Source organism: Solanum verrucosum, unplaced genomic scaffold (assembly GCF_900185275.1).
Source record: "Solanum verrucosum unplaced genomic scaffold, falcon-dt-bn FXZP01000258.1, whole genome shotgun sequence".
Taxonomy (NCBI): Eukaryota; Viridiplantae; Streptophyta; class Magnoliopsida; order Solanales; family Solanaceae; genus Solanum; species Solanum verrucosum.
Window position 1 is genome coordinate 499,340 of NW_026019974.1, and position 52,293 is coordinate 551,632.

The 52,293-nt window shown below is 36.1% G+C and overlaps 2 protein-coding genes across 2 annotated transcripts; both read right to left on the reverse strand.

Moving 5' to 3' along the window:
• Nucleotides 1-20,059: 20,059 nt before the first annotated feature.
• Nucleotides 20,060-26,240, reverse strand: LOC125817294 (MOB kinase activator-like 1A). The gene is made up of 7 exons (XM_049496834.1): nucleotides 26,215-26,240; nucleotides 25,989-26,037; nucleotides 20,847-20,955; nucleotides 20,668-20,761; nucleotides 20,446-20,579; nucleotides 20,216-20,379; nucleotides 20,060-20,131 (listed from the first exon to the last, which is right to left on the reverse strand). The coding sequence occupies exons 1-7, from the start codon at nucleotides 26,238-26,240 to the stop codon at nucleotides 20,060-20,062; spliced, it is 648 nt and encodes a 215-aa protein (XP_049352791.1).
• Nucleotides 26,241-40,737: 14,497 nt separating this feature from the next.
• On the reverse strand, nucleotides 40,738-41,109 carry LOC125817303 (uncharacterized). The gene has a single exon (XM_049496841.1). It carries the CDS (start codon nucleotides 41,107-41,109, stop codon nucleotides 40,738-40,740), a length of 372 nt encoding a protein of 123 aa, XP_049352798.1.
• Between the last annotated feature and the right edge of the window lie 11,184 nt (nucleotides 41,110-52,293).

A 52,293-nucleotide genomic window follows, 5' to 3' on the forward strand; every position in this document is an offset into this window, starting at 1 on the left:
ATTCTTCGTCTTGATGTTCTTCTTTATTTACTATTTGTATGTCTGCTTCAGTCATTTGTTATATTATAGAATTCATTATCTGATTCTATTTCTATGTCATTATCTATTTCATTTTCTGATATTTCATATATGCTATCTTCACTTTCTAATTCATAATCTATGTATTCTATCTGCGTATATTTTTCATCGTCTATTATTATTTCTGATATTTGTTTTTTCTTTGGATTTTTAGGTAATTTACAATCTCTAGCTATATGTCCTAATTTTCCACAATTATAACAAGTTCATTCCATTAGTTTTCTTTTTGGTCTATATGGTCTTTTGGTTTTGTAATTTTTTACATAGTACCTTCTTCTTGGTTTTTTATATTTATATTTTGATCTGTATTTTTTATTATATTTCTTTTTATTTTTATAATACCTATCCGTACAACCAAATTGAGGTGTTGTTTTATTTTTGCAACATGCCAAGTTTTTTACTAATATTTTTTCCATTTTTATTTCTTCTTTATGTTTTTCACATAGTTCCATAAATCATCGTTGCAAAAATTTTATTCTAGCTCCTAAGGTATCTGTTATTTCTGCTTCATTCCAACTTTTTATTACTTTTGAATTAAAAGGTTCTGGTAATTTTGTAAAATATAATTTTCTTATTTCTTTACTTTCTTCTATGTTATATGTTCCTTTATAATAGTATTTTCTAAATGCACATGTATATTCATCTATGTAACACATATTACATATTGCTAATTTTGTCATTAGATTCCGAATTATGATTTTTTCTTTATTTTGTTCTTCTACCTCTGTTGTCATACTACTAAATTCATTTTTTATAGCTATTTCGTATTTATATAATATTTCCATAGTTGTAGTGACTATTCCACCATCAAATTTTTTATTATTTCTTAAAGTTGTTAAGCTTTCACTTGTTAAATTTTGTAGCCATAATTTTACTGTTCCTATAAGTGTTCTTTCTATGTATCCTGGTGCCTCTGTTATTATTATCTTGTTATCAATTAATTGTTTTGATATGTATCCTATCCATAATTGGATTGTTTTATTTATATCTGCTACACAGTCTAAATCTAAAAAATCATGTTGTCCAGTTATTGGTTTAGGCGTTTATTTTTACTTAATCTTTTATCCCATGTAGTTTTTTCTTTATCATATTGTTCATAATTTTCATTATAATATTTTGGATTAAATTTTTTTGGATTTTTTACACATGATGTACTAGGTTTTTCGTCCATGTCTACGTCTTCTGTATTTACTTCTAAATTCTTTGTATTATCTACGTTTGCTAAAAGTTCTGTATACGTTTCGCTCGTTTCCGAATGTTTTTCTAGATCATCGTCGTTTATTTCATCAATTCTTATTTCGGGTAGATTATCTTGGCTATTTTCTTCTTTTTCTTGTAATTCATCTTGTAATTGCAATTTTTCTTTAAATTTAATTATCTCATTTGCTAATTTTATTTTTTGTTCTTTTTCTTTTTGTTTAATTTCATACATTTCTTTTAATATTGCTAGCTCTTTTTCTAGCTCTATTATTTTAGTATTTTTTACTTCTTCTAATTGTTGTACTTCCTTTTATGCTTGTTGTTTTATTTTTTTAATTTCTGTTTTTCTATCTATTTCTTCATTTTCTTTTGTTATTCTTATCATAGCAATTAAACTATCTTCTAGTTTTATCGTTTCTTTTTCTAACATTAAACTTATATTGTCACCTATTTTCTTATATCTTCTTTCTAGATTAGAAAATATTATCTTTATTTTTAATCCGTCATAATTTTCATATGTTTTTTCATCTATTGCGTATTCTTCTTTATTCATTTATAAACTATCTTGTAGTTTATATTCTAAGTTATTTATTTGTATTTCTAGTTATAAAATAGTCTTTCTTTGTGCTATTATAGATTTGTGACAAATTCCTGCGAATATATTATTGTTAAGTCTATTTTGCCTATGTTCTAATTCTTGTCGTTTTTCTATAATTATTTCATTAAGTTTTTGTCTATATTCGTTATTCTCGTTATTCATTGTATTTTTAAATATTGAATATATTTATATTCTATTTTAGATATATTATCTATTAATTGATCTAATTTTTCGTTATCAGTCTTTGTGATATTAAGTTATTTATATTCCAGATATAATTTATTTAATTTTCTTCTTATTTTTCTTAATTTTCTACTCGTATGTTTCTTACCGTGTTTCTTATTATCCATAGCTCTTATCATCCTTATTCTTCTTCTTCTCTCTTTTTTCCTACTGTTCTTCTTCTACTATTGTTCTTCTTCTTCTATTGTTCTTCTTCATTCTTCTTAATCATCGTTGCCATTCCTCTTCTCCTTTTTTAAAAATTTCTTTTTGACGTATAGCAAACATAAATCATTTCAAGTGAATTATATATCACAAGATTCAAATTATCGATATGATTTAATTTCTAAAAAGTTTTAGTTGTGTCAAGGTGATTTTGAGTTGATCAAGATTGTTTGTGTATACTTCATGAATAATTAAGCTATATTTAGTGTGAGTGAATCACAATATATAGTTTATAACTTATGTATAAGTAAGCAATACTGTATAGTCAATGTATACTTTCTATGACTTTGGCAAGCTATATTGTATAGTCAATGTATACTTTTTGTGACTTTGGCAAGCTATATTGTATAGTCATTATATACTTTCTATGACTTTTGATTGTTTTTTAAATAAATAAAATATAACTATATTTATCATAACCTAACTACTTTATTGTATATATATTTAAAATTGGGCCTTATTTCTACTGATATTTATATTGAGCTTAGTTCAAACTGTTCATCGAAATGGCCTTATGTCATGTTGAAGTTGTTTCCTTTATATATTATGCCTTTCAAATAAACTGGCAAATGAATGCTAAAATTTCTATCCTTTAAAGATGCCGAACTATAAGAATTTAGGTGTAGATTTGCTTCAATTTGAAACTAAGGGTGTGTTTGGTATGCAGGAAAATGTTTTCTTGGAAAACAAGTGGATTTGACTTATTTTCTCATGTTTGGTTGGTGAGTAGAAAATATTTTTCGAAAAAGATTTTTTAGTGTTTGATTTATGAATGAAAAATGATTATGAAAAAATACCTTTTATTTTTACTATAGTAGAAAATAATTTTTGAAATTGATAATTTTAAAACAAACTTAAATTTTTTTGGGGGGTGGGGAGGTTGGGGGGGGGAGGTCGAGGGTAGGGGTGAAAAAATAAAAATTTGAAGTTGAAAATATTTTTCAAAAGAAACTTCATTTTGTTTTTAGGGGGTGGGGTGGGGGAGGGGGGTTGGCTGAGGGAGAGGGTAGGGGTGAAAAATAAAATTTTGAAGTTGAAAATATTTTTTTAAAAAAAACTTAAATTTTTTTGGGGGGTGGGGGCAGATGGGGGAGAGGGGCGGTGGAGGCGTAAAAAAAATAAAAAATTGAAATTGGAAATATCTTTTAAAAACAACTGTTAGTTTTTTTTTGGCGGGGGGGGAGGGTCGGGATGGGGTAAACTTTTTTTTTTTAAAAAAACAAGCTTTAAATTATTATTTTTTGGGGGGAGGGGGGGGGTGGTTTGAAGATAGTGACAAAATAAATTGACTTTTTTAACAAAAATAAATTGTAATTTGAAGTTTGAAGAGAGTTTTTGGAAAATGTTTTCCTTATGTTTTAAAGGGAAGTCATTTTTCTTAAATTTGAGAAAAATGAGTTGATTTGGAAAATATTTTTCAAAACATTTAACCCAACCAAACATGAAAAAATTGGAAAATAGTTTCCTTCATACCAAACACACCCTAAGTAGGAACTTTAAGATCCAAGATACTTAGGTCAAATACATAGACACTCATGAGAAAAGAGATTTGATACAATAATCTTTTTTTGCTGAACAAGGAAATATATTACTTTATCAAAAAGTGTCTACACAGACTTGTGGCACTGCCACTGAACTAGCAGGAACAATATTTACATCCATCACAGGAGCACTAGAAGGAGTACTGGTACTTCCATGTATATACATAGATGAAGAGTGAGCTGAAGGAGCTGAAGCTGTATTCACTCTTCTAATGAACTCTTCTCCTTGCTTGTCTGCACACAAAACAACCAAAGTTGATGGAGGAAGGCTTGAAAACGTAGTAGTCAAGACAGTAGGGGTGCTTCATGTGCTGCTAAAAGCTAATATTACAGGTGCCTCCTTCGGAGGTTGGGTGATCCTACTGTCCGCCATGTCTACAGAGAGCAGAACAGATTAGCGGAAATAGGAAAAATGTTCAAACTATGTATAACTGAAAGAGATTGGATCATATTTACATTCGGGAGATACATCGTTTGCATGGGGTACCTGTTCAATCTTTTTTCGTGACGGACGCAGTGGATCGGTTTCTCACAACTTGAAATTTATTATTGCAAAGTAAAGACCCGCTTCAAGTTTTTAATTATTACACATAATATTTCTTGCTCTCATACTCTAGCAACTTTCTATTATTTCTCACTCACTTATTGTTTGCTCTCTTGCTTACTTTATTTCTTGCTTTCTTACTTGGTTGGTTACAACTCAAATGAACCACCTCTATTATAGGTAGTGATTGAAGAATTTAGCTAAGGGTATTTTCTACTCTATTCTAGAATGTTCCTCCAACTACTTAATTATAGAACTTCCCTTTCTAGAATATTTCTAGATTTATCTCTCTAGAACACTCATTTTAGAACTCTTCCTTCAATTCTCTACAACTCCAGAATATTCTAAATTTTTTTCTTGAAGTATCTTAGATATTAATCAAGTTGGTGATGAATTCTTAACTTTCCCACTCAACACCAACTTTATTTTCTCTTTCAATCATTCCAAGAGCTTTTCGAAATTTTATAAACTTCATGTTGTCCAGGCTCTTTGTGAATATGTCAGCTACTTGCTCGTATGTCTTGATTTGCTTCATTCCAATTTCTCCTTGCATAACTTTTTCTTGAAGAAAATGATGTTGTATTTCCTCGTGCTTTGTCTTAGTGTGAAGTACATTATTTTCAGCAAAATGAATAGCTGACAAGTTGTCACAATATAGTGGTACCATATCTTTCGATGGTTGATGCAAGTCTTTCATGAGTTGCTTTAGCCATGTGCTCTTTGTTGGTGCATATAACAAGAATTAATGAGGAATGGAGGGAAGATAAAAAGAGGAGTTTGGAAGGTTCCCTTAAGCTTTAGTAAAAAACATTTCTCCCTCATCGGTGGTGATAATAAAAGTTAAAGTGTTTAAATAGAGAAACACTTCTACTAATTGTTGAAAGAATTGGAAAGAGGAATCCTCTCACGCCATCGTAATCATCACAAACTTTCATGAATGATCGTTTTGTTTTTGAATGGTTGCAACCTTTCAGAACCATTGCTTCTTGGCTATAAATATTAGTGAATCCTCAGACTTTTCACTTATAAAATTTCTGAACTTCTTCTGCACAAATTCATTATTTGTGTACTTTACTGCCGTTGAGTGGCTCATTGACACCATTATTTTGGTTATCAATACTGTCACACCCCGAGTCTACACCTTGGGCGGGACTAAAACTCGAGAACCATTGCTGGCCCCAAGAGAACCCTTGGCCTGGCTTACTACTCAGCAGAAGACTTAACTTAACAAAGATAGACCCATATAAAAACTAGAATGCTATAAATAAAACCTTCAACTATCCCATAAGGCTAACTGATAGCATCCACGTCAGCCTACTTGTACTAAAGTTGATGGGCTTCAATAAAAAGATCAAGAATATGTTTATCACGAAAGAGATATCCAAATTCAAGCCCAAATGGAAGAAGATTGGGCCACACAAAGCCCAACAAAGGAGCCCAAAACGTTGAATGGTTAAAGTCAAAGTTTAGTCAAAGTTTTCTAGTTTAAAAACCTTTATTTTAAAGTTTTAATAGTTTAGAAAGTTTCCTAGTTTAAAGTTTTCCTGTTTTCTTAGTTTAAACTTTCTTAGTTTAAAAGTTACCTAGTTTAAAGTTTCCATAAAAGTAGGATTTAAATCCTATTCTATTTGGGATAGGTTTTCCTTATATATATGGGTTGATTTTATTATTTTGAAGACAAACATGATTAATATTATTTGAGAGGTTTTTCTTCTTTACACCTTTATGTGTGGTAACTATGGATTTATCTTACAACCTTACAAGAACGATTCTTAAGAGGTAAGATTAATTATTAATTTGATATTTTCGGTTTCTATTCTTAAATTAAAGAAGGTGATTAGTCTTATACTAATTGTTGTCTCTAATTTCTTCGTAATAGGGGTCTAGATTACTTTTGATCTAAGTTATTGAATTGACTCTATTAGTATCATAATTAGTCTTAATTCACTAATTTTTAATACTAAGATCAATTAGGGTTTTTAGCACTATATCTTAAAATTGGGGATTTTATTCTTGAATTTCACATATTTTTCAATTTCTGTCTTTAATCTTTATAATTTTGCTTCCGCATTGTTTTCTTGTTTATTCTGGTAACCCGATTCTTATCACAAACTCAAGTCTTAAAACAAACAACTGAGATGAATAAGACTAAAGAACTAATATCGTCTAACTATTTATGAAGCCTCTAATAACTATTAGGGATGTCGGGACAGACCCCCGATCGTCTTACACAACTGAACTAGTAAGCAATAAAAGGGGATCCTCCAAAATGCAAGGAGGATCACCAACAGGCTCGGAGATGCACGACTAGATCAACGAGCCGCTGGATGATGATCCTGATTTCTTGTATCTGCATCATAAAATGATGCATACCAAATGACATCAGTACATTGAATGTACAAGCATGCAGGGGGGTGGGGGGAACTGAACATGACATAAGCTCGAAATGAATTCTGAAAGAAACACTTACCTCAAGTTTACTCAACTCATGGATACTCAACTCAATGCATAAATAAACAACAGTAAAGACGAAGTTTATATAAAGCATTTAAAACAGTAAGTAACAAATCATTATACATTTATAGTAAAGAAATATAATCTTGTGGGATTTTCTCTAACCGAAAACCATCACTATGAGCTAAAGTGATGATACAACGTCTTGCCCATGCTGCCAGAACTGTCCTTTAACTTGTCGGGATATAGAATGCCTCAACTAAGTTGATCCACTAGTCTATTCTGAAAAGCACTAAGAAATCATCTAAAAAGTATGACCCTTTCTACCCACGATGGCTACATGGTTTATGGAGACATTGAGTTATTATGAACTCGTCCCCATATCAGTGCTCAATTCTACTCCCAAAACATACTCAATTCATATGTTTTAAAACAAAAATATTTGTGTGATTTGAGGTAATTACTCAAAAATCTTATTTCTTAAAAGAGACAGAACTCAAAAATGCTCATGAAAACTCATTCGGAAATCGATGCTTCCTCTTATCTTAAATGTGAAAACATTTGTTCTTTGGGATTACGTAGTTCCCCTACATCATTTAAAGAAATGAACTTGGCTCTACTCTTTCTCAAACTCAAGTCTTTAAAACAAGTTTAAAATGATTGCATAAGACTTTTGAAAAACTCTAAGAACTTTGTTGACTTGACTCTTAGCTCTACCTTGAATTTGATTTATGGATTCAAGGTTTATGATCTCATGTTATGGATGATTTCATGTTGTTTAGACGTAACTTAGAGTGTGGACATCAAGTAGGAAACATAGGTACGAATTAAGGAAACTCAAACTGAAAGAAGTGGGAAAAGGTAGAAGGACTGGCGTCCCTGACGCTCTGAGTGGCGCGGGGCGCCAGAGGGCAAACTTTAGAAGCTAGGTTGGGGAGCAATTGCTGGCGTGGCGCCTCAGAGACAAAACTATAGAAGTTCTTTTGGGGCGCTCTGAGTGGCGCAGCGCCCCAGCCCCCTCCCTAGATTTTTCACTAATTTTCTTGCTCGTTTTTCAACTCTAAACTCCCTAGATTCGAATGGTTCCTTCCCCAAACACTTAGAATCGAATACAAAACCAAAATGTGCAAGAATCTAATCAAAACAACATCAATTTTCATGAATTTAACTCAAGAACTTCTCAACAATTTCATCAACTCAAGAACCCAATAGGATTTCAACAAAACCCATCAAGAACTCAATTTCTATACTTTCAAGAATATAAATTCACATAATTGAATCATGATTGGCGCATAAGTGAACTAGCCCAGTGCTATATTATCTCACATAACTCGTAGGATTGAATCCTTGGCGAAATCCACAACCAAAATCGCAAAAAACTTGACGAATCTTGAACTTTTCTTCTCCTTTCTCCTCTTGAGTTCTTTCTCCAAAAACTCTAGCTTAAATTTTCAATTGTATAAACTGAACCAGTTCTGTTTAGAACCCAATTTAATTGTTAAAAACGAATTAACTTAATTGGGTATGGAAAAGACCAAAATACCCTTCAAAAATCCGGTTTTTGATTTTGCTTATCTAGACAGCCCAACTTCAAATGGACATATTTCCCTCATACGAACTTGGAATCGAGCAAACTCGGCGGCATTGGAAAGGTAATTCAAAGACATATCCTACGGTATCTAGTATAACACCTAAAGCATCCTAAGCTAGGAGTTATGGCCGTTTGAATTTTACCCAAAACTCATACTTAGCTTAACTTTTGTCAAACTTTCCAAAATCGATTTCTTCCTAATTTTAGTTCTTTCTAGTTCTTTAAAGTACCGAGGTGTTACAATATGTCTCCCTTGGGAACATTCTTCCTCGAATGAGATTACTCTTAGTAGGTTAAGGGTGTAACATCTATCATTCAATTTAAACACCCTAACAATCAAATCTAACACATCAAGCATATCAATTAAAGAGTACTAAGAAGAGAACTAATACCTTGGTCTGGAATTTCTCCGGGCTCAAAGAGATGTGGATATCTCTTCTTCATATCCTCATCAGCTTCCCAAGTAGCTTCCTCAACAAACTGATTTCTCCAAAGAACCTTGACTAATGCTACATTTTTGGTCCTCAACTTGCGAACCTGACGGTCTAGAATCTGAACAGGGATCTCCTCATAAGACAAGCTATCCTTGATACCAATATCTTTAGTGGGTAAGATAAGTGAAGGATCTCCCATGTACTTCTTCAACATGGAAATATGAAATACCGGATAGACCGCTGCTAACTCTTGTGGTAGCTTCAACTCATAAACTACATTACAAATCCTTTTGGATATTTGGTAAGGGCAAACATACCAGGGACTAAGCTTCCCCTTCTTCCCAAATCTCATAACGCCCTTCATGGGTGAAACTTTCAAGTATACCCAATCATCTACTTCAAACTCTAGCTCCCTTCTCCTAACATCAGTGTAGGATTTCTGACGACTCTGCACTGTTTTCAACCTCTCTTGAATCACTTTCACTTTCTCCATAACTTGATGAAATATGTCTGGTCCAATCAATCGAGCCTCACCAACTTCAAACCATCCAATAGGAGATATGCATCTTCTCCCATAAAGAGCTTCATACGGAGCCATCTAGATGCTAGATTGGTAACTATTGTTATAAGCAAACTCAATGAGAGGTAGGTGATCATCCCAATTACCTTTGAAATCAATTACACAGGCCCTCAACATATCTTCTAGAGTCTGAATAGTGCATTCTGCTTGATGATATTTTTGAGGATGAAAGCAGTACTCAAGTTCACCTTCGAACCCAAACCTTTCTGGATTGACTTCCAAAACTGTGCAGTAAATTGTGCACCTCTATCTGAAAAAATGGAAACCGGAACTCCATGATACCTCCTGAATATATAACTTGGCATAATCCTCGGCTGAGTGGGTAGTCTTTACCGGCAAAAAATGGGCTGATTTTGTCATTCTATCAACAATCACCCAAATAGAATCATGTTGCCTGCGAGACCATGGCAACCTAGTAATGAAGTCCATATTGATCATCTCCCACTTCCATTCTAGAATCTCTATATTCTGTGCCATACCACCAGACCTTTGATGTTCTACCTTAACTTGTTGACAATTCGAACATTTAGGAACGAACTCAACAATACCTTTCTTCATACCATTCCACCAATATACTTATCTCAAGTCACGATACATCTTTGTGGAACCCAGATGAATGGAATATCTGGAGCTATGAGCTTCCTCCATGATCCTTTCTTGGAGTTCATCTACCCTTGGTACACACAACCTACCTTGATACCTCAACACACCATCTCCCCCTTTTTCAAAAGCCATTACTTTTTGCTTATGAACATTTGCCTTCAATTGAAGCAAAATAGGATCTTGGTCTTGTTTCTTTTTCATTTATGACACTAATGATGATTCAGGCCCGTTCATCACCACTACTCCTCCTTCTGTGGAATCCATTAGGCGAACTCCCAATCGTGCAAGTCTATGCACATCTTTTACTAGTTCTTTCTTCTCTTTCTCAACATGGGCAGTACTACCCTTAGACAACCTGATCAAGGCATTATCAACAACATTAGCCTTACCTAGGTGATAGAAAATACTCATGTTATAATCCTTGAGTAACTCTAACCACTTCCTCTGTGTGAGATTAAGTTTTTTCTGGCTAAACAAATAATGAAGACTCTTGTGGTTGGTGAACACATCCACATGAACACCATAAAGATAATGACGCCATATTTTCAAAGCAATACGACATCCAGTTCTAGATCATTGGTTAGGTAATTCTTTTCTTGAACCTTCAACTGTCTAGAGGCATAAGCTATAATTTTGTCATTCTTCACTAACACACAACCAAACCAACTCTGGACGCATCACAATACAGCACAAAACCTTGAGTACCCTCCAGTAAGGTCAATACTAGGGCAGTAGTCAACCTCTTTTTCAATTCCTGAAAGCTTTTCTCCCAAGCTTCAGACCATTGAAATTTCACTATTTTCTTAGTAAACTTGGTCAAAGGGGACGAAATAGATGAGAGCCCCTCTACGAACGTTCTATAATATCCTTCCAACCCCAAGAAACTCCTAATATCAGTTGGAGATGTGGGTCTAGGCATATTCTGCACTGCCTCTATTTTATGGGTATCAACTTTGATTCCATTACCGGAAACAATGTGGCCTAAAAATGTGATAGACTCAAGCCAAAACTCACATTTAGAGAACTTAGCATACAAATCTCTATCCTTTAAAGTTTGAAGAACTATCCTGAGATGGCTAGCATGATCTTCCTCATTCCTCGAATAGATTAGAATGTCATCAATGAATACGATAGCAAACATATCTAAATAGGGCTTGAATACTCTATTCATAAGGTCCATGAACGTTGCGGGCGCATTAGTTAAACTAAATGACATGACTAGAAACTCATAATGACCATAATGGGTCCTGAAAGTTGTCTTTGGAATATCACATTCCCTTACTCTTAATTGATGGTAGCCAAATCTTAGGTTTATCTCAGAGAAACAGGTGGCACCGTGAAGCTGATCGAAAATATCATCAATTCTCGGAAGATGATACTTATTCTTGATGGTAACCTTGTTCAACTGACAGTAATTTATATACATTATAAGGGAACCATCATTCTTTCTCACAAATAAGATCGGAGCGCCCCAAGGTGAGACACTTGGTCAAATAAAACTCTTCTCAAGGAGATCTTTCAACTACTCTTTTAAGTCTTTCAATTCTGCTGGTGCCATTCTATATGGCAGAATAGATATTGGACGAGTATCGGGAAAAATATCTATACCGAAGTCTATTTCTCTCTCAGGAGGGACTCTAGGTAGATCATCTGGAAAGACTTCTAGAAGCTCACTCACAACTGGAACTGACTCAATAGTAGGTGTCTCAACACTAGAATCATTAACTCGAACTAAGTAATAGACACACCCCTTGGAAACTAACTTTCTTGCCTTAAGGTATGAAATAAAATGTCCCTTAGGCACTTCTGAACTACTCATCCACTCAAAGACTGGCTCATTAGGAAATTGGAACCTAACAACTCGAGTTCTACAATCAATAGAGGCATAACATGCATGAAGCCAGTCCATACCAGAATAACATCAAAATCAACCATGTGTAACTCAACTAAATCAGCCATGGTGGTCTTGTGATTGATGAAAATGGTACAATCATGATAGACTCACTCAACTAGAATAGACTCCCAAGCAGATGTAGAAACACAAAAGGGCTCACAAAGTTTCTCAGGAAGAACATCAAAATTCATTGCAACATAGGAGTCACAAAAGGCAAACTTGCTCCTGGGTCTAGCAAAGCATAAACATCAAGAGTAAAGACTTTGATCATACTAGTGAAAATATCTGGATAATTCTCTTGCTCTTGATGACTAGTGATCGCATATAGGCGGTTTTCTCCTCCGCCAGTACCTGAAATAGATTCTCTAGGTGTAGCCATGTCTGGTGGAGCAACTGAAGAATATTGGGCTCTATTGCCCCTATTTCCATTTCCCTGCCTGTTCTTCGGACACTTTTTCAAGAAGTGGCCCTCTTGACCGCACTTGAAACATCTTGTAGAGCCATCACGACAAACACCTGGGTTGTTCCTACCAAACTTAGCACATGTAGGAGCCCAATTACCTCCTTGTGCCACACTACCTTGAGACTGAGCCGGTCTAGCTCTGAAGTTCTGTGAATTCTAACTATTATACTCACCTCTGTTCCTTGGTGCAGGTGCACTATCAAATGATGGAGCAGGCCCCTTTTTGCTTATGTTAAAAGGAAGAACGGTTCACATTACTCCTTTGCTGCCCGGACTCATTCTCTGTCTTATACTTTTTGTTTCTGAATTCTTCCCTATCCCTTAACTTCTCTTCTTCAACCTGCTGTACATAAACCATCAACCTTGCTATATCTATGTCCCCTATTAGCATAACTACCTTTCCTATTTTGCTTGACAGACGAGACAACTCAGCAACAGACAGACTAATCCTGCTCCTCATATCAACAACCATTTCCGGAGCATATCAGGAAAAGTGGGTGAACTTCAAGTTGTACTTATGAACATTTAGTGAATCCTGCTTAAAAGTGAGGAACTCTCGTACCTTTGCTTCTCTCAGTTCTTGGGAAAAGAAACGCCCCGAGAAGGCCTTCTCAAACATAGCCCAACTCAATTGGTGCACCCTCAACTCTACCCTTCTTCCACTGGTCAAACCAAGTCCTAGTAACACTCTTCAGTTTATATGCATCTAGTTCCACTCGCTCAACATCAGCAACATGCATAACCTCAAACACCTTTTTCAGTTCCTCAATAAAGATTTCCGGATCCTCAGTAGTGCTTGAACCAATGAAGCTTGGAGGATTTATCCTCAAGAACTCACGAATCCTCGAAGTATCATTTCCTTCTTGTCATCTCCCTCTGCTCGGCTTGGTTGGTCACAACTTGACTTAACATTCTGATCGCTTCCCTGAACTCAACATTGGTGACTTCCCCTTGGGGTTTCACTTCAGGCGCATTAGGTACCCCTTGTTCCTCGACATTACGCCTAGCAAGATGACCTTGGACAACTCTTCATGGAGGCATGATCTGAAAGACACGCGCAAGCACGAGTTAGAAAGAATCTTCATAAGGATTAAATCTATCACACGAAATGAATGTGAAAGAAGTGAGATAGTTCCTAAATGTCGCAACCTCCTAATTATAGATGTTGCGTGCTTCACACCGATAACTAGGACTCTATAGACACGGCGTCATAGACTCACTAGGACTCTTGAACTCTATGCTCTGATACAAAGTTTGTCACGCCACGAGTCTACACCGTGGGCGCGACTGGCACTTGAGAACCATTATTGGCCCCAAATGAACCCTCTGCCTGGCTTACTACTTAGCGGAAGACTTAAGTTAACAAAGATAAACCCATATAAAAACTAGAATGTTATAAAGAAAGCCTTCAACTATCCCATATGGCAAACTCAAATCTTAAAACAAACAACTGAGATGAATAAGACTAAAAAACTAATATCATCTAAATGTCTATGAAGCCTCTAATAACTATAAGGGATGTCAGGGCAAACTCCCAACCATCCTAAACAACTGAACTAATAATGCAATAAAAGGGGATCCTCTGGAATGCAAGGAGGCTCATCAACAGACTCGGAGATGCTCGACTGGATCAACGAAACACTGTATGCTAATCCTGATTTCCTGTATTTGCATCATAAAATGATGCAGGACAAATGGCATAGGTACATTGAATGTACGAGTATGTGAGGGGAAAACTGAACATGACATAAGCTCGAAATGAATTCTGAAAGAAACACTTACCTCAGGTTTACTCAACTCAATGCATAAATAACAATAGTAAAGATGCAGTTTATATAAAGAATTTAAAATAGCTTAGTAACAACTCAATATAAATATATAGTAAAAAAATATAATCCTGTGGGAGTTTCTCTAACCGACAACCATCAATATGAGCTAAAGTGATGATACATCATCTCACCCACACTGCCAGAACTGTTCTATAATTTGTCGGGATATAGAATGCCTCAACTAAGTGGATCTACTAGTCTATGTTAAAAATCACTAAGGAATCATCTAATAAGTATGACCATTTCTACCCACGATAGTACATGGTTTATATAGACATTGAGTTATTATGAACACATCCCCATATCGGTGCTCAATACTACTCCCGAAACATACTCAAATCTAATGTTTTAAAATAGAACTCTTTATGTGATTTGAGGTAATTACTCAAAACGCTTATCTGTTAAAAGAGATGGAACTCAAAACTGCTCATGAAAACTCATTCGGAAATCAGTGTTTCCTCTTATCTTAAATGTGAAAACATTCGTTCTTTGGGATTAGTTAGTTCTCATACATCATTTAAAGAAATGAACTTGGCTCTACTCTTTCTGAAACTCAAGGCCTAAGTCTTTAAAACCAGTTTAAAACGATTGCATAAGACTTCTCAAAGACTCTAAGAACCCTCTTGAGTTGACTTTTAGCTCTACCTTGAATTTGATTTATGGATTAAAGGGTCATGATCTCATGTTATGGATGATTTCATGGTGTTTAGATGTACCTTAAAGTGTAGAAATCAACTAGGAAGCATAAGTAAGAATTAAGGAAACTCAAACGGAAAGAAGTGGGAAAGGGTAGAAGATCGAGCATCCCTGGCGGCTGGCGCTCTGAGTGGCGCGGGGAGCCAGGGGGGAAATTCAGAAGCTGGGTTGGGGCGCACTGGCTGGTGCGGCGCCTCAGAGCCCAAACTATAGAAGTTCTTTTGGGGCGCTCTGAATGGTGCGATGCCCTAGTCCCCTCCCCAATTTTTTGACAAATTTTCTTGCTCGTTTTTCAACTCTAAACTCCCTAGATTCGAATGGTTCCTTCCCCAGACGCATAGAGTCGAATACACATTCAAAAAGTGCAAGAATCTACTCAAAACAACATCAATATTCATGAATTTAACTCAAGAACTTCTCAACAACTTCAAAAATTCAAGAACCCAATAGAATTTCAACAAAACCCATCAAGAACTCAATTTCTATACTTTCAAGAATATAAATTCGCGGAATTGAATTATGATTGGCGCGTGGGTGAACTAACCCAACGCTATGTGATATCACATACCTCGTAGGATTGAATCCTTGGAGAAATCCACAACCAAAATCGCAAGAACTTGATGAATCTTGAACTTTTCTTCTCCTTTCTCCTTTTGAGTTCTTTCTCCAAAAACCCTAGCATAAATTTCCAATTGTCTAAATTGAACCAATTCATTTAGACCCCAATTTAATTGCTAAAAATGAATTAACTTAATTGGGTATGGAAAAGACCAAAATGCCCTTCAAAAATTCAGTTTTTGACTTTCCTTATCTAGACAACCCAACTTCAAATGAACATATCTCCCTCATACGAACTTAGAATTAAGCAAACTCAGTGGCGTTGGAAAGAAAATTCAAAGATATTTTCTACGGTATCTAGTAGCACAATTAAGCATCCTGAGCTATGAGTTATGGTCATTTGAAGTTGACCCAAAACTCATACTTAGCTTAACTTTGTCAAACTTTCCAAAAACAATTTCTTTCTAATTTTAGTTCTTTCAAATAACGAGATGTTACAAATACACTGGTGAATAGATTTGTTCTATCCTGGAAGGATATACTCCAATTCAAACCTCGGATACTAGAGGGGAATAATTTCCTTAAGGGGACATTGTGCATCCAATGGACTCGATTTTCTTTCCTTTTAGTTTCGTATAATTGTTACAAATTTTGACATGCTTTACAACCATTAGTTTCTGTTTATTAATTTTTGTTCTAAAATTTGGAATTTACTGTTTCTCCAAAGTTTTTTCATTAGTAGTATTGGTTTAGAATAAAGATTGGATAACAATCTTAAGGAAATTACTGGTTTATTTGTTAATATGTGTTTGTGGGTGGAGATAAAGACCTTCGTGGTTTTATACTCCTATTAAGTTTTGCATTTTAATTTATTGCTTACTGAATCAGTTGTATCAATTTTTGTTTATTAAAAATGGCAATTGACAGTGCTACGACTTCGATGGTTGTTGTTGCACCAACCCGAGTTGCTGTACTGCCACCAGTAGAGAAATCAAGAAAATTCTCTGGTGTGAATTTTAAAGGATAGCAGCAACAAATATTTTTTCTAACCTACCACTCTCTGTTTGTAGAAATTTATCAATGAAGAAACTCCAATGCTTACTACTGATATGTCAGACAGAGAAAAATTCATGATTATTGAAGCATGGAAACAGGCAGACTTCCCATGTAGGGGCTATATTTTAAGTGTTTTAGAGAATGACTGATATAATGTTTTCAGTGCATTGACAACTTTGAAAGAATTGTGAAATGCACTTGAGGAAAAAATATAAGACAGAAAATGCATGCTTGAAAAAGTTTGTGGTCGCAACGTCTTTAGACTATAAGATGATTGATAGAAACACTGGTTGATCACAAGTGCAAGAGCTTCAACTTATTTTCCATGATTTTATTGCCGAGGGTATGGTAGTGAATGGAGCTTTTCAAGTGGCTGCAATGATTGAGAAGTTACCTCCTTCGTGGAACGACTTCAAGAATTATTTAAAGCACAAACACAAGGAAATGAAACTTGAAAATCTTGTGATTAGACTCAAGATTGAGGAAGATAACAAGACCACTAAAAAGAAGTCTCGTAGGAGCTCTACAATCATGAGAGTTAATATTGTTGAAGAAGCTCCCACCAAAGGCAAGAAAAAAAGAAGTCCAACGGACAACCAGAGTTAGTGTACTAAGGCGGTACCCAATCCAACCGGAGTTATTATTCATATAGGCGTGGTACCCGAGCCAACAATTAGTGCTCATGTATCAGCATGGTACCCGAGCCAACCGACAAGCACAAATTAACAATCATGCACAACCACAATCACAATGAACAATAACACTCGAAACCACAAGTAAAGTAAACAGGTTCATTACATGAGATTATCAACATGATGTCATTTCATATGCTCTCTATGTTTTCCCAACATACATTACACAAGTAATATTGTAAAACAGTAGACATGCGTACATACATAAACTAGAAAACATACAACCATCACCCACCAAAAAGTAACTTCCTAGACAATCCCCGACCGTCCCCGAATTCGCCCATAAGTCCCTTTCCAGGCAACACTCAATCATACCATAGAACAACCACCATTAACTCACAACTGCTGTTAACCTAACCTCGTAAGCCACAAGCTTAACAGTACATACCTCGTGCCCATAGACCTATACATACAATTTCTAAGAATTCACAAGATATAATGCAGTAAAAATAGGTCTAACTACTCAATTTAAAGAAAATCTAGCCTACCTAGGCACCAAGTGTCAACTGATGAACCCCGACTATGAGTTTTCTTCTTCGTGAGAGCTAATCATGATGAAAATTCACCATAATTCATTGGGTTTCACCTCCCTTGCATTGTAGTCTCTCCCCTCCATTTCTCCCATGTCCCGTATGCCCTTGGAAGGTTATTGGAGTAGCCCTCGTCTATTTTCTCCCTTCCAAAGTGAGAGGAAAATAAAAGAAGTGGCATTAACTAGTGTCTAATTTTTTGTCATCCCTCTATGATCGTGCATGCGCTATAGCGGCTCCACCATAGTGGAAAGACTCATGTTGTGGGGGGCTAACGTCAACCAAGTCAATTTTAAATAAGCTAAATTCATTGTATGCTCAAATTTTTATATTTGGCACCATAATTCCAGAATTTTGAGATTTTGCACGAGATGTCCTTAAGTAACGATGGATCGATCGTTACACAAAGGATGGGCAAGATAAGGTTATAAGTTGACTTTAGGGGCATTGGCACCATTTGGTGCTCATATGTGACTGCAAATGCTTTGAACAGAATTTCACCATACATATCATACCTCTTTATAAACTGGTGGCCCTTCTCTATACGTTTTGTCATTTCAATGTGTTGTAATATTTGGATCATCAATAAGACCTCATTTGTTTGCATTTAAGGGATCTCTCAATTTAAATGGTTCAGACAAATTAGACCATTCATTGCATTTTTTAAAAAATAATGTCTTAATGGATCTGAAAGCATCTGATTTGGTAAGATCTATGAGAGAGTGTTATTTCTATTCAGACTCTTTTTAAAATGCTTATTTATTTCCCCATAACACTCAAGAGTGTCTTTTGTCTCTCTATCGACGCTTGTTCTCTCTCCAAGTATCAGTGTGTGCCTTCTCTCTTTCAAACGGATCTTGAATTTCTTTCATCTTGAACGGGTAAAATTTCAAAACTTTTTATAGAGGAATAAAATTTGAGGCCTTATTTTTGTTTCATTTTTCTGCTACAATTGTTTTTGATGTATATATAAAGAATGGTAGTATCTAACATCATAACTTTATTGTATAAGCTAAAATAGTGACTAACCAAAATAAGAACTTATCAGTGTTATTACTCTAGAAAAGCTTAGATACTTGATGTGTGTTTGTTTATATGGACGTTTAAATTTTTTGTAGCCGAAAGTCAAATTATAATAAAAGGCTTTATATGTATAGTTACATGCACAAAAATAATTCAAATATAAATATTTTTGAACTTAAAATTATTTATTTAAAATATTAAATTTTTATCAGGTAATAATTTTATGAGGAACTTTCACATATAGCCACTTAAAAATAGCCTAATTACTCTCCATAGCTATAGTCTGATAAATACAATTTGTAGCTACATGTTATAGGGAGGAGAGAGACGAGCGAGACTGGGAGAGAGAGGAGAGAAGCGAGCGAGAGAGGACAAAGAAAGGGAGAGAGGTGAATTGTATATGTATATCGATTAGATAATTGTATATTATACATATGTATTTGTATATATGGCAAACGAGATATTAGGAGAGGGAGGAGAGAGGCGAACGAGAGAGGTAAATAGTATATGTATATTGGTTAGATAATTGTATATTATACTTATGTATTTGTATATTCTGGCGAATTATACATATACAAACGTGGCTAATTATACAAACTCGAAGTCAGCCCACATAATTAATGTATGATGTTAGTCGCGAATGGTAATTATAGCAAACTATAACTATGATGAGTAATTAAGTAATATAAGTTTGCTTAACCGCGTAAATTTCCCTAATTTGATTTTGTTTAAATAAAGAAATTTCTAATATTTTATTAGTATAAACACCCAAATTTAATTTTTATTGAATTATATATTTATTATCTTATATAGTGATGAATTATGCACGTTCAAATGTTTATGAACAAACAGTCTAAATCATTGCATGTTTAGATCTCGAGATAACATATTAATTATACAGACATAAACTAAGATTGAGACTCCCTTAATCATAATGAAAACAAATGAGGGGTAATCCAATATGGAATCGAGTGACATGTGAGAACAAAGTGGTAATTAAGTTGCAAAAGTTAGTATGTTGACCTCAGCTTATGGAGTGATGGTTTTGTTATAGATACGACTGGAAGAGCGTGTGAATTGAATTTACCAAAAACATTGTAATGTACGTAATATATTATTGGCAAGGGATAAATCTTTGGCGTTGTCCCTATTGCTTTACTCGATGATAGAGCAAAATTCATAAGATGCAACAATTCAAAATCAATTCATCAAAGTTAATAAATATTAGGTACAATTGTAAAATGATAACTACAACTGCAGAATAGAGTGAAGAAGCTCATCGAGAGGTGCAAGCTCTGCCTTGTCTATGAACTGAAACTCCTGCATCAAGCAAAATCAACTTAATTAGCTAGCTGCTTATTGCGGAATTTTAGAATCTTTCTACACACAAGTCACACTACTTACCCATGTGAAGAGCACAAAATGCTTAAAGCAGGTATTAAGATGAGCTTTTTCCTTTAAGGCGACAATCTTCTGGAAATGGGAATGGTAGATATGGGCATATACACGAAACAATCGCTTAAACATTGTCTTCACAACATCCTCAAAATTACACGGAAATGCCACACCTGTACCATATTCGTTCATAAATATATACACTTTGATCCATATATAATGCACAACAAAAAACTTACCAAACTTTTGAGGAAAGATTGATTCATCATCTAGCTGAGTCTCTATCCAATCCATTAGATAATCCATGTACTTTGGAGCACAAACTTGTACAGGTTTCTTTATTTTCACTCCATCAGCCCATCGATATTCATACCTGCATGCCACCCAAAACTAGGTGTTCGTAATAACTTGCACAACTTTGGTCCTGGGCTACACAATATAATTAAGATTGAGAGACGTACTTTGGTCCTGCGGACATTGTTGGACAGCTTGATGGAGTGCAGAACTCAGTGAGAGTGCCATACAACATATACACTTGGTTGAAAAAGTCAACAGCTGTACCAAAATTTGATGTACTATAACAAAATATTGGCCATTGAAATAACGAGAGTTTGCAATTATTAATGATGAAATTTCTTACTATTTATGGCGAGCCACTCATGAAGATCTTCCCCAGGGGGTAGCTGCACTGCTTCCCTTAAATTACCACTACCTAAGGTAATATAAATGTGTTTTCTAAGTTGCTCACCCTGCATTTCCATTTCCATATCCATATATAAATAAACACACAATCATACAAAAGTTTAAAACTAGTAGATGAGGGTTTCTTACCTTTGACATTTTTCATTAATTACTCTTCTAATCAAACCATTCACACCTAAAACTGAAAACCCAAAGAACATATACAATGCATGTTGGGTTTTATAAGCAAAAATGTTAATAGAAAATGAAGAGTTGTGTAACTTTTATGAAGAATTGTGACTTTTATGAAGTATTGTAACTTTTATGAAGAGTTGTGACTTTTATAAAGAGTTGCGACTTTTCTGAAATATTGTGACTTTTTCAAAGGGTCGTGACCTTTCCGATAAGGCACAATAAACACATGTTCACACTACTCTTTGTTGTCTATAAATAGAGGAGTTTCTCTTTTTTTCAACAATAAATTTTTTGAACTTCTTCTTCTTCTTCACAAATAATTTCTAGTGTTCTTTCCTGTTGTTAAGTGGTTCCCTAACAGTGTGATTTTAGGTACTGATACACCTACCTCTAAATAAAAACAATTCCATAATGGGAGAATATAATATATTCTATTAAACTCGGATACTTGAGGGGAATGATTTTCTTAAAGACACACTATGCATTCAGTAGACTCAATTTTCTTCTTTGATGTTTCTTATCAAGTTCTCCAAAGGTATTGTTGTAAATATTTTAGTAGTAACAGATTAACAACAATTTCAAGGAAATTATGATTATTAACATTGAGGATGTGAAATTTCGAAGAAGTGTTATTTTATTTTATTCCTAGTCAACCAACATTTTCTGATTTTGAATGATACGTGATCTGCCTAGATATATTTTGCTACTATATATTTTAGTGGCAAATGGAGTTAAAAGATTGTGATCAATTTTACTGGCAAGGCTATTTGTGAAGGTTTTTTTTTTAATTTTAAAGATGGAATCATGAAACCATAACATTTTGTAGTGAAAACTGGCTAGTACCCCCTAAACTGGACTAAGTGAGTTGTATCACTTTCAAATTGTGCAAAGTTTGTCATTTATCATGAATTATTGTTGTCTTTGGGGATTAAAATTCTTGTGATTTTCTACTCCCGTTTGGAGAATAAACTTGTGTAGTTTTTTTATTCCGTGTTAAATTGATTGTCGCTGATTTTTGGAGACTAAATCTCCTGAGGTTCTTTTCCTTTGGTTTGAATAAAATAAAAATTTCACCGAACAAACCATACTGTGCATTTGGTTCAAAGAATATAAAAATTTCACCAATTTATTAAACACTCTGTTTTAATGAATATTCTGACTTGAAAAGTATAATAACTTTGTTAGGAATGTTAAAGCTAAATGATTCGAAGAATATAAAAACTTCATCTTTAACTAGAAATAGTATTATTTTAGTATTATTTTTGGTTTCTGGAGATTAAAATCTCTTGATTTTCTACTTCGTCTAAATTTGAAACTGATTTGAATCATAATAACTTCATCAGCATTCAAAGTTCATTTGGCTAATAATTTGAAAAATATAACAACTTCATCATTAACTAGAAACAAATTATATAAAGATATTAAGTCTTTATTGTTAGTATTTTAAATACTAAGTTATCTGACTAATTGTGATAGGAAAAAAAAGACTAAACACATAAAGTCAGTGATTATGTATCTGTAATGGGTGCCTCTATAGATTGAAATTTGACATTTTGGAAAGATTATTAAAGGGAATTCAAGCACTAACAATTCTTTTGTAGAATATTATCTCCTAAAGATGCTTCATGCTGCCAATATATATTTTGATAGTATACAATTTGAAAATCGGAGAAAAATGAAATTTGTGAAAAAATATTTTTAAATATTTAAATTAGTTTTGAGATCATATTTAAAATATTGAGGTTCTTTGCTTGTGATAAAGACAAAATTGAACTTAATATCTAATTAAAAATTCGGAAGCACAAGATATGAAATTCAATGACATTTATTAGTACATGATATGGATAGTATAAAATCACCTAATTAAATATATGCATGTTCAAAAAAGTTGTGTTCTTTTATGAAAAAGTGTGACTTCAAATGTTCTCATGTTTGTGTTGTAAAATAAATATTTTATTTAATGTTCTTATTGAACCCGATGAGACTATGTTCATGGGTAACTTTGCAATAGCCAAAATTGAAGGTTATGAAAAGTTCTTTCTGAAAAGGACATTTCATAAGGTACTAACTTATAACAATGTTTGTATTGACATGCAAAGTTGTAACAAGTAAAAATAAAATATTTATAGGAAAAAGGTTACCTCAGAGGGTCTTTTCAAGCTCAATATTTCTATTTCTTCTTACTTGCTTGAGTCAAGCCTTTTTATGTCATGAATGTATGGGATATGTCAATTACAAAACTTTGCAAAAATTGATCAACCTAGAAGTTAAGTATTCTAAAAATTCTTATAAATTTGTTGAAAGGAATTCCAATTTCTTAGAGTTGATTCACACTAACATTTGTGATATGAAGTCAGCACCATCTCGTGGTGAAAAAAAATATTTCATAAATTTTATTGGCGATTGCACTAGGTACTGTTATGTCTATTTTCTTAACAGTAAGGATGAAGTAATAGAAGCATTTAGGCAATATAAAATTGAAGTTGAAAATCAATTAGATAAAAAGATAAAAATAATAAGAATGATAGGAGCGAAGAGTATGAATCTCCTTTTGGAGAAATATGTTTTGAAAATGAAATCATCCTTCAAGTTATTACCCCCAACTCACCTTAATCGAATGGAATTGCGGAAACAAAAAAATCAAACTTTGAAGGAAATGATGAATGTCTTACTTATAAGTTCAGGCTTACCACAAAGTTTGTGGGGGAAAGATATCCTTGCAACAAAGAGAATACTCGATAGAGTAACCCATAGCAATATAAAGTGTATTTCATATGAAAAATGGAAAGGAAGAAAACTCAACTTGAAATATTTCAAAGTGTGATGATGTCTAGCTAAAGTCTAAGTTTATATTCCCTAAATGGTCAAACTAATAAGACATTCGACTGTGGACTATTTTTTATTAGATATGCTACAAATAGTAAAACATGTCGTTTTTTGGTTCTTAAGTATGACCACCCGAATATTCATGATAATATTATAATTGAATTGGATAACACTGAGTTTTTTGAACACATTTATCTATATAAAATAAGACTTGAGTTGTCTAGTGAAGGGTCTAAATGACCTTGAAAAGAATCAAAAGAGAATTTACTTAATAAAGAGATTTCAAGGCGTAGTAAACGTCAAAAGACATCTAGTTCCTCTGAATCTAATTTTATAACAGTTCTTCTTAAAATTGAGCCTCATATATTCAAAGAAGATGTGTCTTCTACGAACTCATCTTTTTGGAAAAAGACTGTCAATAGTAAGATTGATTTAATCTTGAGCAATCATACTTGGGAGAAGGTTGATCTTCTTCTCCGAAAAATAAACACTTTGGTTCAAAGTGGATCTTAAAAAAAAAGAAGCCGATATAGCTATTCACAAATATAAAGTAAGACTTGTCGCCAAAAACATGAGACAAAAAAGTCTTGATTTTGATACATACTCATCAGTAACTAGGGTTACATCCATTCAGATATTAATTGCACTAGCTGCGGTATGTGACTTTCAAATTCATCAAATGGATGTGAAAATAACTTCCTTAAATGGAGAATTGAAGGAATAAATTTACATGAAATAACCCGAGGGCTTTGTGGTTCCTAGTAAAGAAAAGAAAGTGTGCAAACTTGTTGAGTCACTTTATGGACTAAAACAAACACCTAAACAACGGAACGTGAATTCTGACCAAACCATGTTGAAAAATAAATTTAAGATTAATGAATGTGATAAATGTGTTTTCATTAAAGACACTCCAAATTACAAAGTCATTGTGTCTTTGGATGTTGATGACATGTTGATCATTAGTAGGGGCACTTCTCACATAAACTCTACGAAGTGTATAATAAAAAATAACTTTGATATGAAAAACCTTGGAGTTACAGATGTGACTTTAGGTAGTGATTCACAATTGGATTAGGTAAAAGTATTGAAAAGTTTGATGTATATCACCTAATTGTACGCGACCAAATATATCATGTGCTTTTAGTAAAATGAGTAAACACTTGTTCACACTATCCTTTGTTGTCTATAAATAGAGGAGTTTTCTCTTGTTTTTTCAATAACGAATTTTCTGAACTTTTTGTTCACAAATAAATTCTAGTGTTCTTTATTATCGTGAGTGATTTGCTGACCCCGTGATTTTATGTAGTGATACAGCAGAGAGTAAGACCATTCTATCCTGGGAGTATATATTCTATTAACCTCGGTTACTTGAGGGAAATAATTTTCTTAAGGACACACTATGCATTGAGTGTGCTAAATTTTCTTCTTTGAGAAAAATATTTTCTATACTATTTTTTATCTGTTTCAAATTCTATTTTCTTTGATTTAACTTTTTTTATTTTGAAAATATTCTTTAAACTTTTTTGTATCTTACCAAGTTCTCCAAAACTACTGTTCCAAACATACCAATTAAGTCCATTTTTCTATGAAAAGATTCTTGAGGAGAGTTGCCTGACTCATAGAAGTGAGGATCTAGTAGAGAGGGTCAATTATGACAGTGGCTGAGGAGGACTAGATATGTGAAAAACCAATGAATTTAAATCTCAAGGCATTCAAAAGAGGTGAACCCGAGAAGCTTTAAAGGAATTTGATTTAATACTCTTGTGTGTATTTTTTGGCCACCAATTTAGCATTCAACCCTTCAGCTGATCCATAAGTTTTTTTTGTCTTTATAGACTCAGTATTGATTTTCCTAGAGGAAGAGAGACTCAATCCCAAGTAGAAAACCCTTGATAGGTTCAAGCAAAACTAGCTTGCCTATTCAATATCCGATTAAAAGAAGAATTGATTTTTCATATACCTCTATTCCAACAGAAAATATTAGCCTTTATCCGTGAATTTAGTGTACTACTACCAATAAGGTTCGCTTCCATAAATAGACATACACATCATAAAACTAGAAAGGCATTTAATTACCGACCTTGCTTCCTGACGGAGCACTCTTTTTAGTACGAAAGGTCCTCTGATTCCTTAAACAACCACGCAAATAAGAATTAATCAATCAACCAGAATTAATCAAATTCTGGTCAAATTTTCTGGCCAAAAGGATTTTTCCTATTAATAAACTCCATAGAAAACCCCATTAATTAAAAGAATAAGATAGAAAAGTATTGTGCATAAATACAACAAATTAAAGGAATATATACCTGCTTCCAAGGCCAAACAGACTCATGATGGAATTTTGAGATTGTCAAGAAAAAGTTGTGTATATTTAAGAGAATAAGGAAGCGGGGAATAGACAAAATGTCTATGGCTGTATATGAATTTGAAAATTTTGTTGTTTTTCATTTGCCAGTGCCATGCTTACCTGGCTCAATGCATTTTTGTCGTTTCTCAATGCATGCACGTTTGTACTATTGCATTAAGTTTACATGCCTTTATGCAATTTGATTCAACTTTGTTTTAGTAACATAATAGAGTCTATGTGTGCATATATGTAGCCTCTAGGTTATGACAATTTCAAAATGTAACCAAATTATGATGGGTACATCAAAGTTTCGAACTCAAGCAAGTCAATTAAAAAATGTTTTATTTCTTTTTATGAATTATTCTATATATAAACCCTTCATCTCATATTATTTGTCCACATTATTAAAAATAGTTGTTCTAAATTACTTGTCAATTTACAAAATCAAGAGAAAATTAATTTTTTTCCCAATGTATCCTTATAACTATTTCTTTTTAAAAATATAAATAAGTTTGTAAATTTGAATTCCCACAGACGACATCATTTATTTCACAATTTTTTTTTGTAAAGTTGCGAAAAACATTTTCTAAAGGATAAATTAGTAAAACTACTGTTCTTATTTATGATTTTTAAAGGGGGTTCCAAAAGTAAAGTGGAAAAAAGTAATTAAGGGTGACAAAAAAGTTTCAAGACTAAAAAAAGGGTAATATGTCTTAATTATTCTGTAGCTGTGATAATTTTAAGATTAGTGTTAATGACACTAGTTTTAGAATCCTAAAGTTTTATTATTTACACAAAGATCATATCTTATCCATACCCACCCTCCCTCTCCCTTCCCCACCCCGCCCCTTCCGTCTCCGCCATTATAGTCCCCACCCCTTTTGATGTTATTGTTGTCATCACCAATACCTTCTCCTCCACTATGGCCACCACCTCATCCTCCACCACAATCACCACCATGTAATGACCTATCTCGATCGTTATGAGTAGGCCAAGAGTGAAATAAATTGGGTTAGAAAACTTTTTGAGTAGTGACATAATTTTTTTTGACTATGCCAGTCTCAAATGGAATTTGGGCTAGGTTCCGTCTAAGGCCAACCAGGAATGGATGGGGTGTAATTTTAGACTTGGTTGATATTTTCTTTTAGTAAAGACATTAAGAAATTGAATTCGGGTAAGTAGAACTTCTAGAATTGATCTTGGCGAGGACGGCGTGTGCATATCACTATAGCGGTGTAAGTTCTGCAACAACTGTGTCGCTATAACAGAGAAAGTTGAGATTTTATGTAGAAACATCCCCAAAACTTCCATATTTTTGCACTTTTGTTCTTGTGATTGGGAGGGGTGATTTTGGGAAATTTGCACTCATTTTCCATGAAATTCATCGGTAAAGGTAAGATTTTGACTCCCCAACTTTGTGCATTCATTATTAAGCCTTAAAGTCTAGTTGTTTCTATTGGGGGAAGGTTTTTACATGATTCCATGGTGGAAAAAGCCCTAAGTTTTAAAGATGATCTCATATTGTCCTGGGTTGGGATTCGTTGGTAATTCAGGTAATTAATAGGTCGTTGGTGTTTGATTGTTGCTTTTATTATTTGTTTTAGACCAAGAACAAGTCAAAGAACTTCATAAAGGGAAAGTTTGGGTTCTTTAGAGTTCCTAGAGGCTTGATTCAAGATAGGTGATGGTAATATATTTCCGATTTACATATGTATGCATCTCTACTACTTTGTAGTATCATTTGTGCAATGCATATTAGGGAATATATAGGGAGACATATAAAATGACATCATTTTGATAATTCATTTGATGGACTTGTGATTGTGGCCTATAGTTTTCAAGTGGTATTGTTCATTGTGTTTGTGACTATGCATGAGTATTTGTGATTATTGGTTGGCTCGGTTTCCATGTCTGTACACTAACTATGGATGCCTCGGTACCACCCTAGTACAGTAACTCTGGATGGCTCGGGTACAACGCTCGTACACTAATAGTTTGGGTTTTAGTTCTATGAAAGGACCATGTATGTGATTGTGCTTCCATAAGAGAATCAGGCATTTGCAATATGATCATGTGGGACATGCATATATGTATGATGGTTTCATGATAATTGTTGTTATATGTATTGCTTTTTGTTACTACTTTATGGTAAACTGTTTACATTAAATCTTGAATTGGCTGTGTGATCCTACCAGTACACTGTGGTTTATGTACTAATACTATACCTATTCTTTTCTTTTGTGTATAGAGCATCTTCCAACGACTGGTCTAGACCTGAGTTAAGGGACATTTGACTTAAAATCCAAGGGTGAGCTACTCTTATTGGCTGCCATGGATTCTTCCACATGTTTTGTCCTTTCTTTCGGACGCTGACACTCTAGGCTTTTGGTCTATGTTTTAGTTTGGAAGTTGCATCATAGTCTTGACTATTTAGAGTCTTAGTATGATTAATTTAAGTTGTTAGGGGTTATTTTCTACATTAAATGTTTTTGGCTATCGATTGAGTTTACGGGGACTCAATTCTTATTTGTTTCTAAACTTTGTTTTGTATTTTATGATGAACTTGGTTTTATAAATGGTGTTTGGGTCTCTTTGGGGTTAGTAGTTGGTTCTCCCACCAGGTGGTTTAGTGTGGGTGTCAGTAATGATAGCCTAGATCGTGACAAAATTTGTATTAGAAACCTAGGTTTTTTTGTCTCATCATATCAAAACGAGTCTAGTAGAGTCCTACGAAATGGTATGGAGAGGTCTGTACTTTTTTACAAGGGGCTTTAGGAATTTCTCTTTCTATATTCTTTTGTGCTATAACTTGATTTACATTGGTATCCGGTGATCCAAATTCGTATCTAACTCTTTCACTCTTTTGTTCCCAGACTGTTGACACTTAACGTAATGACACAAAGGGTAGTAGCTCTAGTAGCAGAGCCAACAATTGAGCTCGTAGCAAGAGGCTGTGGCAGAAATAGAAAAAGAGGCAGGGGCAGGGGCAGGGGAAAGAGCAAAGGGAGGGAAACACCCACCAGAGGTGGAGCTTAGAATAAGAATGTACCAAGAGGAGCAACCTCACCTCCAACCCAGGATTTTGTTGAGGAAGAGGTTGAGATAGAAGTTGAGGATGATGTTGAACTAAAGGTGAGAACAAATTGTGTATTTGCATGTCTTCCCTATATGGATGAGGGGACTCTCCATCGGGTACTAGATTTTCCGAGTGGGTTGGAAGGTATTGGATCCATCTCCACGACTCAGACTACTCAGATTTCGATCACTCAGACTTTTGCTTCTACTGTTCCTAAGGAAAATGTGGACTTGGGAATTAATGCTTTGTTACGTTCATTACTTGGCCTTGTGATGACTGGGTACTAAACATGAGATATTGCCCATCTTTTTGAAGCTTAGGATTCCAATGTTTCATAGTTTTGAGGGTGAGGATGCGTTTGAGTTCATCTTGGATTGCTATGAGAGGCTACATAAGTTAGGCATTACGCAACAACATGGGGTTGAGTTTATGACTTCTCATCTTCAAGGTGAGGCAAAGTAGTGGTGGAGAGCTTTTGTTGAATGCCAATCATCGATCTTGACATCACTGACTTGGGCACAATTTCATGCTTTATTCTTGGGGAAGTATGTGCCTCGAACCTTGAGATACAGGAAGAAGGATGAGTTCATGGCTCTTGAGCAGGGCAACATGAATGTACACTACAAGAAATTCATTTTTTTGCGACGACATTTAGTGGCGACTTGGTTAATTGATACAAAAGACGAGCCTTTTGTGGCGGCTTTTAAACTCGCTACAAATTGGTAACATTTAGTGGAGACATTTTGAAGTCGCTATAAATGATTAAACCTTTAGTGGCGACTACTCTTAGGTCGCCTCTAATATAGCTGAGTTTTTCATTCCGGGTGAAAATAATTTTTTTAACTCTTAAAAAATAGTGGCAACTTATGAGAAATCGCCTCAGAAGAATTTTTGTGGCGACATGATCGCCACTACATGTGAATGATTTTACTTTTAATTAATATAAAAAAAAAAGTAAAGAGAAAGAACAACCCTAAATTAAAGGAGAAGTAAAACACTAGTTGTGTCTCTCTTAGAAAACGTTCCTCTCTCTTCAAAATTCCCAATTCTTGCGCAGCTCAAATAGCTCAAATCTATTAATTAGTTACTTAAATTTCAAATCCTTTTTGATGGTACATGAATTTGGCCTTGAAAATCTATAAATGTTGACGTTTATACACTTGTATTCTCAGATTGTTTTTCTCCAATTTGTCTGACCAGTTTGAAATTCACACAGGAGTAGTCATCTGAAGCCCTTATCTCTGAGGAATTGACTGATCTCCACCCCTCCGCACAGAAGGATGGCTTCTTCGCCAAACTTATTTTGTGAATTTTCGACTTTGATATTCCTCTCTCAAATATCTTCTTTTCCTGGTAAGCTGAAAGTTTCTTTTTGAAATTACATATCTTTTAGTGATACATAATTTATAATCCATACTGTTCATTTCTGCTAAAATTAACGAGTGTGAATTACTGAACTGACAAAAGTATTCAGTATTGTGAAGCACTGAAATTGGGACAAGAGATACAGACGACTAGGGTTTAGATTATTTATTTTATAATTATTATTAAAAGTAATTCTGAATGAATGTTCTCTCTTTTAAATGAATGTTACAGAATTATTATGTAAGAGAGAAAATTTCTACTTCCATTTTGATTACCTGAATTATGATAAAGGTGAACTAGAAGTACAATCTCAATTAATTTTAAATTATTAATAACTTGTTATAGATAAAAAGAAATTGGGATGACGATAATGCAAATAGAAAGCTACTCAAATGTCAAGCTTAATATGATATATGTCCTTGGCTTGAAAACCAAATTCATTGATAATAGATTTGAGAAACTATTTTAGTGTGCTTTCAATTTTGCAGGGAAAAGATGAACTAAAATAGTCTAGCAAGCTAATACTTACAATTATAGGGGAAATAGTAAGTTTATTCATATGGGCTCCTTCTACGAGGAAATGTTGGATCTTCTTCCTTCATCTCATGGTAAAATAATATTTGCACTTTGCCTTGTCCTTGTTACTGTAATACATGATGGATTGGGGTGAGATGTACTTAAAAGTATTGTTTATAACGACTAAACATACTCTAGGCTTGGTAATTTTAATGAAAACAATTTCGTTCTTATTTCAATTGTATTTTACATAATACCTTTTATCCTGAATACTTTCAATTTATCATCTCCTTGACCTTGGCTCCAATTAACCAAAATGTGGTTACGTTAGATGATATAAAGGCCATCGTAGAGGATAGTGTACTTTCAAGTTGAAGTTCTACATAGATATATATAATGGTTTGATTCTTTGTTATATGCACATAAGAGATTTTTTCTGCTACTGGTTGGGTAATTTCTTAGGGCAATAACTGCTGAAACTTTAGACACGTCCTTTGAGTTTTTCGTGAAAATATATGATGGATTCTTTTGATAAGATAAGATTAGTTCGTCCAGCAAAATGATTTTTAATGAGTTCTTTACGTCCCTTTTTGATATTTGCTCTGTTATTTGTTGTTGTTATTTTGGTTTATCACTGATTGATAATAACTATTAGTGAATTTTCTCTTAGCATGAGTTTCATATTATTGCAGTTTCTTCATTACACTAATCTTCACTACTTATGTGTTTTGTTCTTAATCAGGGTACAATATTTTATGAAATTTAAGAAGGGTTCAAGTTGTATGTTAGATACTTAATTTGGGTACTATTTCATGAAATTTAAGAAGGGTTCATGTTGTTTTCTTTCTTTTCCTTTCCTTTTGGTATTTATGCACAGAAAGTTGCACTATTTAGAGTACTAGTATTTAGTTGTTAATTGTAAAATTTACCTTGTTCAATTATATTTATCTAAAAAGAATTAGACGACCAACTTTTGAGTTGTTCAAGAACTTGACCTCACCCAAGCATGAGTAATCTACAAAAGTGGGAGATTGTGTATTAGTGTTATACTTATTTGACCTATGCCAATGTAATTTATGGTATGAAAGAGGTGTAAAGAGACTTGTACAAGATTGACCAAATTCTTCACAGTGGGTTGTGCTTATTTCTTTAAAATTCTTTATAGCTATTTAATTCATTGTTGTAAATAAAAAAAATTCCAGTAAAATATTGTTCATGAACTGGTATTATTTTCTTGTAACTATTTAATTCTTCTTTATTACTTTCTTAAATCCTGTGTTCAATCAAAATCAGACAAATAAATTAAAATGGAGGAAGTATGTTTCTGGTGCTTATTTTAATGAATCAACTGTATTCTTTTAGCACATTTTTCCTTTCTCATTGATTCAAGTTATGAGGATTCCTTAGGACACTGTACTTTGGATATAGTTTAATTCCTTGAAAGCTAACATGTATGATTCTGATTTGCTTTAGTGAAATGAGCACATGCTGTACATTTTGAAAGTAATTTTTCACTAGTCTCAAATCAGATTGTTATTTGCAAGTTTTGATGTTCATGGCATCTTTTTCTTTGAATAGTACTATCACCATTAGTTAGCAGGTGCTAGGCAATGTACCTTCGATTATATATTCATTTTTTAGCTTCCCCTGATTGGATAATACCTTTAAATATCTAGCTTAGACCAAACTCATGGAAAAGCAAAAGTTGAATCAGGTGCATTCTTTTAGTGCTGCTCGATACACCTAAATGAAGGTAATTGTCTTCATTAAGGTAAATTGATGAATCTGTTATATGAAAAAAGAAGTTGAAGCAGATGCATACATATATCACTCAGTACAAGTAAATGAAGTCTGATGTTAATCAGGTATATAGGAACATCAACATGTACAAGACACCTATATAAATTGTAGTAAATATCACGTTCTTCTATTTTTAAGTTGATTGTTTATTTCATCTACTCTGTAGTTGAATGACTATTGTTTACAACAATATTCCTTTTATCTTTAAGAAATAAATTAATGTTAATGACAAAGAAAATTTTGTTATTTATATGAATATATAATAAGAAATCAGATTTTTTCCTTCTATCTTTTGATTGAGAAAATTATTGTAATACCAAATGTGTTGTTCATCCATGTATAGTGCAACTGTGAGTAAGAAGTTAGTATTCCATTTATGTAAGCATGAATTTTTTATGTTGTTCTCAAATCCCTTTCCTGCTTAATTTCAAATTGATTGAAGTGAACTTTACTTTCTTTTTCTGTTACAGGGATGGTTCTTCAAGTGATGAAAAATTATTGACAGAGGAGTCTTAAGATATCACATTCTCTTAGTGAGAAGTATTTTGGTTATGTCTTTGTACGAGTAATGGACAATTGCTATATTTTTAGGCAACTAGTACTAAATATATAAATATTAATTTTTTTCAAAATATATTAGTATTTGAGGCGACTTACAGTCGCTGCCAAAAGTCAATTTTCCCAATATTGAAAGTTAACTCTATTGTGGCGGGTTAAAATCGCCCCTAGTAGTAGTGTTTGTGGCGACTTTTGTTGCTGCTATATCCTTTCCATCAGTGGCGACCTTTTTATTGGACACATTGTCCAATATATTTGTGACGATATAAATAAGATTTTGTGGCAATAAATATCGCCACAAAAGATATCTTTTTATGGCGACTCATCTTTGTCGCCACAAATAACCTTTAGTTTCAGTCGTAACGCCAACGACCCTTCTGTCGCCACTAAATGTAATTTGCAGCGACTTTTGAGGATTTTGAGGCGACTTTAGTTGCCACTAAAAGTGTTATTTCTTGTAGTGGCGTAGTTTCTTATGATGCTAAGTTCAATACCTTGTCCCACTATGCTACACAGTTAGTGAGTTCGGACAAGGAGAGGATTCATTTGTTCGTCAAAGGATTCTGAGTTTCAAGTTTAGTATGTGCAAATAACCTCTATATGTTGGAGTTTCAATGAGGTGACTAATTTCGTGAAGAAGGTACAATGAGTTCAACATGTTTAACAGGACAATATATTGGTTAAGAAGTATAGGAATCGGGTAACTACAGTGGTTCATACTCGAAGGGGCTGGTAAACAAGTATTTTAAAGTCATTTGATTAAGTCAGTTATGCCCATTTCTACTAAAGGTCAACGGGCTTCTTATGCATCAGTCATCAAATCTTTACTTGACCATGGTTGTTTCTATAGTGGTGAGTTTGGGAACTTTAAGAGGGAATGCCCTCGACGATAGATAACTGGCTAGGTTTCGTGTAGACTAGAGCACTAGTTCCAATGAGTGGAGGTAATCATGGTAACGACGTCCACAAAGTGGTTGAGGAGGTTATCAGGGAGGCCATGTAGGCCAAGTTAATAGTAATGAGGGGAGAGGAGAAGCTCAACCCAAAAAAGGTATTGCCTATAATAATGAGAGTACTTAATGTTACACGTTCCTGGGCAAACTAGAGGTAGGGACATCATACGATGTGATAGTAGGTACTATTCTTTTCTGTGACTTAAAGGCTACTGTTTGTTTGATCTGGGTTCTACTTATTCTCATGTGTCTGTGAATTTTGTTCTAGGACTTGATTTGATTTGTCATACCCTTTATGCCCCTATCTATGTTGCTACCTTTGTTGGAGTGTTAGTAGCAGTAACCCATTTGTATCATGATTGTTTTGTGTTGGTTATGGGGCTACAAACTTGGGTACATTTAGTCATATTAAATATGCTAGACTTTGATGGGATCTTGGGTATGACTTGGTTGTCCCCCATATTTTGTTGTGTTAAATTGTAATGCGAAAATAGTGAATCTACAGATCCCATAGAGGGGAAGATTAGAGTGGGAAGGGTTGTACAGACCCGAGGCATTAAATATCATATCTTTCCTTCGAGATAGAAAATTAGCAGAGTAGGGTGGTTTGGCCTAGTTGGCTCATATACAAAATGTTAAAACAGAGTCTCTTTACATTCAACCTATCCCTGTGGTTATGGAATTTCAGAAGGTGTTTCCTATAGATCTTCCTACTATGCCTACGGATAAGGACATAGACTTCTGTATTGATTTAGAGCCTGACACTCACCCAATTTCTATTCCTTCCTATCGCATGTTTTCGACAAAGTTCAGAGAGGTGAAGACTCAACTTCACAAACTTCTTGATAAGGGATTTGTTCATCCTAGTGGTTGTCCTTAGGGTGCTTCTGTTTTGTTTGTAAAGAAGAAGGATATAAGTTTGAGGATTTGTATATATTACCAACAATTAAATAAGGTTATCCCTGAGTTTGTAAAGATGATTTGTTTGACTAGTTGTTGGGGGCTTCTTTATTTTCTAAGATTAATTATAGGTAGGGGTACCATCAGTTAAAGATTAGACATGAATACCTACCTATGGCAACTTTTACGACTTGATAATGGCATTATGAGTTCTTGGTGATGTCATTTGGGTTGAGTTATGCACCTGTGACATTTATGAGTTTGATGAATATGGTGTTTAATTCATCCCTGCATTGTTTTATTAGTGTGTTTGTAAATGATATCTAGATTTATTCCAAAGGAAAGGAGGAGCATGTAGAATATATCTGTATTGTTTTGGGTATCTTGGGGAAACATAAATTGTATGCTAAATTTTCTAAGTGTGAATTTTGGATACCCTTAGTTGCTTGTTTTGGGCATGTATTTTCGAAAGAAGGGGTGCTGGTAGACCCCCAAAAGATTGAGGCAATTAAGAATTGGGTTCGGCCTAGATCCGTGACGAGGTTAGAAGTTTTATAGGGCCTGCTAGCTACTGATTTTATGTTTCAAGAACACCTCATCCAATTCTAGGTGTTCAATGATCGTAAATCAGTATAACATCCAACTAAATGAGTTGGGGTCGAATCCCATAGGGAGAGGTACGTGTTTCAGATTCAATAGGGAAGTATAAACGCGGTCAAATGAGTCATAAGAATAAAACTTATCGAATAAAGATATCATTCGAATCCAGGGGGGACACGAATGTCAAATGGGGTTTTAGGTTTTGATTATCAACTACAAACAACAGTCATAAACAAATGGGGTTTTAGGTTTTGATTATCAACTACAAACAACAGTCACAAACAATAAGAATTAAATACTGAGACGGATCCTTGGGACGTGATCGATTATAGGCTAATATAGACATATGGATAATTGCAACTATTAGTAAATAGAAAGATATTAGTGAGTAGGCTAGGCTATAAGAGAGAGAATTTTTTCTCGAACAATTACCCCGAATCAAGTGATTTCTCTCGAACATCAACAAGCATGCAAATTAAGAGCAGCCCACACCTTAATCCATTCACTCTTTTGAGCTAAATGTCTGGGATTGGGTTTAGGATTTACTCTCTATAGCTAAACCCAAATCAACCCAGTACCCACAAACCATCAATCAAAAACTTTAGTTTTAAAACTTCTCTCTCGAGCAAGCTAAGAACACAAACATAGAACTGCATTTACAACTACAATTCTTAAGTTAAATCACAATTAATGATTGAACTCACTTTTAAATAGCATTTAAACTAACAATTAGAAATACCCTAAATCAGCCCATAATCATATAATCACACCCCAAGAATTGGGTTTTAGCTAGACATCATAAAAAGGTAAAAACCGTTACCAAATTGGTTATCCATCAATTGGATTAGAGTGATTTCGTCTTTACAATACTCTAATTTGATGAATCTCAAAGACCCACTTCCAATTTATCAAAACTGAATTTCTTCAATCCCACCAAGCTAAGGAAAAACTCTCCACAAAAATTGTCACAGAAGTCTAAAAATTATTTTCTAGGTTCAAAGATACTAAACTAAATGTTCAAAAACGTATTTATAGTCGCCGAAAAAAGCTACGAAAGCTCATTCGGCGAAGTAAGTTGTGCTCGCCGAACCACTCTGCGAGCTGCCCTTTGGTCTCTTCCATTGCCCTTTCGCCTTGGCTTTTAGCATCCTCAAGGTCTATGACTTTGGGTGATCTATCTTAGCTTCGCGGAATCACTCGGTGATCCGTCGAATACTCCCTTTATTCGCCGACTTGGTTCTTTCCTTCAGAGCTTGGTACACTAGAACTTCAGGCGGTTTGATGAGCCACTCGGCGACACGCCAATTGCTCTTGGCGATCCTCAGGCTCGCCCATCTTCACTTCTTCAGCCTATTTTGTTCCTTTCTGCATGTTAGTGTCCTTGCTTTGTTCCTCAATCCATATTCCTGAAAATCAAGGATTTAACATCAGTTATTTGAACAAAATAAGCATTTGAGAACACTAAATCTATACAAACAAAGTCCTAAATGAGTCCAAATCCAGGACTCATCAACACCCCCAACTTAAACTTTTGCTTGTCCTCATGTAAAATTCAAGTTCCACAGTTCAAAAAGGATGTCTCAAAGTGCTACAAAAAACTCAATCATGAATGCACAAAACAAGACTCAACTTACTCATGCAAGGATCAATTGTGCACTCAAAGATTCAAGTTGTGACATACCATTATCAAAGATACTCAAGTGCACAATACTTGCTTCAAATGCAAGTTCAAACTTAAATAAGGTACTCAAAATTCCCTCACAACAAAGATGATTCCATATTCCCACATTATTCTTCAACAATTTAAAGTTCCGAAATCACATACGACTCTCATACTCATAAAGATGAACACATGCATGACTTCACCCATAGGTTTGCCCTTATTTTCCAATCAACATACGTTTCAGCTTACTCAAGATCAAAAAGGTCTTTTTAAGGCTTGTAACGGGGCTAAGTGTAAAGGTATGGTCAATTAGGCACAATGGTTGCTACCCTCATGAAATGTGGTATGAACATCACTTTTCTTCCTTTTACTCATGCTCAAAATTCACCCCATTATTCAACTTCCAATGGACTACCGAATACCCCATTTTGTTTGCAACTTTCACAACTTTATTTCCCAACTTTTCCATTCTTTTTCTTTTTGTTTTTTTTTATATATGGAGGGTGATTACTAATGTTTCAAAGACACTTCATCCAATTCTAAGCGTCAACAATCATTAATCAGTATATAACCCAACTAAATGAGTTTGGGTCGAATCCCACAGGGAGCGGTACATGTATAAGATTCAATCGGGAAGTATGAACATGTTCAAATCAGTCATAGGAATAAAAATTATCGAATAAAAACATCATTCAAATCAGGGGGTGACATGAATATTAAATGGGGGTTTTGGTTTTGATTATCAACTACAAACAGCGGTACACAATGCGAAATAACAATAATGAGACGGGTTCTTGGAATGTGGTCGATTATAGGCTAATATAGATAAATGGGTAATTGCAACTATTAGTAAATAGCTAGATATTAGTGAGTAAGCTAGGATATAGAGGGGACAAACTTTCTCTTGAACAATTTACCCGAATCAAGTTGATTTCTCTCGAACATCAACAAGCATGCAAAATAAGAACAGCCCACACCTTAGTCCATTCACTCTCTAGAGCTGAATGTGTGGGATTGGGTTTAAGGTTCACTCTCTCGAGCTGAACCTAGGTCAACCCAATACCCACTGACTATCAATCAAAAACCTTACATTCTAAAACCTCTCTCTCTCGCAAGCTAAAAACACAAAGTCAGAACTGCTTTTGCAACTACAATTCTTAAATTAAACCATAATTAATGATTAAACTCACTTCTAAATAACATTTAAACTAACAATTAGCAATACCCATAAACTAATTAGCCCATAATCAAATAATCACACCCCAAGAATTGGGGTTTTAGCTAGACATCATCAAAGGTTAAAAACCGTTACCAAATTGATTATCCATCAACTGCGTAAGAGTAGATTCGTCCTTACAATGCTCCATTTCGAAGAATCTCAAAGGCCCACTATCAATTTGTCAAAAGTGAAAAACTTCAATTATTCAAAGCTTAGGAAAATCTAGAGTAAACTTGTCTCACACTGCAGAACTTAAAAATAGATTAAAAAAATATATGAGCTAAGATACTAAACTAAATATTCAAAAATGTATTTATAGTAGCCAAAAATGTGTTGTGAAGAGACACTCGGTGAAGTAAGTCCGGCTTGCCGAACCACTCAGCGGCCGCCCTTTGACCAATTTCATTGCCCTTCTAGCTTGGCATTTAGCATCCTCAAGGTTCTGTAACTTTGGGTGATCTAATACTGCATCGCGGAACTACTCGGCATTTTACCGACCGCTCCTTTATCTCGCCGACTTGTTTTCTTCCCTCGAGGTTCGGCACAGTGGAACTTTAGGCGGTCTGTTGAGCCACTCGGCGACACATCGAGTCCTCTTGGTGATCGTCAGTCTCACCCTGCTTCATTTCTTCAACTTGTTTGTTCGTTTTTGCATGTTAGTGTCCTTGCTTTGTTCCTCAATCCATATACCTAAAAATCAAGGGTTTTACATCAGTTATTGGCACAAAATAAGCATTTGAGGACACTACTTCTATATAAACAAAGCCCTAAATGAGTCCGAATCTCGGACTCATCAGAGGGGTTCCATCTTTTTCAAAACCATGGCTTAAGGGGAATTCTTCACACTTCTTGATTTACCTTATCTTTTTCACCACTCCCCTAACTTAGGCTTTTGGCCTAAGTTGGCAATTCAAATGAACCACACTTCATGAGGATTATGGGTGAATTGATAAAGAAGGGTCACAATTGCTCAAGTTTCTTCCAAGATAATGATAAGGCTAAAGGGGTTCAAGCAAGGTTCACACAACTCACAAGGTTGGCCAGAAAAAGAGGTATATTGTCAAATTGTTTCACTCATCAAAATCGTTGCCTAAGATCATTGCAAGAGCTTGCATCACTTAGTCAATCGGACCAATGGGACAAATTCTAGGCGTTATCACAAAAGGTTCAAAGTAAGCTCATCACACAAGGCATTGGCACCAATATCAAACAAGACTCATTCGAGCTAGTGTGCAATGGTCATCACAGGAGACTCCATTCGATAACCGACTAGTCATAATGAGATGCATAAAGTCCACATATTGTCTATGCAACTTCATTTGGCCTCATCGTAGCCGCGCATTCATTTTTGTTCGATTAAGAGCACTATTTAAGTCATCGGTATTGATCATAACCGATTCTCAAATTTGCACAAGAATAGCCACAATCAAACACACAAGGGGTGGCAAAATTTTTCAAAATTGGTCAAAAACCATTACCATTCAAAACAAGGAGCGACAAGCTCAAATATCCAAAAGATAGAATCAACAGACAATATAAGAAACTAAAACCCAATATATATATATATATACAAAATATAGTCACAAGAGGTAGGTATGGGAATACTTAACCCCACCATAAACAAAAAGTAGTTGTCTTCAAATGCAAAAAAAGTAATTAAAAGTCAATAAAAACAATAGAGAGGGAAGTAAAGAAAGATCATGTCTACGCACTTGCTCCATCCGTCGGGGAATCAATGCCCGGTGCAACACTTTGATCTTGGGCATCAGTGCTCGGTGTAATAGAAACACTAGCTCCACTAGAGCCTGTCATGGACGTCTCTTGATAGCTAACTATACAATCGTCTCCTCTAAATCTGGCAGGTCTCTATAGATGGTCCCCTTCTGAGCATCAAGCTGCTCCTCATCCATCTCCGCCTCTAACTCATCAGCTACCACATCATCCATAGGCACATTTCTAGTGGTGGCCAGAGGCATCTCAGAACTGGCCGGGGCATCCTGATCCTGAGCTGACTCAAAGAGAGAAGTGAAGTCTGTGGACTTCAGATAGTCCACATCCTTTCTCAAATCTGAAACCTCAGGTTTCAAAGTTGTCACCTCTGAAGTAACCACTTGTCCTCTCCCACAGATCTCTACTCTCGCTATGAGATAATGAATCGACGTCCGAAGGGGTGTCAAAGCAGCTAAGATGGCTCGCTCAATCATCCAAGGCACCTCGACCTCTAGCAGGGTAGCTCACGCATCGACATAATGGGCTAGGTGCCCCATCTTGAAGATTATGGCCTGAGTAATCCTGGTGGGCTAGGAAGCAGCAGAAGGACCAGGAGCCTGGGAAGAAATGGAAGCGGGTGTACCTGAAGGCTCAGAGGCTAGAGTAGGCAAGGAGGCCTCTGCAGGTATAGACTCAACATTAACCTCCAAGGATACATCCACCGGAGCTGCTTTCCTCCTATCCATCTTATCCCGAGTGTACTCGGCCTCTATGTGCTGGATATCGGTGGAAGATGTGGGAGTGACCTCTATGTCCCTCATCTCGTCACGAGGAACTCCAGCACACCGACATAATTTTGTAATCAGGACTGTGAAAGGAAGGGATGTCTGGCGCTGTTTGGCCCTCATAGCCATCTTCTGCTCAATAATGAGTCCCAAGTTGAGACGCTTCCTGGCGATGATCGATCCGAGACATGCCACCTTTGGGTGGCGGAGGATGGACTTATTCTGTGAGGGCATGATAAAATTGTTGATGAACCCAAACCAATACCAAGCTGCAATGTTCAAGTCCTTCTTCTCGATGTGAGCTCCCACCTCAATCCACTTCGGGTGGTGTCCGAAATGAAGGGAGCAAGCCAGCCCTTTAGGTCATTCAAGGTCTGAGTTGTAGCTAATCCCTCATAATCATGCTTAAGTAGCTCTGTCAAGTGCAACATTGATACGATCGTTTTTTCACCCCACCTCTTTCCCCTGGACCATAACGGACTTCACCGGTCTGAAGGCACTGTCCTTCTTCTTCCCCTGGGTACTAGGTCACCGTACGTAGTGTGGAACTCACGAACCCAGGTAGGGATATATGGGCCTCGGGGCCTAGTGAAGATATCCAATCTGTGGAACCACTCCATCTATAGACAATTGTTTCTCCTCAATAATTGTCCTCAATCCCTCGACTTTTAGCCTGTTGAGTAGCCAGGGATGAGGACACTGAACTGCTGGCATTGGAACCATCGTCTGTACCAGAGCTGGTACTGTATCAGCAGCAGAAGGGGTATGCTCTGGGATCCTAAACAGATCCTAGCGAACAACGGCACGGACCTCAGTCCGCCTGGTTTGTAGTGGCTGGTCATCCTCATGTTCTGAGAATGAGGACTGAGAGTGAGCAAACTCCCCATCACTGCCAGAGTTGTGCTTTAGTCTCTCCGCCACGGGCGCTTTTCCTTTGCCCTTGTCTCCCTTTGGAGGTGCTTGCTTTCCCTTTTTAGAAGGAGCAGTTGCTCCCTCATTAATCATTTTGCCCCATGCTCGGTTTCGGGGCGGCATACCACTTTCGTCCAAGTTGGTCCTAGCCATATCTGCATAACACACCAAAAAGAGTTAGAAATGATCCAAGAATCATGCAGAAAAAATATTGCTCTCACCGAATCGATCAACAAGTCACCTAGTCACTTTAGCGAGCCAGATCAGGCTCGCCAAAAGAATTGGCTTTAAAATTTCCCAGACAAAAGACAGGTCGGCGATGTTCGGGGCCCTTCGGCAAATCGTCGACATCACTCGGTGAGCTTAGAATAGCTCTATGAATGTTATAGTATGTTTTAGGGGTTAGAGGCGCATAAAGGGCAATTACAGGAGACTTTCGGTGAGTCGCCGAGTGAAATCGGTGAGCTCAGGCTTCCTGCCAAAAGTTACAGACTCTATTCTAGCAAAAAAACGAAATTAAGGGCAATCAAGGGGGATGTTGGTGAATCGCCAAACGGTTCGGTGAGCTATGTCTGGCCAACGTGCCAAATTTCAACCCCATTTCCCAAAATCAAGCCCACAGCCCCCGTAAACAAAATTAAACCACACACTTCATCAATTAAACTTAGACCCATACGACCCATGCCTCTGGGGTACTTAGACTTCTCCCGGTTTGGCAAAAAATAGCCATTTGATGACTTTTTCCCTTAAGAATGACGTCAAACTCTCCATCATTGGGAAAATTACGTCATTTAGCACAATTGGGGTTACTCAGCCTTTACCCGACTAGAACCAACAACAATGTAATGCAATCTAACAATTTATGATCAATTATAAAGCACGAAAACTGGAAATCAACAATTTAGGCAATTTAACACAGTTACGAAACTACGATTGGCAAACTAGCACACATTTACGATTTTAGAGAAGGCCCAACACACATCAATAAGAGTTAAACAATTGCATTCAAATTCAACAACTATTTAAAAGTTCAGGGTTCGGAAAATCAACCTTTAAGCCAAAATACGAGTTTGTAAAGCTAGACGGCAATGTATTCCAACTCCGAGCATGAGATCAGCGAGCAAGAAGCGATAAAAATGCAAAAATAAAGAAAATCTAGAGTACGGGTGTGATTTTATGAGGCAAAAATGAGGGAATATGAAAGATTTTGAAATTTTGAACTTTTGGCCTTTTAAAACCTTTCAGTCTGCGGCCCTCGGCGATATTAGTCATCCTCGCAGAACTACTCAGCGACACATCGAGTGATTACTTACCTCACCGAGTTTTACATGACCTCCAGTTAATTTAGGGGTTCAAACGGCGGACAAAGTCGAGTTCACTGACCTGTTCGGTGAGTCACCGACTCGTCCATGGGCCCGCCAAGTTTTAAAGACTCCAACCTGATATTTTCTTGAGCCCAACAACGGTCCAAGATGGGCTCGTCGACCTCTTCAGCGAGTCACCAACTAGACCCTTTACTCGCCAACATGTAATTTTCAAACTCATTCCACTTTTCCGCTTGCACAATTGACACCCATTATTCAAAATCAAAAAACGAAGAATCAAAAACTTGGGTTTCCTCCCATGAAGCGCCTTAGTTATCGCCCTGGCACGACGCAAGTACCCACTCAAGCTTCATTCTTGGGGTTTGCCATAGTATCACTAGGCAACCCTCCTTGTTGTCTTGAGTTGAGATGAGACGAAATATTGCCAATTTGGGTCTCCTGTAGTTTAATAGATATGTAATGAGAAGCAATCATCTAATTTAGCATTGAGATGTTCTCTATTATTTCTTTCAACACTCTGTCGTCTTCCTCGACTTTGTGGAGAATGCGTGAGAGTATCTCTTTTATCTGTCCACCCTCATAATCCATAGGCTTTTTACGCTCATAAGGAGAAATGTACCTATCTTTCTTTTTACACAGTACTTCAAATTCCATTATATTTTTGGCCAAGAGATCCAGCTAGGTCAACATTTTGGCTAAATTCTAGTCCCTCTCTTGCTCCTTGTTGGTCTTGGTCATGCGATCGAGGAGTTGGGATACTATTGCATAGGGTTGTCGCATTAGACCACCCGGAGAAAGTTGGTCAGCCACTTCATTGTTCTCAGGACCAAGACCTCTATAGAAAGAGTCCAGTAGCAACTTATCTAGGATTCCATGAGTTGGGCACTACAATAATAGTGTCTTAAATCTTAACCACAACTCATGGATTGTCTCATCCTCCGAGTGCTTGAAATCTAGGATGTTATCCCTAAGAATCATCATCTTTGAAGGCAGGTGGTCCACTTGGTTACCCTTGCTACCATATACACTCATTTCCTCTGTTTTAAATAGTAACACAAAAATGAAAACTAAAAGTAAGTAGATTCAACTATGACTAACAAGAATACAATTCAACTATACCAAAAGAATTTCAAACAACACCACTCCCCGGCAACGGTGCCATTTTGATTGTACGTTTCAAGCACACCTCATCCAATTCTAAGTGTTCAATGATTGTAAAATAGTATAAAACCCAACTAAATCAGTTGGGGTCGAATTACACAGGGAGCGGTACGTGTTTCATATTCAATTGGGAAGTATAAATTCGGTCAAATAAGTCATAGGAATAAAAATTATTGAATAAAGTCATTATTCAATTCAAAGGGTGACACGAATGTCAAATGGGGGTTTTGTTTTTAATTATCAACTACAAACAATAAGAATTAACAACAATGAGATAGATTCTTAGGATGTGATCGATTATAGGCGTATATAGACATATGGGTAATTGCAACAATTAGTAAATAGCTAGATATTAGTGAGTAGGCTACGGTATAAGGGAGATAATTTTCTATCGAACAATTACCACGAATCAAGTGATTTCTCTCGAACATCAACAAGCATGCAAATTAAGAGCAGCCCACACCTTAATCCATTCACTCTTTCGAGCTAAATGTGTGGGATTGGGTTTAAGATTTACTCTCTCGAGCTAAAACCAAATCAACCCAATACCCACAAACCATCAATCAAAAAATTTAGTTCTAAATCTTCTATCTCGAGCAAGCTAAATGTAACGACCCTAAAAATGAACTAGTGAAACTAGAGCCTAACGTGTGTGCATTTGAGTTTGATGATGTTTGATGGTTTCCCGAGTGAAAGTTGAGGAATTTAGGGGTGAAATATCCGGGTATGACTCCCCAAGGACCACCCAAGGGGTCCTTGAGGAGGACCCCAACACTGCCCAAAAGCTGTCAAAAATAGCTTGGTTCACGGAGGCAGATCACGCCCCTTAGACCAGTCCCCGTAGGTCATGGGCGTGGGTTAGGACTTAGTCTAGGAAGGCTTGACCTTCATTTTTTATCCACATCTACCAACCATAGATGGAAAACACGAGGCGTCAACCTATCCACAGTCCGTGGATGGGGAGCCGTGGTTTGCACCTGGGTAATTTGGTTTGGCTCGACAACTGCATGGGTGAATTGGTTAATTCACCCCAAGTCCTAATAAGTTAGGGGACGATTATTTTATGTTTATTTAGTTATGTTAAGGGTATTAAAAGTATTAAATTCAATTTTAGACTTTATTATCACAAAACCCCAAATTCAAACTACCCTTCCCCTCCAATAGACTTTCTCTCGAACGTCCATAGAAGTTGAAGACTCCAAGCTTCCAAGGTCAATTTCCCCAAGGTTTTCAAGGTGATTCCGTGGGAAGCAATAGTAAGGTATGTTAGTCTTTATCCTTGTCTAATTTTCCATTCAAGGAGCCAATTCAAAGGAGGTTTCAAATAATGAAAATCTAGATTTTCACTCAATCTCATGGGTTCTTTCAACAAACGTTTTCAAATGATAAATTATGATTTTATTGATGTTTAGTTGATGATTTAAGATGAAAATACTCTATGAACCCATGATTTCCCTCAATTCCTAAATTGTGCCTTTTGAAGTAGGTTTGTTGATCATGAATGAATGTTGATGGATTATAACTAATTTAATTTAGATTGTTGAATTGAATCATTATTTATGCCTAATTGAATTATTTAAAGATTTGTTGGTGATTTATGATCATGGTCTTGAAAGGTCAAGTGATGAACTAATTTCATGTTAAGTTAGAATTATGATTGAGCTATTGATCCACTTGAAAGGTGGAGGTGTTTACTTATTATGTACATTGTGATCATGGCCTTGAAGGCATAGTGTGAGTAATTTAAGTATTTTCATGATGTTGTATATGTGAATGTGATGTGAAGTATGTGTGTGATCTAAATGAATGAAAGATGTTAATGTTTAGAAGCTAATTGTGTTAAGATTGAATATTATCTCTCTATTAACACTTGAGGAATGAATGAATGAATGAAGTTCAATGTTAATGTTAATGAATGTTGAGTTTATTGAAAGGTTATCCTCGATTATACACTAATGAATGAAATGGGATTCCTAGATGAAAGGTTATTCTCATCTTTGAATCTATGAGCTTTCCAATGAATGAATGTGGGATGGGATGGATACTCATCCGGGAGTTGAGGCGGAGTATCTAGTAAAAATCCCTATATCCCATTTTAGTGAATGTTGTGCATGGGATGAATGCCCAACTGGGAGTTGAGGTGGGGTATCTAGTTGCAATCCCTTATCCCATAATGAACTAATGTAATGAATGTAATGTACTCGGTGGGGAATAATGCCAATCACTGAGTGGATATGGCTTGAGATGGGTGTTCATCCATGAGTTGAGGTGGGGTACTTAGGAGCAATCTCTTGAGATGGATGCTCATCCGTGAGTTGAGGCGGGGTATCTAGTAGCAATCTCCATATCCCATAAACTATATGCCCACATAGGTCTAGCTAGTGGAATCCACTTAAGCTAAAGAACAATGGTCCTACCTTAAGCAAGTAGGAATCCTTTATCCGGTGAGGGTGACACCGGGATTCCATGTCAAGCTCTCATGGTCTATGTCGGTTAAGGAATACCCCCACAATAATGTTAATGAACTATGTGTCACGCCCCAAACTCGAGGGGCGCAACTAGCTCCTAATGCCAAAACTCAGGCCCGAGTCGACCCTGCTGAACCATTTGCTACTAGCGTACGGTAGCCACATGCAATCAAGAAAACAAACAAGTATATCTTGGCTTAAAACTAAGCCATCGGCCGGCAAGGCCCCTGTCAACTGATCTATAAAAGAAATAGCTACTCCCATGAGATCATATAAATAAATAGCCAACAAGCATAGAAGTCCTGATTGGGCCGTCAAGGCCACCATGATATCTATACTAAAACTAAAATCAGGTATATATCAATACAATACATCAAACAACTCACAAGCTTCAACAAACCAACAACATAGGCCAGTATGGCCATAACATAGCTATACACCTCACACACTAGTCTGCAAGCCTCTAAGAGTAGTAAAGATTAGCGGGAGAGGACCCCAGCTTACCCATAAAGATATATACAACAAAAGGTAACAAACCTCCTAACCATGGCAGCTCCGGAGGAAATGGGCTAGCCAACCGGATAAAAGTAAATCCTGCTGCTAAGGAGGTCTACTTGGTCGTCTGTCAAGACTTGCATGCATGAATGCAGCGCCCCCAAGTCAATGGGGCGTCAGTACAAAATGATGTACAAAGTATGAAAGACAATAGACTATGATGAGGTATCCTGATATACTAGAATAATCTGATAAATAAATCAAGGATAAGATAAGTGTACTAACCTGCTCCTAAATCTAAACTTATAAAAAATAATAAAACAACAACCAAACCAATCCCCCATAAGCTCGGTAGGTACAAACAGCACACAAAACCACCTACTCAGGCCCCCATAAGCCCGAAAGGTGCCACTCAGCCTATATACCTCTATCGGTAGTCCTCTAGCCCCATAGGCAGTCACATAGCCCTCCTAGGCATTAATATAGCCCCGTATGCAGAACATATCTCTCTTAGGCATCAACATAGATTATAGAGAACTCATAGCCCTCTTTGGCAACAACATGGCCCTGTAGGAAGCACATAGCCTTCTTAGGCGTCAATATAGACCTGTAGGCAACTCATATCCCTTCTAGGCATCAATATAGCCCCATAGGCAACTCATAGCTCTTTTAGGCATCCATATAGCCATGTAGGCAGAACATAGCCCTTCTAAGCATATATCACATTCCTGCAACTAACCACAATAACCCCAAGGGCAACAATAACAATCCAATCGCTAAAAGTGAGAAATTTAGTTATAACCAACCTATACAAATAGCCTCTGAGTCGTGTCCAACATAGGGACACTACTAACTGAATAAGAATACCGACAAGGGAGGATTTTATCAACTCGACCAGCCAACAATCAACAATCACGGCTACCAGTATATCAAGGATAACAACCCAAATACATTGCTTCTAAGCTTTAAGAAACATGCCGTAAGTAGGGAATAGCCTTAACATTCCTTTTTTGCTGAATTCACGTGTCCTAATAACTTTGATCACAACCCCCCCTAGATACTACAACAAGGCAGGATCGTAATCAACACAATAGAATAGAAGATACAACGAAAATCCGATAAAAGATATGTATTTCCGTCGCAAATTGTTATTTGTGACTTATCAAAGCTAGAGTCGATGAAAGAAGGGTCTTACCTTGATTATAAGTATGTAATACACCTCAAAACTTTAAAGTATCCCCAAACCCCTTCTGTCCACACACCAAAGTACGATATGCTAGGAAATCGATAAAACAAATTATACCATGTTGACGAGCTCAACGTGTAGAACAACTTTTGTTAAGGACTTAAGTCACGAAAATCAGTAACTTGACTTGTCCTAGAAGTGGGTTTTGTAGGTTTTGTGAGTTTTCTGGTTCTTCACTAAGGAAAATGAAGAAAATTTGAAGAATATGATATATATAAAGTTCCACCGACCTAGGGGACCCACCTCACCTGCTTGCTTGCGCAGTCTTGCAAATATGCAAATATCTCTCTATTCTGAAGTCGTATGAACAAACGGGTTTGATGCGTTGGAAACTAGACTCGTAGACCTTCGATTTCATAGGTCACGGGGACCATAACTCTTAATAGATTTGGAGAAAATGTCCGAGACATTTGTACCAAATTTCAGACAAATCTTTAAAAAAGAATTTACGGTAACTTTCGCCAACTTTTATTTTGCCACTTACCTAACTTCAAAACTTAAGATACAACACTTGAACACTTAAACTATCACATAACACATCATTCTTAATTTATTACCCATCCTCCTAGTCTTTTCACGAAGATACGAGTTAATTTATACGTTTCGAAAAGACGGGGTGTTACATCCATCCCCCCTTAGAATCATTCGTCCTCGAATGAAAAATTTGAGTTCCACGGTTCAGTCCTTAGGAGTTGCCAAAAATTAGGCAGTGTATCCTTTGTAGATGTCACTATCCAAGAACCTGAATGCAAAATTTCTAACCTAGGTGTCTCACATAATGACATAAATTACTAAGCATTATAGCTCCACCATAACAGTGTGAGCAGATATACAATGACAACCACAATAATAATAAGCAATAGTATATATATATATAAAATCAAATAGGTATCTTACCTTACTGCCCTAATATAAACTGATATGCCATCACCCTAGGGTATGAAACAAGTGAGGATATTTGGACCTTATGCCATCCTCAGCTTCCCAGGTCACCTCTTCTCTATTCTTGTTTCTCCACAATACTTTAACCGAAGCCACTTCTTTGGTCCTCAATTTATGGACCTGCCGATCTAAAATGGCAACTGAAGTTTCCTCGTAGGACAACTCCTTTGTGATCTGAACATCCTCAACTGGGACAACTCGAGAAGGGTCTCATACACACTTCCGTAGCATCGATACATGGAAAACTGGATGAACATATTTTATCTCTGAAGGCAATTCTAACTCATAAACCACTCGTCCTACCCTTCGAAAGATCCGGTATGGCCCAATGAATCTTGGACTAAGCTTTCCCTTTTTGCCAAATCGCATAACACCCTTCATAGGTGAGACTTTTAAGAATACCCAGTCATCGACACAAAACTCTAAGTCCCTTCGTCGCATATCTGAGTATGAGTTCTGTCAGTTTTGAGGTGTTAGAAACCTCTCCCGAATAAGCTTAACTTGCTCCACTGTCTGCTGTACTAAGTTGGTTCCAATCAACCCTGACTCACCTACCTCGAACCATCCAATGGGGGATCTACATTTTCACCCCTACAAAGCTTCATAAGGTGCCATCCCGATGCTGGAGTGATAACTATTATTGTATGTGAACTCTCTAAGAGGCAAGTGGTCATCCCAACTTCCCTTGAAGTCTAGCGCGCACGCCCGTAACATATCTTCGAGTGTCAAAATTGTGCGCTCAGCCTGGCCATCTGTCTGAGGGTGAAAGGCTGTACTAAGATTAACCTGTATTCCCAGTCCTTTCTGCAAGGACTTCCAGAAGTTGGCGGTGAATTGTGCTCCTCTATGAGAGATAATAGATACTGGGACACCGTGTAGCCTAACAATCTCCCTAATATAGAGCCCTACATAGTCTTCAGCCGTAAAAGTAGCTCTGACTGGTAAAAAGTGGGCTGATTTTGTTAGTCTATCAATAATTACCCAAATAGAGTCAAACTTGCGATGAGATCGAGGTAACCCTGTAATAAAATCCTTATTAATTGCTTCACACTTCCACAAAGGAATGGCTATCCCCTGAACTAGCCCAACGGGCTTTTGGTGCTCAACCTTCACCTGTTGGCAGTTAGGACACTGTACCACAAACTCAGCAACGTCCTTCTTCATCCCGTGCCACCAATAGATCTCCTTAATATCATGGTACATTTTCATCGAATCAGGGTGAATAGAATAACGGGAATGATGTGCCTCTTCCATAATCCGATGCGGAAGCCCTGCAACAATCGAAACACAGAATCGACCACTATATCTAAGGACTCCATCTCCTGCTATATCAAATGCTAAAGTCTATTGATTCTGAGCCTTGGCTCTGAGCTGCTCTAAGCTAGGATCCTCTTGTTGCCGTGATTTTACTTCTATAATTAGAGATGATATGGCTGTGTCCTGAATTGTTACCCCACTATCTTCTACCTCTAACAATCTGACTCCCAAGCTAGCTAACTGATGAAGCTCTCGCGCTAGATCACGCTTCTCAACATCTAAATATGATAAACTACCCATAAATCTTCGACTGAGGGCATCAGCTACCACATTCTCCTTTCCTGGATGATATAAAATGTCCATGTCGTAGTCTTTCAGTAACTCAAGCCATCGACGTTGTCGCAGATTTAATCCTTCTGTCTAAAGATATATTGAAAGCTTTTATGATCTGTGAAGATATCAACATGAACTTCATACAAATAGTGTCTCCAGATCTTTAGCGCATGCACAACTACAGCCAATTCTAAATCGTGGGTTAGATAGTTCTTCTCATTCTTTCTTAACTGCCTTGAAGCATATGTGATAACCTTACCATGTTACATTAGAACACATCCCAACCCAACACCAGAAGCATCACAATACACCACATAGCCTTCTGAACCGTCTGGCAATGCAAGAACTGGTGTTGATGTCAACCTGTCCTTCAGCTCCTGGAAACTATCCTCGCAAGCCGCAATCCACTGGAACTTAGCTACTTTTTGAGTCAGCTTCATTAATGGGGCTGAAATTGAAGAAAACCCTCTACAAACATTTTGTAGTACCCAGTTAACCCTAAGAAACTACGAACCTCAGTCAAAGTCATGGGTCTGGGCCTAGTCTTTACGGTCTCAATCTATTGTGTATCAAGTGCAATGCTTGCATCTGATACAATATGGCCTAAGAAAGCTACAGAGTCCAACCAGAACTCACACTTAGAAAACTTTGCATAAATTTCTCGGTCTCGAAGAACCTAAAGGACTGCTCGCAGATGATTTGCATGCTCATCTTTTGAATGTGAATACACCAAAATATCATTTAGTTTCAGAGT

Coding starts and splice junctions, on each gene's coding strand:
- LOC125817294 (XM_049496834.1), bottom strand. CDS start 26,240: ATGAGTCTGTTTGGCCTTGGAAGCAG. Junction 26,038..26,214: donor CTGTTTGGCCTTGGAAGCAG/GTATATATTCCT, acceptor TGGTTGTTTAAG/GAATCAGAGGACCTTTCGTA. Junction 20,956..25,988: donor GTGCTCCGTCAGGAAGCAAG/GTCGGTAATTAA, acceptor ATGGAAATGCAG/GGTGAGCAACTTAGAAAACA.
- LOC125817303 (XM_049496841.1), bottom strand. CDS start 41,109: ATGATTGAGCGAGCCATCTTAGCTGCTTTGACACCCCTTCGGACGTCG.